This window comes from Arachis hypogaea, chromosome 20, assembly GCF_003086295.3.
Source record: "Arachis hypogaea cultivar Tifrunner chromosome 20, arahy.Tifrunner.gnm2.J5K5, whole genome shotgun sequence".
NCBI classification, from domain to species: Eukaryota; Viridiplantae; Streptophyta; class Magnoliopsida; order Fabales; family Fabaceae; genus Arachis; species Arachis hypogaea.
In genome coordinates this window covers 132058122-132130210 of record NC_092055.1, presented here as the reverse complement: position 1 = coordinate 132130210, position 72089 = coordinate 132058122, and the positions used below count along the sequence as shown (strand labels likewise).

Below are 72089 nucleotides of genomic sequence, written 5' to 3'. Positions count from 1 at the left end.
GTTCTTGGAAGATTGATTTGCTTTTGATCAAGTAGGTAGTAGCATTCATTTTAGTTGCATCCATATATGGAGATTGCATCTCATACATCCCATTCCTTTGTGATCCTTTGATTTTTTGCTTCCCTTTAGCACGAGGACATGCTTGGTTTAAGTGTGGGGAGGTTGCCGTTTTTAGGGTTTATCTTGTATGGATTTTGAGGGTTTTATCAATGATCTTACACACTTATTCATATGAAATGTATGGTTTTGTGTCTCCTTTCCAATTTTGCTTCATGGATGAAAACATGCCTCTTTTACACTAATTATGTTATATTTGAATCCTCATCTATTACCATTCGATGCCGTAATCCGTTTGTTAAGTGATTTCAGAAGTAGGATGGCTTAGAAGAGAGAAAGGAGGCATGCATAAATGAAAGGAGCATAGAAAAGTGGAGCTTTGGAGTTTGAGCAGCGACGCGTACGCGTGCCTTGCGCGTACATGTGGATGCACGCTACTAGGATCGGCGCGAGGAAGCCAAAGCCAGAAGCCAGCGCATCTGCATGGCTAAGCCAGAACCTCATGGACGCGCATGCGTGCTTTACGCATGTGCGTGGATCGTAAAGCTCCAGGGACGTATATGCGTGCTGTGCGCGTACGCGTTGATGCCCGCACGTGACTTTTAAAGAGAAAACGTGACTGACGATTTCAGGGGAGTTACAGACCCTATTTGGAGCAGAATTCTGGAGGGAAAAGGCATAAAAAGACCAAGGATTGAAGGGATCCACATCAATTCACATATTACACACATTTTTAGATATTTTTCTTAGTTAGTTACATTTTGTAGAGAGAGAAACTCTAACTTCTTTCTAGGATTTTGCTCTCTCCATCTCAATTGCTCTTTGATTCCTTTGGTGAGATCAATTGCCAATTCAATTTCACTTTTATTCAAGTTGTAGATCTAATTCTCCTACTTTCAATTAGTGCTCTTTTTTATTCATTCACTTTGGATCTTAGATTTGGACTTTGTTACTTTGATTTGGATTAATGAATTGATGTATTTCATGTTCATTGATTTCAATTGTTTGATTGTTGATAATTGCTTGAATTAGATAGCTTGAATTCAATTCCTTTTCTCAATTTCATAATGTCTCTCACTATTGCTCACCAATTGTTTGAGGAAATGACAACCTTAGTTATGGAGTAGAATCCTCTTTCTTGGCTTAGGGGTTAAGTTGTTGGAGACACTTGAATAGTTAATATCCTTTGTTGATTATCAATTGAGAATTGCTAATTAACTTGTATGTCACTAAAGCTAGACTTTCCTAGGGTTAGGCTAGGACTTGTGATTCAAGTTGATTATTTTCACTTAACTTTCCTCCATGATTAGAGGTTAACTAAGTGAAGCAATGATCAATTGTTGTCACAATTGATGGAAGCTATAATGATGGAACTTCCAATACTCACCCCTAGCCATAGCTTTTATCTTGATTGATTGTTGTCCACTTTTGTTAGCTTGAATTCTTACACTAAACTCCAAAACCACAAAAGACTTCCTAACCAATGATGTGCACTCTAAGGCAATTCCTAGGGAGAATAACTCGGGACTAATACTCTCGGTTGTTGATTTTAGATTTGTTTAATGTGAAATTGCGTGTTGGTTAGACTATACTCACGATTGGATTTATTGCTAATTTTTATACTGACATAAAATTCTCACATCAATACTGTACTGTAAATTAATCGAGTTTGCTTTATATTTTTCCTTTGATCATGTGATTTTATAATGATTCGGACCATGTATCCATTTCAGTTATACAAATGTTATGTTATAATTTGACTTTAATTAATATAAGAGTAATGTTATATAATTAATAAATATTATTATTTTTTATTAATATTTTATCAATAATAATTTATACTTATATTTATAAAAATTTTATACGCACAAAACATATGATTTATATTTATATTTATTAAAATTTATATACATAAATTAATAAAAAAATTATTTATTAAATATAATTAATATTTATACAGATCAAATAATAAAAAATATTAAAAATTGTTGGGCCAAAAACTTTTTTTAATATAATGTGTCATTTGTAATCCACCTCTAAAGTAGGCAAATTAATAACCGTGCTATAGGATGTTAGCAAGGTTCTGAAAATCGGATCGGACCGGTCGGTTCGACCGGTTTAACTGCGAACTGGCGACGCAAGCGGTCTGGTCCTTCTCTAGAAACCGCCTGAAAAATAACCGTTGAAAAACTGGTGAACCGGCCAAAAACCGGCTAATTGGGGCGGACTGGTGATCGGCCGGTTCCTCTGAACAACGCCGTTTTTTTAATTGTTTTAAAAAATTAAAAAATGAAAACCTACCCGACCCGTTCGTGAAGCACCCCCACCTCCATTCATTCATCTCAGTCTCACAGTGAACCAACCCTAGCCCTCTGAAGTTCCTCTCCATCGTCGCCCAGTAGTCCTCCATCGTCGCCGCGGTCTCAGGTCGTTAGCGCCACCACTGTTGCCTGGTCCTCAGCACCAGTAGCCCTCCATCGTCTTCATCTTCTCAACACCAGTAGCCCTCTCATCGTCTTCATCATCACTTGGTCTTCAACACCAGTAGCCCTCCATCGAACCCAGGTGAGTGACGCGTCGTCTTCATCTTCTCTGAACTTCCTCTGCGCATCTTCTTCGTTCTTCGCCTCTTCGGTCTTCTTCGGTCTTCAATTTCTATTTGTTGTTTAGTATAAGAAAAAAAATCTTAAAATTAAATTAATTCCTCAGTTGATACAGAAACATGAAAACGTTCTTAGTTTGCACTTTTTGTTCAATTTATTGCTATTTTCAGGAATTTCAGGTTGAATTTCTAAGGTTGGTGGAAATGGAAGCTCTGACATTTTTGTCAAGCTGAATATGCAACCTTCTGCACCAAATTGTGGGAGAAATTAATGGGCAAGTAGGGCTGCACCAAATTGTGGCTTTCAGTTAAGGGGGCTATGCCATTGGATGAAGGGTTGGCAATTAGATTCAATACATCTAATGTGATCAAGTGGAAGGAAGCAAAACTGCAAAACAGAACCAGGGGTTGCAAAATACAAAAATAAATTGAAGGTAGCTAGTATACATTTAGTTTGATCAATGCTGATTTACTAATTTACTGATTACTGATTTACTGATTTGAGGTTAGTGAAAAGTTGAATCTGTGTTACTCTTTCAGGGATTTGAGGTTGAATTTGTAATTTGTGATTTCTTGGGTCTTTTGTAATGCTGCTGATTTGAGTTTGGAATTTGTGATTACTGATTAGTGAAAACTTCAGAGTTATTGCTACTTAAAAACAATTGTTCTATTTATACACCCTTCCTCTATCAATAATTGACCACAAAATTATAGGGTTCTATTTCTATAGTTCTTGACTACTAATTTGAGAGCTATGATCTTAGCCTAAACAACAATGCAGGTTTCTGGATGATTAATTGTGTTGTCTTGATTAGAATATGCACTACTAAACATTTCTTTTATATATACACTCTACTCTTACTCTGTTATTTCAATAAAAATTTCTAAATATAGTATTCATAATTGCTTCTGTATAATAGTCACTTTACATGCTGATTTACACCTCCGCTTCATGTTGCAACTTCTTCACCTGCATCTTACTTCATTGTGATATTAGAATTTTAGACCACTAATGTTCGACGATGTTATGTAGGAAAACACAACTTCGGGCATTTCATTCAACATGTGAGTGATACAATTACTGTTTGCTAGGCAACAGGAGCAATTAAAGTCTATGCAAAGAACTCTTGAAGACGAAGAGAATGGAGTCGTCAGTGGAGCCTCAGGCAGAAAAAAACAGCTTGCTGAAGAACATAGTAACAATGATGTTAAGACAGGAATGGCTACTACTGTGCAGAAGCATGATGACGGAGATCAAATTCAAGCTTCAAGCAATGAAGCAAGTGTCATTGAGAAACATGACCCTGATAAAAAATGTGAAGAACACCGAAATACGCAAGAGGTGGATCAAGTTCAAACTTCAGCCAATGAAACAAGTGTAATCCTTCTGATATTACAAGTGAAGAATGCCGAAATGCACATGAAACAGATCAAGTTCAAACTTCAACCAACGAAGATAGTGTCACTGAGAAGCATCACTCTGATATTAGAAGTGAAGAATCCCAAAAGACACATGACATTAGCTGCTGTTGTTAACTTGTTATGCACTTATACTACTGTTTTGTTATGGAATTATGGCACTGAGTGTTTTGAATTTTGAATGTGATTTGTGATTTATGATTATATTAGTGATCTTGTTATGCTGCTGTTTTGAATTAATTTAGGGGTGATTATTTGTTATGCTACTGTTTTGAATTAATTTATGGGTGATTAATGATTATTTCTAGTTGTATTGCTGTTTGCACTATTACTCTTTTCACTATTTAACTTTGTATTTTGATAAGATCATATAGATTTGGTTGACATTTCATATAATGTTTTAAATTTGGAAGATATTTAAGATTTATATTAGACTATAATTATGTTTTATGATATTTATATATAATTTATTTATTATTTTATTTTGAAATGATTTTTCTGGTTGAACTACTGGTTAAACCAGTTAGACCAATAAATTAATAAACCAATAGCTAGAGCAGTTTGATGACCGGTCCGATTTTCCGAACCTTGGATGTTAGTCCAATGGATGGATAACAAGCATGGAGTGAAGCAAAAGAAATTCGGAGAAAAGGATTATTCTTATCATATTGCTTTTAAGGTAAAAGGCAATAAAGTAAAATATTAATAAAATGAAATTTAGTTAATAAAAGAATGTGATACCAAAGTCATTTATGTATTATTGTGCCAACAAAATTAGTTACATTTTATATGCATTTTTAAAAGTGATTTAGACGAACGAATATGATTAAATAATAATGTAAAGGGTAAAGGATTAAATTAATCTTTTATATTTGGATATAATCTTATTTTAATCTTTAAAGTTTAAAGTATCTTATTTGAATCTAAAAAAGTTTCATTTAATTTCAATGTAGTTGAAGTCAAAGTTAAATAATTAACAAAATGTCCTACATGACAGCAGTACAAGAATAAGGTCGATAATTTGGAGAATAAGTACAAATTCCAGAGGCACAAAATCAATCGTGGATGCATCAATACTTTTATTTATCATTTTTTTATAATTTAAGTAAAATATTTTCTATAAAACTAAGGAGAATGATAAATAAATGTATTAATGCATCCACAGTTGATTTTGTGCCTTTGAAACTTGTATTTATTCTCCAGATTATCGACCTGTCATGTAGGACATTTAGTTAATTATTTAACTTTGATCTCACGGTGGGACTAAATTGAAGCTAAATGAAACTTTTTTGAATTCAAATAGGACACTTTAAACTTTAAAAATTAAAACAGGATTACGCCCAAACGTAAAAGACCAATTTAATACTTTATACTAATGTAAAAGAAGTGTAAAATAATAAGATAAGTAGATGTTTAAAAAATATAATGGATTTATAAATTTCCAAAGAAGAATTAATTAAGTGAATTCCTGAATAATTATAATAATAGACTTAAAATCTTAAAAAATTGTAATATTAGACAAAATGTACCCTTCTATCATTCTTCTGATTCAATAAAAAATCTATAAATCTAATAATATTGCAATCTTTTAAGAACTTAATTAATATTTTTTTAAGATTTATAAATTCATCATAAATTCTCTAGGATTTACGTATCTTATTAGTTATTACTGATCATTTGGTCATATATCAAAAGTAAATTCTGAATGTGAATGTGATCTGATCTGCCACCACTATAAAACAATTAATTCATTTAAAATAAATGCTGCCTGCCAATTGCAACTCCTCCATGTTCCCTGAAATTAAGCCCACTAACCACCTCGTAAATGGCAGGATACTAAACTAGTAATTATCAATATTTAGTATCTTTTTCCCCTTACTAGATCATAATAACATTGAGAGAGTTGATTAGTTGATAATTTATTATTATTAATTATCAATCAATATCCAATAACATGCCTACACCATCATATTATCATAGGATATATTTCTAATGGAGATTCTCTTTTATTGGACGTATGCGAGGAGAATATTATTATAAAGAAGGAGAATAACCGAGCGACTTGAGTCAAAGATGTGGTTTATGTGCCCAAATAAGGTTAAAGACCAAAGAGAAGGGTATCTAAATCACATGCCTAATTTTCCAATTCTCTAAGATATAAGACTTTTGTCAAGCTGTCACCGTCACTTGTGCCGAATTTATTGTGTAGAGTAATACTAGGAACTAGCAAGCTAGTACGGTGGTATTGCATTGCCACTTAGTAGGTAAGAATATGAATAAATAGTTAAATTCGTTAAGATTATTCATTTTTTAAATTAGTTTTTATTTTTTAATTAAATTTATTTTTTAAAAATTTTAAATTAATCGCGTTAATTTTTTTATTATTTTTTTATATATTTAATGTCAAAATTTATTAATGTAGCACATTAAATGATACTATAATACACATATAAAAGTCTTAATTGAATATTAACATAATAAGTTTTTATTTTTTTTTGGACAAAGCAAGCTCAACACAGAAAGTGGAGCAGGAATATGGATGTCAATGGGGCGAGACGAGAGCGGGGGATGCCTCCCCGTCCCCGTCCCCGTCCCGATCCCCACCATGGAGAGATAATTGCCCCATTCTCATTCTCCGCGTTCTCCGTGTTCTCCGCGAGTCCCCATTCCCCATCTCTTTATGTTGAACATTTATATGAAAATTACAATAAAAATTTAAAAAAATATAAAAAAAACCACAAAACATTATTACAACACACAAACATACATATCTTATCCAAGATTACAACTTGCAAGTCAAGAAATATAAAATAACAAATCATAATCCATGAAATATTATTACAACTTCCATTCTTAAAAAAAGTCATAAAATAAAGTCTTCAACTTCCAACAAACAACTCCATATTCTCTGTTAAAATACAACACAAATATAAATATGTTAACATACACCATAAACAAGAATATCATATATTTAATATGAATTTGACATAATAAAAAAATAATTACCTAAACTCCTAAATCTCCATATCCATCACATAGTCCCAAAGAATTGGAATTTTTAACCGTGATTTATCTATATTATATCAACCAACAATTTACGAGAGTTAAATTTAACATGAAATTGAACTTTAATGCGAAATAAAATTTGAGTTATTAGTACTTTTACCTGAAGAGTGTATCCAGTACTGAGTGCAAATTAACGCCTCAACAAGTTTACAATCCAATTTATTGCGATGTGGATGTATAACTCGACCACCGGTGCTAAAAGCAGACTCTGAGACAACAGTAGAAATAGGAATGGCTAAAAAATTTCTTGCAATCTTTTGTATAGTTGGATATTTCACTCCAATATTTTTTCATTAGCCCAAAATGTCAAAATTTTCCAAATTTGTTTATCTACCATAACACTCTCTTCCAAATAGAAATCCAACTCAGTTTTTGCGGCGCAATCTTCAGATGTATCTTCCACAAATTGCAAGTAGATAGAGTTAAATTTTCTCTTTGAAGATCCTTCATCATGTCCAACATTCAAAGTAGAAGCTGAATTATCATCATTTGTTGCCCTTGTTTTAACCCTATCCTTAAGTTGATATTCACATACTAATTCTTCCATCATTTTCTTCATCTTGCTCAGATGATTATCACTTTGAGATCCATATATTTTAGGAAAATTTTTTTTCAATAACTTCATCTTATACCTAGGGTCTAAGATAGCTCCCACAGCCATGACTTCGTTAATTTGATCCCAATACTTTTCAAACTTACTAATCATATTTGTTGCCATTCTATAAACTATCTCATTTGGACTACACAACCACTCATTCAATGTCAATCTCATTTCACACACCTTGGAAAAAGTACAAATTTGTCGTTGGATATAAAGTGCCAGAGAATAATTCAGTCACACTATAAAAGACTTCTAATTTATCAACAAGTTCATTTGCCATTTTCCACTCATCATCAGATGGTACAACTTTATACAGAAATTCACGATGTCTTAAACCAGAAATGAACAAAACCAAAAAACCAGAAAACCATAAATTAACAAAATCCTAACCAAATCCAGCAACTCAGAATCACAGAAATTATAATTAACAAAATCAAACCCTAACTATTTCATAATTATAAACCTTATATGTCTAACTGCTTCAGATACATAGAAGGAGAGAAAATCTAACCTGAAGTCAAGTTGATGGGAAGAAGGAAGAGGACTGGAAGAGGGACAACCGGTGGCTGTTGCAGGGTCAGCAGCTATGCTCTCCAGTAAACGACAAGCAGCGAAGAGATAGTGGAGCAGTGGGATGCAACGCGGCGAACAGTGAAGATGCGGAAGTAAACACGCAGACGCAGGAGTAGAAAAGGGAAAGACATCGCGCCTGAAGAGAGAGAACAACGCGGTGGCGAGTGACGCAGGAGTGGCCGGTAGCAGGAGTGGTGACCGATGACGGTGAATGAGATAGTAGAGTAGAGTAGATGGCGCAGCAAGGTGAGAAGGGAAGAATGACTGAATGGGATAGTAGAACTGTATTAGACGGCACAAAGTGAGAAGGGAAGAATGAGAATATGAGATACCGATAATAGGGTTAGGGGATTTAGGGTTTTTTAATGGGTAAAATTACAAAAACACCCCCTATATTAGTAATAAAGTAAGGGTATTTAAGTAACTTCAAAAATTCGAGAAATTTCGGGGATGGGGCGGGGATCCCCGCTCGGGTCCCCGCGCCTGTCTCGGGAGAATTTTGCTCCCCATCCCCATCCCCACGGAAAAAATTCTCCATCATTGGAGCCCCATTCAGGGCGGTCCCCGCGAGGATCCCTGTCTCCTGGGGATTTTTGACACCCCTAAGCAAGAATGTATAAGGTATGTCTAGAAAAAAACACAAGACAATAAACATAGTAAAAGGGTTATAATCCGTTGTCATCTCCGGCATAGCCATCAACAACCAAGCGGATTAACATCACACCATTTCCTGTAACTCAAACACGATTTGTTTATAATTTCATCAACACCTGTCTTTGATTTTTGAAAAACTCTGTTATTCCGTCCCAATCAAATGTACCAAATAATCGCAAAGAAACTTATCAGCCACTTCTTATGCTCCGAATTACGACCAAGCACTCCAATCCAACTCTCAAAGAGTCCTTTGATAGTCCCCGAAATAACCCAAGATCTATCAGCACATGTCAACCAAGCGCACCACACCTGCCACGTAAACTCACAGCCAAAAAACAAATGATGCACAAATTCTACCTCTTTTTTACACAATACACAAATATTATCATTTTGATGAATAATTCCTAGCCTATTCAAACTCTCTTTAGTGTTAACCCTGCCTACTAAGACAAACCATGCAAAAAGCTCAACTCTTGGAGGAACCCATTCTCTCCAAATGGTGCTAGTGAAACTGTAGCTTGTGATGTCTTTCGAGAGGGTCTCTTTCTGCAACACCTGCACAAAGGAGTTAGTAGAAAAAACACATGTTCTATCAAATTTCCATATAATTGTATCGTCTCTATTTACCGATAATTAGACAGTCCGTAACTGGTCATGAAGTTGATTGAAAAGCTCTAACTCCCATTGGAATAAATCTCTCCGCCACTGAAAGTTTCATACCCACTCTAGCCCATCCCAAAACCCACAGTCCCCTATTACAAATCCTATTTGATTTGAAACAGAGAAGAGCCTCGGAAAATTTTCTTTCAAATAGCCACTTTGTAACCAATCATCCTCCCAAAATCAGATATGTCTTCCATTTTCCACTTCCATAGACAGACCACTGATAATCTTCTCTCTCACCTGTTGCTCCCGAATATTAAGCTGACATATATCTCTCCATGGGCCACCTCTTGCCGGTAATGGCTGTTTTGACAACATTATATTTGGGTTCAACTGATTACAGGAACATACCACATTCTTCCACAGCGGGCAATCCTCCTTAGAAAAGCGCCACCACCACTTGAACAAAAGTGACGTATTCCTGATCAATACATCTCCCACCCCCAAATTTCCTAACTTTTTCGGAACTTGCACTACCTCCCATTTCACTAGTGGTATACCATGGTTCCCATTTTCTTTACTCCATAAGAACATCCTCTGTAATTGAATTAGCTTTTCTGTCACCGACTTTGGCATCTTATACAGGCTGAGGTAGTAAACCGGCAAGCTATTAAGTACAGATTTTATGAGAACCAGCTTGCCAGCTTTGTTGAGAGACTTTACTTTTCATAAACTGAGCTTATCTTCCACTTTCTCTATGATCAATTTCAGGTCTTCACCAACCGAGAATTCGCACCCAGAGGAATTCCTAAGTACCTGACAGGTAGAGCAGCCTCTACACATCTCAATAGACCACACATATTCGTCACCCACTCATGCTCACAGTTAATGGAAACCAAGTTCGACTTATCAAAATTAATACTCAAGCCAGACATTAACTCGAAACAACGCAGAAGCCTCTTATAAATTTATAAAATTAGATCAAATTAAAACCTAATTGAAGAGAAAATTTGAGATATTGGAATCTCTCAATTTGGAGTTTATTTGACCTAATTTCATAAATTTACCATGCATGTTAGCCACCAATTAAAATTATTAGGCGTGTATTGTGATGTCACTTAACGAGTCACATCAGCAAATTTTAACGCTGTTAGTAATGGAAGTGATAAAAGAACTAAAATGACTAACTTAAAATTTTTAAAGGACGAATTTGATTAAAAACATATTTTAAAAACTAATTTAAAAAATAATGACTTTTTGAAGACTAATTTAACGATTTATTCGTAAAAGTATATTCATTAATAGAGTAAATAATTTATGGATCCTGCTAGGGAGACAATGGACTATTTGTACAATGTGTACAATGAGCTATTGAGTTACAAAATGAACATCTCACATACTATCTAGAATAACCATCCGAGTACTAGCGATAATAAACATCTTCCCAAAAGCTTAAACTGATTTTGGGGTTTACCAATGATCAAACTCTTGACCTTTCGGATCTAGATCTATAATACCATGTCATGATACCACTCATCCCAAAAGCTTCAGCTGATGGAAAAAGGTAACACTAATGATTATATCTCTAATACTCCCTAAACTTCCATTGTATACATTGTATAAATATTCCATTGGCTCCTCATACTTTCCCATAATTTATTTATCCGTTTAAATAAGTATTAAAAATATTTATTAATAAAATAAATAATTTATTTCTTTGTTTAAATAAATATTAAAAAATTTAAATTTTTTTTATATATATAATAATTAATTCATCAATATTAAATACTTAAATAAAATTTAGATCGGTGACAAATGGTCAAATTAATCCTTAACATGAGAAATTAGAGAATATCATATAAAAAAAAAAAGGCTAAGAATGAAATGATTTATGAATATTGATATCCCCAAGACAAAATACAATCATGACAGTTACAATTAGAGAAAGGTTATTCACTATTCATAAATAGTGGTATATTTGGAGAGAGCATAAAGAAAGCAAGAAGTGTCACAAGAATTTCACATGGTTAGGTTGCTTCAACTAACATAACATGATTAACATCACATGAATAAATAGATGGAGGTGAAATGGTGGAAGCATGGAAGGAAGCCCTTACAAATGGCAAGACCTTGCCATGCATCCAATAAGGCAATAACCATAACTTAATGATTGAATGAATAATGAATAACCCGCTGTAACTAAATAAAACTAACGGAAAGTATTTAGAAATAAATAAGTAAATAATTTTATTTCCTAAAAAAGACACCTTTAATACCTGAATTATTTTTGTTTTGTGCGAAGGAAAATCAGGTGGGGTAAAAACTAGGAGGCCCCACTTGATTTTTTGCTTTAATATATTTTTATTATTTATTTATGTCTATAGTTAAATTTTTATGATCAGTCGAAAGTGTTTAATAAAAATAATGATAATATTAAAGAGATAAAATATTCAATCTAAATTTATTTTATTTAATATTTATTTAGTATATAATATATTAAATAAAATTAAAAATAATAAATTTTGATCGTTTTTAATTAATATTTTTTGTTATTAAATATTTCTGTAAAAATAATTACTTTAATTAATAAGTTAGTAAATTTATTAATTAATATACTTAACTAGTTAACATTATTTAGGTTATACAAAATTATAATTAGAATGAAATATTACTTAGTTTGGATTAATAGAATACAAAATCAAATATAGATATGAGATCAAAATAACACTTAAAATGTAACATTTTATGGTTTGAGTAAACTGATTTATTTGGTTTTGAACAAATAAATTGTGAGTATGGAAAATAAAATTAATTAAATTTGATAAAAGAAAACTAAATAAAAATTTATTTTACATTCTCAAACCATCATTTAAGTAAAAAAAAAAAAACGCTCATCCGGATATACTTTGATAATTATATTACGTTTTTTTTTTTTTTTGCCCTCATATGAGATATTCATTAGTTTTTTTTATTTAAATAAATTAAACAAAAAAAATAAGAAAAATAAAGGAACTGCTTAATTAGAAAGACCGTCTCGTTTAAAAATACTCTTAAACTCCTCTCAAGGAAAACCTTCACATGACGAAGTTGTAACCTCATCGTCATTTTTGTCATGGTGTCTCGTGTTTGCATCTCTCATAATCAAACGAAAGTCCACACGTCAATTTCAATACATGATGTCTTTTATTTTGAGCACCAACAGGTCAATAAATCCAAAACCATCTTGCTGGTTAGTAACAAGATTAAATGCTTTCACACAATCCGTCTTACAAATAACATCTCGTTCACCCACATCCCAGGCTTGCAGGCTAAGAGATATCCTCTCCAAATAACAAACAATTTCTGTTGAAGAATACTATTACTTTTAATCATTCCCAAACATCCCATTTGTCAACTCCTATTACAATTTCTAATAACGCAAATAAAATCAAATAACTCTAAAAATCACTAGCAAGTACTAATTATTAAAAAAGACTAAATTATATCAAAATGATAAAAAAACATATTTAAATAAAATTTAAGAAAAAATCAAATAATTATTTTAAATAGACAATAATACTCTTAATTAATTTTTAGTATTATCTATTTAAGTATATAAAGTGTGGCTTTTGGAAAAATAACTTTTAATTTTTTAAATATATTATTGTCTGAGTTTTACTTTTCTAACAATATAGGATTTACAGAATTGGAAAATAAATTTTATTAATTTCTCTTTAAAAATGACCTAATGAAGTGTGATATCTTATCAAGAATAATTTTTTTAAGTTTCACTTAAAAATTACATGGTCTATATAAAATTATAAATTAACAAAAAAAAAGTTACTCATCGAGTCGAGCCTTCCTCCAACAGGATAAAACTTGATTGCGATGCGAGTGTATTTCTATCGAGGGAGATAGCTGATTTTGGGTCAAATAGGAGTGGTAACGGGGCAGGTAGGGGTGGGTTTTTGCTCTATTCGATCTCGTCCCGTCGTACAACAATTTGCATAGAATTCGTTCCGTTTTTATTCGCGAATAGTAAAATGTTGAACCCTAATCCGTTTCGCCCCTACTCACCCCCATAATTATTAAAATTTAATAAATAAAATTAAATTTCAAAATTTATATAACTATAATCACATACATAACATAAATTAAAGTAAAATTTTAAATATGATACAATATTATTAATCATTTATTAATTATTTTACATATATTATATATATTATATATTAAAATTATATATATTATATATATAGCGGGGCGGGTAGGGACGGATATTACCTAAACTCAATCTCGTTCTGCTCCTCCCAAGAACCCATCCTGCTAAAAACCGGCTCCGCATCGAGCGGATAGGGGCGAAGTGAATACCTGCGAATTCGGGTAGTATTGCCATTCCTAAGATCAAAAATTGTATTTAGTATTTTTTTTTGTATGTTTATTGTTGCAAAACTTTTGCCATATGGAGAGATTTTTCTCTTATTTGGGACTGTGGAGTGAAAGATCTGGTTTGTGAAACTGATTCGGGAGGAGTCTTCATCACAATGCAATAGTTTGCAAGAGTGATAAAAGAAGGACTATGATGATCTAGTTTTAAAATTCCAAGATTTATGCTAAGTAAAAATTGAATGGTCCAATTTAAATTAGTTTTGAGGGAAGTAAATTGTATTACTAATCCGTTGGTTAAAAAGGAAACAGAGAAAAATGTAGAGTATTTTATATCTTTAGAATTCGCTGCAAAAAATAGTAGCTTTGAGAGTGAAGCTACTTGAAGTTTTTGTTTAGTCTGTAACTCTTTATAATTTTATTAAATTTATAATTAAATTTAGTTATATAATTTTTAATTAAATCTCTATATTACTTTTAATATTTATAATTAGGCCTTTGTCAAGGTAAGAAATAAAAAATGTTAGAGTTAACGGAATATTTTTTAAAAAATTATTTATAATTAATAATCTAATTAGATCTTTAATCATATTCTTTTGAATGAATATCTAGTTAATTTTAATATTTTTGACACAAAAATGATCTAATTAAAAAATTAAAAGTAGTATAGAAATTTAATTAAAAAAAATATGTATAAAGATCTAATTATAAATTTAATAAAATTATAAAAACTAACAAAATAATTAAACCTTCTTTATGTTTTTATTTGCTTCTCTTGTTGTTTGGACAAAAAAAAAAAACATTAACAAAAAAAATTGAATCTTTATTTATTCTACTGATTTAAAATTAAAATTTGTATAAAATTAATAGGTGAAATGAGACCAATCTCACCTTAAAGAAATCGTATTACCTTCATAAAAAAACTAATAAAAAATTTCACTTGCATAACTATTTTAATAAAATAATTTAAAAAATATCTCAAAATTTTATTTTATTTTAATTTTATCCTAAAAGATTTTGATTCACATCAAATATACTCTTAACAACTAAATTTTAAAAAAAATTAAGATTAATCCAATAATAATATATGATAATTATATTTGATTTGCTTGTGTTGATGATTATTCTTTTAAAATTGTTGCTGAATTAGTCCTAATTTTTTTGAAAAATTAGTCGTCAAAGGTATATTTGATGCAAATAAAAAATTTTTAGGATAAAATTGAAACAAAATAAAACTTAGGAGTATTTTTTTAAAATTTTTAGCAAATTTCAAAGATAAAAAAAATACTTTACCCAATAATTAAAAATAACATAGAATTTTAAAGTTACGTTTAGAAGGAAGACTGAGACTAATAGACAGAGACTGAGACACAGAAAATTGAGATATAGAAACTAAATTAAATTTTTATATTATATTTAGTATAAAATATACTAAACTGAGTAATATCTCAATATCATGTTTAATTTATAATAAATACAAAAATGAGGGGAAGGGAAAGATTGATTTAAAATTTGAAAAGTTAAATAACAATATGTTTGAAAAAAAAAATTTAGTTTTAGTCACTAACAACTAAACACAATACTCAGTTTCAATTTCACAATCTGAATCTGAAAAACAAACACAACCTAATTTGAATTGAGACCAAGTATTGGAATAGTAAATCTTTTTTTTTAATTATTATTTATGACATATAATTTCATAACTGTTAATGTGTTATTTTATAAAGGTTTAATTATTTCTGTTAGTCCTTATATTTTCATTGAATTTTCAGTTAGGTCCTATACTTTGTAATTAAGACCATGTCATGACAAAATACTAGAATTAATGGAATATTTTGTTAAACGAAATGAATATGCCTAACATCTGACAGAATATTCTATATAATTTAATAAAAAATTATGTTAATTTCAATGTTCTTATTATGATAAGGACTTAGTTACAAAATCTGATATGGTATAAGAATTTAATTAAAAAGAAAAAAAATATAAAAATCTAATTAAAAATTCGATAAAATTATAAGGATTGATAAAATAATTAAATTTTTTATAAATTTAAAATAAGATTGAACTTAAAATTAACATTGGAGATATTTTTGGTAATAATAATGATATATTGCTTTTTCTTGCTATAATTCTTAATAATTTATTTGGATTGAATATTGTAAGTTACATATTTAGGAAAAAAATAGTAACATATTTTTTAAAAAGATACAAAATAATTATTTTTGTAAGAGAAATATTAGAAAGCACTCAAAATTTATTTTTTTAGCTATTATTTAGTGATTAATATAATTTTTTAGTCTAATTTTTTTAGTTTAAAAATTTAATAATATATTTTATTCTATATTTTTAAATATCGATAATTAACTAATAATAAAAAATAATAAATTTTAATAATATTTAATATTTTTGATATAAAATAATAATTAAAATTATATGGCTCATGAGTACTAAAATCGTATAAATATGGGGTTGGGTTTCATATTATATATATATAGGCTTTTATGTTATAAGTACGTGGGCAAAAATCAATTTTGAATGTTAAGAGTTAGGAAATTGTTATGGTATTTAACAGGGGTGTGTATGGGTCGGGTGGAATCGGGTTTGATGTGATTTCGATCCAACCCGAAATATATACCGGGCCTATTTATTAGATCCGAACTCAGTCTTAAACCCGATTATACCGGATAAAAATTGGGTGAAAACCGGGCCGTTAACATTACATTTTCTTGATACCTTCTTATAAGCTAGCATGTGAAAATATCCAAATTTCTAAAACTCCAACTATTATTTGACATGGTAAAATTCACTTAGAAAAATATAACAAAAACCAACTCTTCTCTAAAATTAAAGTATAATCATAATCAATACTAAATTGTCTAATAACACCAAATATTTAAATCAATATAAATAACACAATATTATGCATTAGTCTAAAATCTTATGCATTTTAAACATAAAATATTAACTTATAGTCTTATAATAACTAATGACACAAAATATTAAAGTTTACAATACTTAAATTTCACATAAGAATAGCCATCATCCATCACTAATAACATAAAATATTAATTGTGTATGATGACCGGACCATCGGACCGACTTCGGATGGCCCGAGCCATAGTCCGGACCCGACCCGAAATAATGATTGGGTCTATTTTTGAGACCCTTACCCGACTCTAAACCCGGTGAAATCACACAAAAATATCTCCTAAAGTGTTCGGAGCCGAACCAGGTATTCGAACGGGTCGGACCATACACACCCCTAGTGTTTAAAAATATTTGTTTAACTTATTAAAAATTAATATTTAATTTTAAAATATAAAAATAAATAATTATTAAATATTTAAATTTTATCATAAAAAATAAATTAAGTAAAAATTAGACACTAAATTATAAGCACTGTAAAATTTGTCCAAAAATTAATTTATGTAACACCAAAAATTGAGTCCGTGAGTGTATAGAGAAAAGAAATATATGATGTCTTCTTTATGATTATTTCGTTTGTAATATACTGAATTACTGCGAATTACTGATATAGAAAAGAGTTATAGTTTTATGTTAATGAAGGAAAAAATATTATTTTTTATGTAGCTTATTATCTCCACATATAAGAAAAAATGTTATATGTATCATCTTTTTATATTTGGTAAAATTGTAAATTCTTTCGCTTAGTCAACAAATCTTCCATATTTTCCCAAAATTGTTAGTTCATTCCATGTTTCTCATTTCCAAAATTTGCGATTTATTAAATGTGATTCCCTAACACATGCGACCTTCCACTAACAAGGGGGTCTTCTTGACAAGAACGACCAGAACCAAGAGGAAGAAGACGGAAAAAGAGTTGTCATCGTCAAAATATTTTTATTGAATGGACTATATGACACGCATTAATATTTGAAGTTGCATCTTCCTCGTAGTAATACTGATCCTCCCTCTAAAGTCTCAACTTTCTTTACAACACAGTCATCTCCCTACTCCCTCTGCTGCTTCCTCTCCCTACACCCTCTCCACGCTCTCTCCCTCTGCACCTCGTTTACCTCACCTTCACCGAACCCTAGAACCGCCGCAAACTCCATCATTCACCCTCCATTACTCTCTCTCTCTCTCTCTCTCTCTCTCTCTCTCTCTCTCTCTCTCTCTCTCTAAACTCCATTTCCAAACCTCCTCAACGAAACCCTAGCACCGCGCTCTGCCGTCCACCACGTCGCACGGATCTGCTTCGTTCGCTTCCTGTTGCTCACTTCTGCTCTGCCACGTCCACTCCGCCGCGTTCTCATCTGCTTCGCCGCGTCCGCCTCTTCTCCGCGGCGTCCTTCTCTTCTCCGACGCGTTCAATGGTGAGCTACTCTCTCTTAGTTTTTCTTTTTATTTCTCCCTTTTTCATTTCCTAATCACATTCCCGGAGTGTTATACTCATCAAAGAATAGATCAAGATATAAGCACCTACTTTTTTTTATATAATTTATGTTCACATTGTAGTGTTGTCAAACTAAATTAATTCCTCGTGATCTCTATTCTTTAGATTTGTGAAAAAGAGTTGAATACTGCTGCATCCTTGTTCTCTAGTCCAATGGTGAACTTCTTTTTGGATCTTGTAGCTTGTTGCGGGGCATAAATAAAATTATGCAAGGATCAGGAATGTTAATACACATGCGTATTTTCTAAATTGATTAATATGCACTGATTAATGGTAATTAATATTAGTTGCTAAAATTGGAATTAGCATGGTATATGTAGCAGCGAACTATAAGTTTTTGCAAAATTCATAGTTTTCTTTTTGATACAGTTTACAGCTGTAAAGAGAGAACTATAATTTGGATCTGAAATTCCTGTGTTGACTAAAAGTTGCTAATGGATCAGGGGAGGAAAAACACACATACAACATATCTGAAAAATTTTGTCGTTCAAATGATTACATTATTTTCAAGGTTTTACAATATGATGATAACTGGCATAAGGAATGGTGAGTTTAAAAGATTTTTACATGATCTCAATTTGATGCTGCTGATCTCATTTTTCCTTTGCAAGTTTAATTACACTTATTTGTGATTTTGTTTATGTTTCCTCCTTTGATGATGATAGATGAAGAGGATGTTTGTCAATTAAGTCGTATTCAGTGATCTGATTAATGAAAGGGTTTATTTTATTTAACCTGTACGTTTTATGCTAAGGCATATGCATAGGTATTTATGCTCTTTTTCTTTCCCGGTTCTGGTAAATGAGAAAAACCTTGCATGAGCTAAAATTTTAGCATATAATTGGATAAAAAATAGATATATAAATCACATCCTGGTTATTGCATGAACTAAAAATTGTTAATTGTTTGGGTTATTAGTGTCATGTTATATTTGATCTAGGATAAATTTAAATATTGTTTTTCAATAATTCAATAGCACCTAATGCAGGGTCAAATTAATAATATCCTGGGTGTTCCAGGAGCTGCACATAAGCTAAAATTTTGGCAATTCAGTTGGAGCAACCAGGGTAATAAGGTTGATTTGGATCATTACAATTATCCTGAGTTTCCGTTTTGTATGCTAAGGTATATGCATACGCATTTATGCTCGTTTTCTTTGTTCTGGTAAATAAAAAAATAGAATTGAGGTTTCAAGGAAAATGATACTGTAAGTTATATTTAACATCTTAGCTTCAGAAATAAGTTGACTGAGTCTTGTCTATGCCACTTGTGAAAATTGTGAATGTAAAATTTTGTTCATAGGATTATCTTGTTCACTCTAACAGGTTAGAACATTGTAGCTGGTGCAGCAAAGAAATAAGTGAAGGGGATCAGATTTCTTGAAGAAAAGATGGGCATTTTCCTCCAACATCTTAAAGATCATCTTTTGATTTACTTGCAATGATATTGATGAGTTAAGTGAATGCAAATTGAAGAGAAGAGAGATGTCAGAAATGGCAAGCAAGCTGCACCTGAAGAAGGAGCTTACCCAAATTCGGAAAGCAGCTCGTGTCTTGAGGGATCCTGGCACCACTTCTTCATGGAAGTCACCACTCAACTCCTCAAGATCTGCATCTGTATCTGCATGGAATTCTGCCTTCAACAACGTCCATGGCCCCACCACAACCACAAAGTTCACTTCCCATTCTCAACTTGACTCTCACGTGAACTCTGTGCCACCTACCACCAACAAGAGGGTCTTCTTGTACAATTGGAAGACCCATAAATCTTCCAGCGACAAGAATGACCGAGACCAAGACGAAGAAGAGGAAGAAGATGCTGCCATTGATGGATCTTCTTCTCTTCTAGGCAGTTTTGAGGACACCTTGAGTGATGCTCACAATGCCTGTGATTCTAAGAGCGACACATACTTAGGCACCGGAGGAGGTGGCCCTCGGTCTTCTTCCATCTTTCGATGTGGAGACACCAATCTTATCTCCTTGGCCACACCCTCTGCCAGAAGAACAGCGCCTCCTAAGAAAAAGAGTAAAAAACCTAACAGCAACACCCTTTCCCATTTGGATCCCATGGCAAAGTTTCAGCATAGAGATACAAATCTCAATCTAGGTAGAAAAGTTTTCAAGTCCAATAATGCATTGTTGGAGGGGCTTCCTCCCATGCCCTTTACCAGGGATGACTCTATTGACCACTCTGATGACACCGAAGACTACTCTAATTCTGAAGATGTGAGACAGGCTTCGGGTTCTGCCACATCCCCTTTGCTCCTCAAACTCAAGCGCAAGAATTGGTCTCGATCTTCCTCAAAGTTATTGCGAACAAGCCGAAAGGAAGACTCCTCTTATTCCTACAGTACTCCTGCATTGTCAACCAGTTCTTACAATAGGTATGGACGCCAATATCCCAGCACTGTTGGCTCTTGGGATGGTACCACAACCTCAATGAACGATGGTGACGATGAGATAGATGATCGGTTGGATTTGCCTGGCCGACAAGGATGTGGAATTCCTTGCTATTGGTCAAAGAGGACTCCCAAACATAGAGGGATGTGTGGGAGTTGTTATTCTCCATCGTTGTCGGATACTTTAAGGAGGAAAGGAAGCAGCATACTTTGTGGCAGTCAAACTATTTATCCCAGACACCGGAGATCCTCTTCGGCCACCCACAAGCGCAGGATGTCTTGGAAGAGTGCTCAGGGTGTTATTCCATTGCTCACTAATGGTGGTGATGGTAGGGTAGGGTCATCTATAGGAACTGGCAGGAGTGACGATGAACTTTCTACAAACTTTGGGGAGCTGGACCTTGAGGGCTTGAGTAGATTGGATGGAAGGCGGTGGTCATCAAGCTGTAGGAGTCAAGAGGGATTGGAGATTATAGCTCTCAATGGGGAAGGGGTGGAGGAGGAAGACACTCCAGAAAATAGTCGGAGTTTCAGCCAGAAGTATAGGCCTATATTCTTCAGTGAATTGATTGGGCAGAATATCGTGGTACAGTCACTTATGAATGCTGTTTCAAGGGGTCGAATAGCTCCTGTTTATCTTTTTCAAGGTCCCCGTGGGACTGGTAAAACATCAACAGCACGAATATTTGCTGCTGCATTGAATTGTGTGGCTCTTGATGAGAGTAAGCCTTGTGGCTACTGCAGGGAATGTACAGATTTTATTTCTGGCAAGAGCAGCGATCTGCTGGAAGTTGACGGAACCAATAAAAAGGGAATTGATAAAGCTAGATATTTACTGAAAAGATTGTCAGTTGCTTCATCATCCGCTTCCACACGATATACAGTTTTTGTCATTGATGAGTGTCACCTGTTACCATCCAAGGCATGGCTGGGGTTTCTCAAGTTTCTCGAGGAACCACCTCAGCGAGTTGTATTCATATTCATCACATCTGATCTTGACAATGTGCCTCGAACAATACAATCCCGATGTCAGAAGTACCTTTATAATAAAATTAAAGATGTGGATATTGTGGATAGATTGAGGAAAATATCTGCTCAGGAGAACCTTGATGTTGAAGAAGATGCTTTGGACCTCATTGCTACAAATGCAGATGGTTCACTTCGAGATGCAGAAACAATGTTGGAACAGCTTAGTTTGCTGGGAAAGAGAATTAGTACTTCTCTTGTCAATGAACTTGTGAGTTTGCTGTAACCATTACTCTTTGACTTTACCATAACTTGTCAATGTGGACTTTCACAAATACTCATTTTAGTCAACATGCTTAGATATCGATATCATTTAACACAACATTGTTTTGTATTTTCCGCAACAGGTGGGAGTTGTTTCAGATGAAAAACTATTGGAACTTTTGGAATTAGCAATGTCATCGAACACTGTAGAGACAGTGAAAAGAGCCAGAGAATTGATGGACTCTGGAGTTGATCCAATGGTTTTGATGTCTCAACTAGCTGGCCTCATTATGGACATCATTGCTGGATCATACACAGTCATTGATTCCAAACCGGATGAAGCATTCTTTGGTGGACGAAGCTGTGAGTACAGTTCTGTTTTGATTTGATGAGAGATGTTTCCTTCCCCTCCGTCTCTTATGTTATTCATCTCAATTTTGGCATTAATATGGAATTGTTTATTTAAAAGTGTGTTCTGAGTCAATATTTTAGAGTGAATTGAGAAGTTCATCTACAGTCATTTAGACTAGAGAGGATACTATAGAGTGAACTATAAGCATTGTGCTGATCATATACTGGTAATTCATGAGCTTTTTATAGGATGTGTTTATTCCTGTGAAACATATCACTAGTATGCTATGATGTCACAGTTTTTTTTTTTTCTTTCTTAGAAAAGTAGTAATAGTAAAACATATACAATTATGCTGTGTTTGTATTTTAAGATTTAATTTGCTTTTAATGGAGTTTTGCAATTGTAGTTTGTGGTACTTTTATCTCTTTCTTGTGTCATCATGCATCATAATAATAAAAACTGTATCCATTAACTATTAAGACTTGAGTTTCATGTTTAGTGAATGACTCGGAGTTGGAGAGGTTAAAGCATTCTTTAAAGCTTCTCTCAGAGGCTGAGAAACAGTTAAGGACTTCCAGTGAACGCTCAACATGGTTCACAGCAACACTCTTGCAACTTGGTTCTATGTCATCTCCAGATCTCACTCAGTCAGGCAGCAGCAGGAGGCCGAGCTGCAAAACAACTGATGATGATCCATCAAGTGCTTCAAGAGAAGTTACTGCTTCCAAGCATATGTCTGACCTTAAATATATGCCCCGGAAGTCAATATCACCTACATCCCAGCAGAAAGCATTAAATGGCAATTCTGGCCATCGAAGGGATATTTCCTCAAACATTGATGGTTTAAGCTTGAAATCAAAGCCATCAAATAGCCCAGTCATAGATGATGGCTCCACAATTGTCTCATCTGATGATATTATGGTTGGCAATATGATGTATAGATGCGTGGATTCTGGAAAGTTACATGATATCTGGGCACGTTGTATTGGGAGGTGTCACTCGAAGACATTGAGGCAGTTGCTACTCAATCATGGAAAGCTTGTATCCATATGTGAAGTTGAAGGTTAGCAGATTATACTTTCTTTGGTCCAAAATTGTATTTCTGCATGCTCAAGGTATTTAGAAGCATTTCTGACAAACACACTTACCTTAAGCTGTTTACTTGAAAGCATAGATTCCAGATGTTTGTCCATAATGGCATTGGATGTTTATAAAGCATTCTCTTATTTGTTGCTGAGGAAAACACATTGTTTGCTTTCATACCTACTAATCAAATCCATAGCAAACTTAATTTCGGATGATTCTGCACACCCTCTATTTTTTTTTTTTCTGATTTATAGTTGTACTATCAGAGGAAGATGATTAATACTTGAGATACAGAATGTGTTCAAAGTAGGTCAACTCGAATTGAAATTACTGTTGGCCGGGAATGAATTGCTTTTTTGTTGATAGGGTAGAGCATTTATCATTTATCAAATTTAATATATATTTCTTTTAATTTTATTGAATGTGTTCAACTGTTCTTTCTTATTCCTTTGCAGTACTAGATTACTCTTTGTTCCTCTTATTTGATTTTGCTCTTTTGCACCTTAGTATTAAAAGCCTTTATCTTTTTCATGTATTGTTCCTAGCCTCCTTATGCAATTGTTCTCTCAGGTGTTTTGGTAGCATATGTTGCATTTGGGGATGGAGATATTAAACTCAGGGCTGAGAGGTTTTCGAGAAGTATTACAAACTCCATGGAGATGGTTCTTAGACGCAATGTAGATGTCAGAATTATCCACTTGCCAGATGGTGTAGGTGAAACTCCGGTTAATATGCCAAGACAGGCTGAGTCAGCATTGACAAGTGAGAAGGAACAAAGAGGAGGTCGCGGGAATGGAACAGATCCTTTGCTTGATGGAAACCTTCAACCTGCAGCCGATTCCTCTGATGTTCTGGGTGAAAGAAATGGTGTGACGGAGAGAAGGCAAGATAATCCAATGCAGAGAATTGAATCCATCATTCGTGAGCAGAGACTGGAAACTGCCTGGTTACAAGCTGTAGAAAAGGGTTCACCAGGATCATTGAGTCGCTTGAGACCTGAGAAGAATCAGGTCCTGCCACAGGAAGGTATCTATTGCATAGATCCAATGGAGTCCACGGATTCAGCAAGATTTTCCTCACAGCAGCATTGGGAAGATGAGCAGAGTAATGATGTCAAAATTTTGAACGTAAAAAATGGAAGGGTCTTGCAGAAAGACCAAACTGGTAGAAGGTATCCCATGTCCCCAAGTTTACTGCATGACAGCAGTTTAGCAGCAAGTTCTGGCAAAGACAATCCGTAAGTCTCTGTTCAATTGCTCTTATGCCACTTTGACAATTAAGAACTGAGAGAAAAGCTGTTACAAAATGTGATCCTACGGTTTAACTTATGAACTTTTTCTCACACCCAGGGTTTGTAGCATTGGTTTAATATTTACAAAAACTGTGGCATGTCAGTGCAAAAATAACCTGGTTTATGTATATAGGGGATATGAATCGAGCTCGGGAGCTGGTGGTTGTGGATTTTTATGCTGGAATAAGGCAAAGCCTAGAAGGGTAGTCAAGGTAAATTTGGTTGTGTTCTCTTTTTCTTTGAAAAGCTTTTCTGCTTGTTCTTTGAATGAAAAGTTGCTTTTCAAGGGTCTCAAATTTTCTGTTGTGAACAGGTACGAGGTGGTACTCCAGTTGGTGCGCGTAAAGTCGGGCGCTTCCCACTGTTTGGGGACTGTGGTAAGCACAAGAAAAGGGACGTGACCACATAAAAAGTTAAAAACCATATTTTTCCGCTGTTGCTTCTGCTCTGCATCTATACCATTCATATACTTCCTCATTTTTTTTCTTCGTCCCTTCTCTTTTTTGTCTGCTTTCTCGAGCGATTCTTCAAGGATGTGAGTGAGAAATGAGTGGGTATGTATCATTTGTGGTTAGGAAATTTCAACTTGTGTGTTCCATTTTCTCCATCCTTTATTTAAGGAATTAAATTAATAAAGAGGGTCAAGCAAACCATTTTGCTTTCTTGAAAATCTTAGTTGCTTTCTCAATGTCCCTTTACATCGAAGTTTACTTTCAAATTCGAGTGATCAAACACGAGCCCATTTCACGCAACTAAAGTTTAGTTATTCGATAATCTTAAAAGGAAAGGGAAAAGAAAATGACCCAATAAAGCTGATCCTCCCAGAACCCGTGATTGTGATCGGAGCATCTGAGCATGCATATAATAACAATAATAATAATTGATACGGCTGTTAGAAGATTCGATTTCATAACTCAGTATTATGCACCATAACTTGGCACAAAGCATTATATTTCGTCCAACGGATTACATTCAGAAATAAAAACGCCCGGTTTGATATTATCACCTGTTAAATTCTAAATAACTACTCTTCAATATAGATGGCAAACAAAAGTTTAACCGACCTATTTCACTTCACCTATAAAGGTATGGGATTTTATCTTTAAGGGATATATTGAATTCACAATATTAATTTAAGTATCGGAGTGCTTTTTACAGGTACATTCCCCCTTTGTTCATACTCTCCCAAGACGTGATATCTTTCTAGACACAAGCTCGGATCTTTCAAGTCTATAGCTCGGCGTTGAAGGAAACAACTCGGCGTTGACTCTCAGACACTGAGTTACGTCCAGGTTACGTACGTAAGAACAATTGGCACCCACCGTGGGGCCGAAGACATAGTTCTTTTCTTCTTCATTGGCCTCACTGCTTTTACATTCGCCCATTGCTGATCTCTCTCCGCCCACACCGTCCGAGCTTTTCCGGATGGTATCTGAGTTGCCACAAGCCAACCAGCGCATGGCGGAAGAGAATCAAATAATGGAAAATCAAATTGCCGAGCTAACTAATGCTCGGATTGAAAACAATGATGCTCGTCAAGAACGAACAGAAGAACACCAATCTGGCCCAACGCACGTATCCGAAACTGCTCGGAATGAAGAAGGTCGACCTCAACAAAATGAAGAAGCTTGACCTCAACATGATGAAGAAGCTTGGCCAGAAAATAAAAACGCTGAGCCCGACAATTCTACTGGACCATTCACGGCCGAGGTGATGAATTTCGAGCTCCCCAGAAGGTTCATCTTACCGACTACATTAGTCCCCTACGATGGGTTAGGAGATCCGAAGAAATATATCAAGAAGTTCAAATCCATAATGATAGTAAACGGTGCATCAGATAAAGTTTTATGCTGTTATTTTCCATCTTATTTAGATGGTCCTGCACTTGATTGGTTTTGCTCTTTGTTTGCAGATTCTATTTCTCGTTTTAAGGAACTTGTGAAGCTTTTCGAAGAGCATTTTGCTGGCTCGGCCATCTATCTGCATGATTCAAATTACCTGAACACAATCAAACAAGGTCAGAATGAAGCCTCAAAGATTACATGACGTGTTTCACAAAGGTGGCTATGAGTATACCAGATTTTCACCCCGAGGTGCAATTGCACGCCATCAAAAGTGGACTCCGACTAGGGAAATTCCAGGAGGCTATTGTTGTCGCCAAAACCATGGCCGAATTCTGTGAAAAGGCGAAAGGCCAGATTGACATTGAAGAACTCCGACAGGCTTGGAAATCAGAAAAGCCCCAGTACAAAGAAGAAGATAGACCACGGGATAGTAAGAAAAGTTTTAAACTAACCCCCCGCCATGACATCATCAAGGAGATCTTAAATTCCAAATTGATCAAGCCTCCACGGAAGGCTGACAACTATCCAGATTCAAAGGGTGCAGACAAATCAAAGTATTGCACTTTTCACCAGAAGCCCGGACATACCACTGGTGAGTGTTTCATCGCGAAAGACCTCTTAGAGCGACTAGCTCGGCAAGGCCATCTCGATAAATACATCGGTGGCCATATTCAACGACGTCCCCCTCCCACTGGCGGCTATAACTCGGCAGGACAGCACAGCCGAGATAAAGAAAGGGCGAGCACAAGTCACCCTGAACAACCAAGAGGAGTTATTAACTGTATTTCTGGAGGTTTTGTAGGTGGAGGCGCAACAAGTTCGGCAAGGAAACGCTCTTACCGAGCTTTGCTCTTCTCCTTTGTTTCTTCATGCTTCCTCCCCGTTGCATGCTCCTCTTCCATTCTCACCAAGCCATTCCTACCTTATACATCTGAAACCACTCACAAACAGCATCAAGGTATCGAATAGAAGGCAAATGGAATAAAATAGATTAAATTAGGCACAAAAGAGCATGTTTTCATAATCAAGCACAATTTAGGAGGAAAGCTCAAAAGCATGCTATTTAATGGAATAATTGTAGGTTTATATGATGAAATCCTCTCAATTCTAACAAAAAATTATCGTAAAATATGGATTCATCAGTGAGCCTCCTTTATAAAAAACTTCAGATGTTCAATATTTAGTTGTGAATTGTTTTAGCCTTTACAATTTAATACTTGGCCGACCTTTCTTGAATAAGTTTTGTGCAATCGTTTCTACAATTCATCTTTGTGTTAAGTTTCCTGCGCAGGATGATACTATCGCAACAATTCACAGTGATACCCGTGACACCTGACAATGTTACAACAATAGTCTCAAGAGACCCAACCGAAGTATAAATACACATATACACCACATCAGCAGCTAGGACGAACTCCCAATCTTGGCCGACCTTGATCCAAGGGCAGACGTTCTCGAACGACCAACCCCAACGAAGGACTTACAAAAAATTTATTTTGCAGATAGCTCGGATAAATTCACCTATGTAGGATCTTTACTAAGCTCGGAAGAAAAAGCCTCATTTCAAAGATTCCTATATCAAAATGCCGACTTATTTGCCTGGACACCTGCAGACATGCCTGGTATTAACCCATCAGTCATCTCCCATAAGCTGGCGTTGGTTCCCTCTGTCCGACCTATAGTACAGAAGAAGTGAAACCTAGGTCTTGAAAGAAAGCAAGCCTCTTTGGAGGAAACTAACAAGCTCGTCAATGCTGGCTTCATAAAAGAGATCAGATTCACAACATGGTTGGCAAACGTCATCATGGTAAAAAAAACATAACGGTAAATGACGCATGTGTGTTGATTTCACTAATCTCAACAAAGCATGCCCAAAAGATTCCTATCCCCTACCATCTATTGATTGCTTAGTAGACAATGCTTCAGGTTATAAGACACTGAGTTTCATGGATGCATATTCTGGCTATAACCAGATTCTAATGCATCCATCTGATCAAAGTAAGACTGCATTTATTATTGAATATGAAAATTACTGCTATTTTAGACTTAAGAATGCAGGGCAACATATCAACACCTTATGGATAAGGTATTCGCAGCACAGATCGGCAGAAACCTAGAAGTTTATGTCGATGACATGGTCGCCAAAACAATGCTCGGCCATCATCATCTTGACGACCTTGTAGAAATATTCAATCAAATACGCAAATACAATATGTGACTCAATCCTGAGAAGTGTGCCTTTGGTGTACAAGGAGGATAATTCTTCGGTTTTATGCTCACCAACCGCGGCATCGAAGCCAATCCAAAAAAATGCCGAGCTGTCTTGGACATGGCGAGCCCGCAAACAATTAAAGAAGTCTAACAATTAACAGGGAGACTTGCTCCACTCTCTAGATTCCTACCTTGTTTAGCTTCTAAATCTTTCTGTTTTTTCCAAACATTGAAAAAGAAAAAAACTTTTCATTAGACTGATGAATGTGAAACTATTTTCACAACTATAAAAAACACTCTTTCAAAACCACCTATTTTGCAAACACCCTTTCAAGGGAAACTACTTTACTTATATTTATCTGTTACCGATTGGGCCATAAGCTCTGTTCTTATTGCAGAGAGACAGAAACAACAATAGCCGATCTATTTTATTAGCAAGAATTTGCAACATGCCGAACTTGGCTATCCTAAGATAGAGAAGTTAGCCTTAGCTTTGGTGTTGTCAGCCCGACGTCTTTGGCCATACTTTCAAAGCCATGTCATTTATGTCCGCACAGATCAACCTTTAAGACAAGTCCTCCAAAAACCAGAATTAGCTGGCCGATTAGTAAAATAGTCGGTTGAACTCTTCGAATTTGACATCAGATACCAGAGATGAGGTCCCATAAAGTCTCAATACATGGCAGACTTCATTGCTGAGTTCACAGTCCCAGTTTCAATAAATGATTCAACTCAATGGGCCTTGTATGTAGATGGGGCATCTAACCCTCAAGGATGTGGTGCTGGAGTATTACTTGAGGATGGTAATGGGTACGTCATAGAACAATCTTTACACCTTTCCTTCAAAGCGAGCAACAATCAAAATGAGTACGAAGCACTAATCGCCGGTCTCAAACTCGCCACCGATCTAAATATTACCGAACTCAAGGTATATTGTGACTCCTTGCTCGTCATACAATAGGTAAATAACCTGTATCAGGTAAAAGATCCTTTATTATCCAAGTACCTTACTATTGTTCAGAGCTTAATTTCAAAATTTTCTAAATTCAAAATCCAACATATATCTCGTAAACATAATAGCCAAGCTGATATCCTATCTAAGCTCGCCAGTAGACAAACAACTATTGCTTCCCTTCACTAATTCACACTACTTAAACCAAGTATAGATCTACCCGAAATTTTAAGTGTCATACAGGATGCAGATTGGCAAGCACCCTATATAAACTATCTCAGGACTGGAATATTACCAGACAACATTGAAAATACTCGGCAATTTCGCCGACAAGCTTCATTTTTTACAATATAGAACAACTGCCTATATAGACGGAGATTCTCTTGTCCTCTACTTAAATGCCTTTTCAGGTTGGAGGCCGAGCTTGCGCTTGCCGAGGCACACGAAGGAATATGTGGCACACACCTCGGAGTCCGAAGCTTATCCTCCAAGATAATCTGAGCTGGTTTCTTTTGGCCGACATTGCAACAAGATTGTAAAATAAAAGTAAAAAACTATGACAATTGCCAGAAACACAGTCCAATTACACACCTACCAGTCAAAATCCTCCACAATTTAGAGGTAAGTTGACCCTTCCATCAGTGGGGGCTTGACATCCTCGGCCTTTTCCCTTTGGCGGCAGGGCAGGAATTAAAGATCAAACAACATTACTCATCGGTAGAACACCCGCAGACAAATGGATTAGCCGAGGCTGCAAACAAAGTTATTTTACATGCCTTGAGAAAAAAGCTTGACGATGCCAAGGGTCTCTAGGCCGAATTAGTAGCAGAGGTCATATGGGGGGTACAACACCACCATCCACTCAACAACAAAGGAAATGCCCTTCCGACCGGTATATGGGTCGGACACAATGATACCTGTCGAGATCTCCCAAACATCACTCAAAACTCAATTGGCTGACCATAGTACAGCAGATACAGCCCGTCAATATGACTTAGACACCGTTGAAGAAATTCGATCTTCAGCAGCAATCGCATAGTGAGCTATGCAACAACATATAGCTCGGCGATACAACCAGAAACTTCATCCAAGATCCTTTCGGGAAAACGACTTGGTGCTCAGAAGAACTGAACAGGCTAGAAGACCCCAAACCACGGCAAACTAACAGCTAACTGCGAGGGTCCTTTCCGAGTTATTGAAGTACTCAGCAACAAAGCCTACTGATTATAGTCCTTACAGGATAACACTCTGCCTAATACTTGAAATGTATCATCTCTTAAGTTATATTACAGTTAAAAGTCAAGGCCAGGCGAGTACTCTTTTTCCTACTACCAAGATTTTTTCCAAAAAGGCTTTTGCTTGGAGAGGTTTTAACGAGACTTGCCTACCTGCACCTTTGTAATCAAAGGTCCATCAATAGATATATAGAATCTTATATTTTTTACTCTATCTTGCTTTAAGCATTTTTTACTTCTTTTCGACTTCAAACTGTTATCCTGCCAACTTATATTCAGCATCATACTAATTGGATTTTGCCGATTAAATAACAAATTACCGATCTTTGTTAAACAATCCTAACTTTTCAATTATATTTTTATCAGATATAACCGATCTCAACTATTAGCGTCAAATATTTTGATTTGACCTATACAAACGCTATCCTCTCAATTATACGTTCTAAGGGATATAACAATCAAACAACTATTGACTAAAGTCAAGGAAACACAAGCACAATTAAAACGTGCTACCATCAGAAAAACTATACACACGCCTTTATCAAACAAACATCAATAAAAGGCAAATTCAATTAAACACATCTAATCATTCATATTGTGTTTAGGCATCAAAATAATATAAAATCCAAAATAGCTCTATCAAGAGCAAACCAAATTCAAAACAAATAAAAATAGTTCAGTAAAAGCAAATACACAAATCCAATCAAACACCAAATATTACTCAACATTTTCATCCTCTTCTTCAACAACACCGTCATCCTCCACCATGGCCCCATCTCGGACTATCTTTCCTGGATCTATCTGGAAAAAGTTCATTTCAGGGGCTAGAAATTTCGCTCGTAGTAAAGCTCGCTCGAACCTTTCAACAAAGGAGTTAAGAATTGCTGCTTCCTTACTCTTTTTCATCCCTTTCAGCTCTGCTGTCAGTTCAACCATCCGAACGCTCATGCTGGAGAGGTCGGCTTCTTTCTTCTTCACATCCTCCACCTCCTTCGCATAATTTTTCTTGGTCAGCTTTAGCTCTTTCTCAACCTCAGATAGCCTGGCTTCCAATTCGGTAACCCTAGTATTTTTTAACTCGAGCGCTTCTTTTAGTTTTGGATATTGTTTTTGCTCGGCCATCTTCCGATGTTTCTTTCCCTAACTGCGCCGCAAGCTCGCTAACCGAAGACCAACCACCTTGAATGAAAACACAAAACCATAAATCTATTTGCATATCTATATAAACTACATTCAAAACAGTAACATACAATACCTGTATGTATTGATCAATGGCGACGTCCCGCCCAACCTTGTCCGCCAAAGTCACATCTGTCGGAGTCTGACACACCTCATCGGCAACAGCTATATAGGAAAAATCCTTCCCCCACAGTGACGAGCCATTACTTTGATCGGCAACGTCATGCAATCTCTTTTGATTTTCGAAAAACCTTTGAATTTCTTCAATAGGAACTTTACCCTTATCATCCTCGGAACCCTCAGACAGATCCACCACATCAGTTTTTCTCTTCTTCAGAATAACCTTCCTTCTTGCCGACTAAGGCTGATTAACCTTCCTTATGATATGGTTGTTAAAAGATCCAATTTCATAACTCGGCATTAGGCACCATAACTCGGCACAAAGCGTTATATTTCGCCCAACGGATTACATCTTGAAATAAAAACGCCCGACTTATCACCTATTAAATTCTAAATAACTACTCTTCAATACTGATGACAAACAGAAGCGTAACCAACCTATTTCACTCCACCTATAAAGGTATGGTATTTTATCCTTAAGGGATATACTAAATTTACAATACTAACTTAAGTATCGGAGTGCTTTTTGCAGGTGCACTCCCCTTTTGTTCATACTCTCCCAAGACGTGATATCTCTCTGGACACAAGCTCGGATCTTTTAAGTCTATAGCTCAGCCTTGAAGGAAACAACTCGGCGTTGACTCTTAGACACCGAGTTACGTCCAAGTTACGTACGCAAGAACAATAATAATAATAATAATAATAATAATAATAATAATAATAATAATAATAATAATAATAATAATAATAAAAGGCCGTCAGTTTTATACTCCTACCCTGCAATAGCTTTTGATGATTCAGAACACAAGTGATTGCAGGTCGACCCCAAACCTCTATTGCTTTTTGGTATTTTACAGCTAACAGCTTGATTGACAATTTACTTGCGGATTTAACCCAAAGGTAAAAGAATCGTATAGTTCAACCACTTAATCTGTTAGGTATGTAATTTAAGTTTTTATTTTAGATTTAAAAAAAAAAGGATTTTGATGGAAAAAGAAGAAAGAAAAAGACCGAGATTCTGATCACTTATAAAATTAAAGCATGATTAGATCTTTATCCGATAGTAGCAGGAAAAATAAAAAACTGGTCTCATATGTTGTTGTTTAAGATGCAATGTCTACTTAATAATATCTAAAATAAACACTCTTAGTTAACTTAGATTATTATTATGAGATAATAAAACATATATAAGTTATTTTTAAAAGCAAGCATGTAATAGAAGTAAAACAATACAAGAAATTAAACATACGATGATAATAATAACTAACAACACTACTAAACTCTGGTCTAAACTATAATCAATGCTCCACTTCATGCATCTTTTTTCTTATTATTAATTTTTGGGTCTGAAGTCTTGGCTTCATCTCCGATCTCCATTGGTGAATCCTCTCCACTTGACTCCTCTATTGTTGCAGCCTCTTTTTCTTTCTCAATCTTCTTTGTTGCCTCTTCCTTAGAGTTCTTGAGTGCTTGGATCAACCTCTCCAAGCACCTCTCAGGATCCTCATTGCCCACCTTAGGCATCAAATTCTCGGCAATATCGGCAGGAGTCACTTTAGTCTCTTCCAGCAAGCCTCTTATTTCCTCAAACCCTTGATGCGACTCCAGGTTCAAATAATTTCTAGCCAAGACCTTGAACCCCTCGAATCCGCAATAAGACAGCTCAATGTGCTTGTCCATCCTGCCCCTCCGGATCAGAGCCTGATCGAGTTTCTCCACATAATTGGTAGTAAATATGATCACTCTCTCGCCGCCGCTAGCCGACCAAATCCCGTCGATGAAATTCAGCAGCCCGGAGAGTGTTACCTGGGTTTTCTTCTCCTCCTTAGCTTCCTCCACTTGTTTCTTCACAACACCAACCGCACCATCCTCCGTTTCATCTTTTTCATTCTCTGTTTTCCTCTGTCCAGTCAGCTTGAGCGAGCAGTCGATATCCTCGATCACAACAACGGATCTGCTCGAGATCCCAATCAGAAGCTTCCTCAGCTCTGCATTGCTCTTCACAGCGGTTAACTCAATGTCATACACATCATAGCTCAGAAAATTCGCAATCGCAGCGATGAGTGTTGATTTTCCAGTCCCTGGAGGACCAAAAAGTAAATAGCCTCTCTTCCAAGGCTTCCCGATCTTCGCATAGAATTCTTTGCTGTTCTTGAAAGTAGTAAGATCGTCAATTATCTCCTTCTTCTTCTCCGGATCCATGGCAACCGTCTGGAACGTCGCAGGGTGCTCGAAAATCACGTGACTCCACTTGCCAAACTTGTCCGAATATTCTCCACCGCCATTGCTGTAAAGCTTCCTCTGCCTCTTCCCCATGGAAATAGCCTTTCCTTCGTCAAGAACATGCTTGAGGTAAGTTTTGGTGACGAATTTCCGGTGGCGGCCATGAAATGTGAGACGGTAGTATATTTTCTCGAAAGAAGAAAAAGATTTCTCGACGGGGACTATCTTCCTTAGACTCCAAGCAAGCTTTACGCCTTTCAACTCGTCGATTACTTCTTCGTTGTCATCCACTTTTAGCACCAGAGAGTTCCTTGTGGCGCTGCCTGTGAGCTTTCTTGCTTGGGCCGAGGACTTCGAGCTCAGGTAGTTTTCGATGGCGGAGAAGGCGTCGTTGCTTCTCATGTAGGTACCTGAATACTCGAAGAACTTGATCTCAATGTATGGGTTCAACAATTTGTCTAGCTTTTGTGAGAATCTATCCGTCAGAGCGCGAAAGCAACGAGGCATGTACCTCTCAATCATAGCCCACATTACAAGAATGCTTGCAATTTTTGAACCAAACAGAGACCAAATTTCACCCATGGTTTTATTCATTGTTGTTGAATTCTTTTTATGCATTTTTCTTTCTTAATTCAGCTGCAATTTTTTTTTCTTATATGTATTATATATATAGAGAGAGAGAGTCTAGTTTGTTACAGAGAGATCATTCGTTTCTCGTGAATTTGTTGTTTGGTACCGTAGCAGTGAAATTGATATGATATGATATAAGGTAAGAATTCATGATCATAAATTCATAATGAGATGCTGAGTTGAACTTGAAAGTTGGAACTAAATGTGTGTGTGTTGAGTTAGAAATTTTTTTTGTCTGTTGAGTTACAATTACAAGTAGAACAAAAGTTGATTGGTTTTATTTTATTAAACAGATTATTTAACGAGAACAAATGAGATCAGAGTTTCACTGAATCTTACCAAATTGAGTAGAATTTATGAAACAAAGGTAAAGAAATCTAAATCTATCTATCTATTTGTTAATAAGTAATCTTGATATAGGTTACTGTATGCATGCAATTCAAATTTAGGACTATTAATTAAAAAAATAACCTTATTATATAAGTACAAAAAATCAACAATCAAATTAGTCACAAGTATAAAGTATGAAATACAAAATAAACATTGAAAATGGATAAGACAATCTATATACACAAATATATAATGCCTGATTTAGTAGTTTATATTTTTTTAGAGCCAATTTCAATAGGTTTATAAAATAACTTTTTTTTTTACTTCTAACTTACTAAAAGTTACCGCATTAATAAAAGATTCATATTGTCGTGCCAAATTTAATTGATTGTATTACATTTCCAATCGATTGAATTTTGAAAAAATCTATATTATCGTGCAAAACTCAATCAATTGTGTTGTACTTTCAATCGATTGAATTAACAACAAATACGATTTCACTAGTTTTTATGGATATAACGGATCAAGGATAAAAAAACTCGTTGATTCACATTGCCAAAATATTTATGGAGATCTTGATTAATGAATGAAAGATATATTCCGTGTTGTTTTTGTTTCTAATTGTTAACAAACATGATAGATAAATAATAAAATAATAACTTATAAAATAAAAAGTAGATTTTATAATTAAATATATAAAGAATTAAGTTATAATTAAAATTAAATAAAGACTATTTAATAATTATTAAAAATTTAAAAAAATATGTTTTGTCCATTTAATGATCTAAACATTTTGGGATTATGAAATTTTATACCAAACAACTTTTTATATAAATTTTTATGTTTTATCCTCCTTTTCTAAAAGAGCTTAATTAAATTGTTTACTAAAACTGGCTATTGGTATAAAAAAATAGTATCTACGACTGTGATAAAAATAATTCTTAAAATATTATAATAAATTATTTCTTGTTTTCCGGTACTCCAAGAAGGTTTGATTCATAAATCAAATAAAAAGTAAAAAAACATAACATATTTTTCAATTTTTAGTTTTTACACACAGCTTTTTAACATAATGAATTTATACATTTTTTTTTTATCCCCAATAAATGATTCTTTCGACAAGAAGCTAAAGGCCCCATAATCCACTGAGGATGATGGTGCAAAATTGAACATTCTACGTTTACTTTGGCTGTAAACCCGCTAACCCTGTTGCCTTATTTGCATGGATCAGCATCAAGATCCAAAGACCACCTAATAATGTCTCCATTGTAACATCTTTAATCACTTTCTCCTACTTCATACTATTATTTTTCTGTTTTGTCTCAAATTTTTCAGAGAAAAGATACGTATTGTTGTGAAATAAATAAATAGATAGAAAAAAAATGTAGAAATTAAAATAGAGAATAAAAGATATTTATTAATACTCTCTAATATTTATATTTTATTATAGTTCAGTATTACACTTTCAATAATAATACACTCATTATAACATCATAGTAATCACTCTTTGCAAATTTAACATACATGTTGATTTGCTTCTTGTACAATATGATATGGCAAAGTTTGGGTTGCCAAATTTGACTACAATAGATGATTATTGGTTGGGTACGGTGATGACACACCAACCAAGACATTCACTTAATTAAAATAATATTATAACACATATCTTATATGAAACATTTAATCACTAAAATTATTATACATTGTTATGAACCTGTTTTCTCTTCGATTCTGATACTATATATTACATTTTCTTTTTTCTTTCTTTTCTTATCATCACCGAGTCTGTTACACTTCATAGTGAAATTCCAGATTATAACATTATTTCTGTAAATTGAAATGGTATACCTAACTTGTTACTTGAAGAAACATAGAATATCCAACGAAACAGGCATGATTGTTATTTAGCAGAGAAGAGATATAATAATAATAATTAATAACAATAGGATTAAAATGGCAGATTTTCCTACCCTAATAGTATAACTGGAAACTAAAGCATATGAATCTATCTAGCTTAGCTCAATCAAATTCTCTTTATTTACCATTGCCTCAATGAAAACCATTTTCTTTCACATCTTCACTAGCTTTTTCATTGTTCTTCACCTCTTTATCCTTTACTTCTTTTTCATCTTCCTCTTCTTTTTTCCTTGCTTCTTCTTGAGCCTTTTTTACTGCTTCTTCTTCTTTTGCAATCTCAAGGGCCTTAATCAAATTCAACAAGCAATCCTCAACACCTTCATCAACAGACTTGGGCATAAGATTCTCAGCAACATCAGCAGGCGTCATATCAGTCTCAACCAACTTCCTCTCAATAACCGGAAACAAGCCATGAGTCTCAACATCCAAATAGTTCTTTGCAAGAACCTTAAACGCTTCGAAACCGCAGTAAGAAAGCTCAATATGCTTGTCCATCCTTCCCCTCCTTATCAATGCTGGATCAAGCTTATCGATGAAATTCGTCGTGAAGATTATAATCCTCTCCCCTCCACACGCAGACCAAATCCCATCAATGAAGTTCAACAGCCCCGAAAGCGTTACCTTACTTCCCTTATTCTCTTCTTCTTGTGCTCTCTTCATAGGATCCTTTTGATCTTCATCCTCCTCTTTCTCCTTCTTCTTCTTCTTCCTCTGTCCTGTAAGATCCAACGAGCAATCGATGTCTTCGATCACAATGATCGATTTACTCGGCGTCTCGATTAGCAGCTTCCTAAGCTCAGTGTTGTCCTTCACCGCCGTCAATTCAAGATCATACAAATCATAGTTCATGAAATTCGCCATGGCCGCTATCATTGTTGACTTTCCAGTCCCTGGAGGACCGTACAGCAAGTAACCCCTCTTCCAAGCTTTTCCGATCTTCGCATAGTACTCTTTCCCGCCTTTGAATTTCTCAAGATCCTTTATGATCTCTTCCTTCTTCTTCTCCTCCATTGCCAGAGTCTCAAAACTTGCAGGGTGCTCGAAAATCACATGGCTCCACTTGGTTGACTTGTATCCGTACCAACCTGCGAGTTACTCAAATTTAACAAAATTAATGAAGACAACAAATAATATCATAATAATTGATGAGAATAAATAAATTTCGGCACGAACCACTGCTAGGATTGTTGGTGTAGAGCTTCAATTGACGGTTCTTAGAGGCGATTTCCTTTCCCTCTTGCAAAACATAATGAATATAAGAGAGAGTAATGAGATCGCGGTGACTCTTGTGGAACGTGAGCTTGTAATACCTCTTAGCGTCCGGCGGAGGATAGTACGAAAACGAAAACGGTTGCGAATTGGTGCTTGTTTTGCTTGCAGCCCACCAAACCTTAACGCCATTGAAGTCATCGGTGATTTCTTCGTTGTCATCCATGCTAAGAACTAGCGGCTTTTGACTATCTCTCACGACTTCGGCTTTGAGCCTTTTGGCGGTGTGGGAAGAGTTTGCGCTGAGGTACGTTTGGATGCATGTGTAGGCCTCGCTGCGCTTCAGCCTTTCCCCGGTGAACTCCGGGAACGTGATTTGGATGTAAGGGTAGAAGTGGCTTGTTAACTTGTGTGTGTAGGATTGAACACGGTCACGAAGATTTGGTGGGAAAAACTTCTCAAAAACTGTGTATACGAACACAATTGTGGCCATTACTGATCCCATTTGTTGCCATAGTTCCCCCATCATCATCTTCTGTGTAAGGATGAGAACAGAGTGCTTCTGATTGTGTTACAAGAGTATAGATTCCAAGAATTATTATGAAGGTGCTGTTAACGTTCGTTGAAGAATTCAAAGGAGAAAAATGGCTTAGCTTTTTTAGATGGTACACATTGTGAAAGTTGATTTGGATATTTGATCTAAAACTTCGGTAATTACTTGCATTCTCTTGGTTTTGTCACATTGTAGTTAACAGGCTGGCCTTTGGACTCTATACGAAAGAACCAAAACGCTATATGTCTCTCGAAAAAAAAAAATAGATAAACAATAAAAATATTAAATAATGAAAATAATAGATATATCAAATATTTAATTTATTAGATATGCGGATAGTTATTTTAATATTAAGATTTAAGTGAATAATTTAACGTGTAGTATGTTTTTATCTTATTAGGTCAATTTTAGAATTTATTATTCACATTATTCACAAAAATTATTGTCTACTTAATAAAGTCTTTCTCTCTTTATATATATATATATTTCCAACATTTTATATTAATAATTAATAGTATATGACTAATATGATTGATAAAAGAAATATTTGTGTTTATCTAATAACAATTGTTTCAACTTCATTACAAGTAAATAACACGTATTAGATAAACAACCATATTAATTATATATTAAAATTAATAATTAAAATTAATTAACGATATAAAATATATATTAAAATATGAAATATTTATTAAAAATAAGATAAATTATATATATTTATATATAAATATATGATGATTGATTTTAATGGTCAATTTTGATGTGTGCATAAAATTATTATAGAATAAATAATGAATGAATGTACAATATAAATAGAAATTCAAATTTTTTTGTTACTAAATAGAAATTCAAATTGAACATTATATATAATTATATATAAAAAAAGAAGTCACTTAGATAAAGATGTTAAAAACGTCATTTTTTAAAGATGTTTTTAAAAATTAAAATTTAACACATATAATCAATTAAATTGTATTATTTTTATTAAAATTAGACTGGACAAATCAGTTTAGCAAAAAAAATTAATAAATTAAATTTTTAAACCGGTATAAATTAATATTTTTATAAAAAATTACTACAATATCCCTATTATAAAACACAACTAAAATATCCCTATATATATATATATATTTTTTGAAAACTTTAAATTCTAACCCTATAACGATAGAGAAGAAAAGGGTTAGAATTTAGAATTTTCAAAATTAATATATATAATAAGAGTATTTTAGTCATTTTATATAATAGGGGTATTATAGTCAATTTTTATAAAAAAATAATATTAATTTAGACGAATTTAAAATTTAATTAACTATTTTTCGGTCAAATTAATTTGTCTGAACCTAATTTTGATAAAAAATAATATAATTTAAGTAATTATATGTGTTAAATTTTAATTATTAAAAAATATCTTTAAAAAAAAGACGTTTTCTGCGTCTTTATGAGAGCATCTCCCATAAAAAAAATAATATAAAAGCACGTAACATCGTCCTAATTTAATTGGAAAAATTATACTTAAACGTTCAATTGTTATTTAGATTATTGTCTAATAAATTGTGGTAGTGTGAAATTTATCAACTCCGGATGCTAATTTTAGGTGTGACAAGCTTTAATTCAGTAATACTTTATTCTTTTTCTTTGCCAAGCTATCCCAATTACGAATTTGATTTTTTTGTGGCAAACAATAACACTGTTAAATTGTTTTTAATATGATTTAGTGGTTAATTTACTAATTTATTTAAGTAAATATTAGGATTTTAAATTTCACTTGTGTATGTATTAATTTATTCGCCAACTGCAAACTCTTAAATAAAATTCAGATGGATTAATTTTCGACTTCTCGAGTTGAGAAATACTTGAAAAAAAAAAGAAAATTATTTCCGTAACTATTTAAAAATGCGACTTATCCTAATGTTAAGTATTAACACATATTCAATATCCACACTTTTTTATGTTTGGATCCGATATATTCACAAAATAAAAAATATATTAAAAAATCTTATTCCTATTAAAAAGATATCAATAAAAATATTTTTTTATTCTAATAAAAACTTTTTTTTTATTTTTTTTAATATGTTTATTCTTAAAGTATTGTTAAACTAAATTTTTTAAATAATAAAAATAAAATAATATAACATACATAAATAATAATTTTAATTGAAATAAAATATATATATTACTTATTTATTATTTAATACCAATATATAAATATGCAGATCAAATCCGCAAACATAAATATGATATCCGCATTTGATCTTATTAAAGTGTAGATTAAATTATATTTATAAATTATAAATTAAATACAAATAAATATCACAAATTTATGAATATGATCTGATTTATGAATACTTTTGCACGTATTCCAAAATTATAATTATAGATATGATTATAATTATTTATGGGTTTGGAAAACAAGTGTCCCAAAACATGAGTAGTTAAGGTTTTTTATTTGAAAATTTTTTTTCTTCTAATTTTTATATAATTTTTTATAGGTTTAATTATTCTGTTAGTCTCTATATTTTTGCGAAATTTTTAATTAGATCCCTATATTTTTTTTTAATTGGGTCCTTGTACATTTTTTTTTTCAATTAGGTTCCTCTTAATAGTAATTGGCTTAATTGTATAGAGACCCAACTAAAAGAAAAATTAGTGCAAAGACTCAAATAAAAGAAAAAAATATAGAAATTCAATTAAAAAAAATTAGTGTAATGACTCAATTAAAAAAAAAGAGAAGTATAAAGACCTAATTAAAAATTTCATAAAACTATAGTAACCAATAGAATAATTAAACTTTTTTTATACAATAAAAACCGTATAAATTGAAACCCAGGTTTGATTTGTATTTTTATTTTTTAATTTTAGTTTTAATATTTTTTTAGTATTTTTTAAAAAAATAATAAAAAATAGTAAATACAACAAAATTCTATTCCTATTTCATCTTCTGGTTTTTTTTTTCATAAAAATTTAAAAATAAACAACAAAAATAAAAATATAAACCAAACAAATTTTAAAATTTTTACTTTATCAATATGAATTTCTATGTGTAATACCTTATTAATGGTTCTGAACTAAGAGTTTGCTTAAGTGTTACTAAGTTGTTGAAAAAATACCTTTTTTATTTTTTAGTAAGTCTAGCATTTTTAATAATAAAAATAAAATCACTAACAAAATAAAAAGTATATCTTTTTTCAAAAGTTATAATTTATATTTTTTAAAAAAGTTTTTTTTTTTTACTTTAAAATTTTGTTTACATAATAAATAAATAAATAAAGTATTTTATATTATTATACCCAAATATAATTGATATAAAAAATTTTTTACATAAAAATTTAAATATAAAATTATTTTTATTTTTTTAAAATTAAAAAAGATAACTCAAAAAAATATTTTTTTAACTCATTCAAAAAATCTTTACTTATATATTATTCATTTCTATGTACTAACTTTTAACCGTGTAAGAAAATAATAAATTATTTTATTTTATTTTTTTAAAATTAGAAGTAAAATTTAAATTCAAAACTTTTAGATAAGATCAGATAAATTATATTATTTGAGCTATACTAAGCGATGATGACAATTATAACAGGAAGACAATGTGTCCTTCTTATAAATCATAGCCAGTAGCATTGTAATGTATAGTCACCTCTTGAGTCTTGATCATTGACCAAGTTTTTTCCTCTTCATTTTTTAAATAACATGTAGTGGCAAATGAATAGCAATTTTAGAAACTTGAAAGCAACATTTTCTTAGCATCCAAGGAAATAGACCTCTGCGTTACTTTTATGTACGTGGCAGGGAACTGCCTTGACGGTTACCTCTAATATGGATTCACAAATAAATGATATTTGTATAATTTTATGTATATTTCTTTTAGTAGAAAATGGAATTGTTATTTTTTATTTTGTCAATCACTTAATACTAAAATATTTATATAAAAATAATACATTTAACATCTTTTATTGTGGACGTTGATGTTCCATTTTAAAAAGAAGACCAATATGTGTTGACTGTTGATCTATAAAAAAGATGAAATTTAATTTGAATTAATTAATTTATTAATTTATTTATCTATTTAAATAAAGAATAAAAATTTAAATATTATTTTATATAAATAGTAATTTGTTAATGAATGATAAATTTTTAAATAAAATTTAAATCTATTTTAATTAGTCTTTTGTCTACTAGAGGGAAGAATATAAAAATGATAAAGCGGAGATGAGAGGACCAATACGTTTTGATGTGCAAACTTGGGGCCTAGCCCACGTGAAAAAAGGATTGCAAAGGACAAAATATAACAATGGCAATAGCCAATAAAAAGAGTTCAAAGTTCAGACTAAAGAGTTGAGGTGATACACGACCAAAAACGAAGAAAGAGTTGAGGTGATAGAGTCCTAGTCAAATCAAATCCAACCAGATAATAGTATTTGATAATGACCGATTGAATTTAAAGAAAAATAATTTTAATGTCTTATAAAAATCATTTTATACGTAGATTTAATCACATAACGCTACATTAATAACTATTTTTTATATTAATTGTGTAGATAATTATTTAATAGAATAATCATAATTATATAATTATATAAAATATTTTATACTATTAATACATTAAAATTAAATTTTAAAAAAATATTAAATAAAATATAACTCTTTATTTAATTATAATTATGTATATATTAAAATTAATTATGAAATTATTATTTTATAAAATATATATTCAAAATATATAAAATAATATTTATATTTATAAATAAATATATAATAAATATTTTAATAATTAATATTTAATATGCACATAATATTTTGGTTTAATAATAAAATTTGAACCAACAAATAGTAAAATTTAATTCAATTTGCAAGCAATACACAAGTATTGATATCCCATTGCCAACAAACAGTAAAAGAGAGGGATATTAATTGGAGGTGAGCATTTACTCGGATTAGGTCAAAATCCTGTCATATCATCAAGTGAGGTTAGATAAAATGAAATCCATCTTGAATAAAAAGTATTATAACTTTCAGTCTAATCATAAACGTTCGAACAAATATAATGTGAGAATTTGGTGTAATTAATAAATCTGGTATGTAGTATGAGGCTAATTTTTTCGAATATGATCCAAGGTTTGGTGTAACGTTCGTTTATGGAGTTTAGAGGTGTTTAACAAGTGTGTGACGGCGGTTAGTTGACGAAAAAAAATCAGACGGTCTGATTTCTTGCAGAATTGAGGAGGCACAAATCGGACCGTCCGATTTGTGCGTGGTGATGTTGCATGCATGAAAGTCGGACCATGCGATTTGTAGCATGCAGAGGGTTTTTATTTTTTGCCCAAGGAAATCGGACCTACCGATTTGAGGGCTGCATTTAAAAAAATTGTAGAGCACTCAAATCGGACCCAGCGATTTCTGGGTTTCAAAAATTTTTTGGGCGGGCTGTCTAGTAATCGGACCGTCCGATTTTTTAGTTCTAAAAATTTCGAATGGCCATGCATGCGGTCGGATGGTCCGATTTGAGTGTGATATATATATATATATATATATATATATATATATATATATATATATATATATATATATATATATATATATATATAGATGTACCCACCCAATCTGAGCAGCTCATTTCATTCTTCTTCTTCTTCGGTGCTACAACTCTCTAAATCTCTTCTCTACAGATCTCTTCTTCTTTATTTGTAGATCTCTTCTTCTCTATTATCATGGATGATAGAGTAAGATTAAAAGTGTATTATCATGGCCATATTTTATTACAAACATCAGAAGGAGTGAAATTTGTGTGTGATAATCTGTTAGATATTATTATTCCATTCACACTGTCATTTGAAGAATTAAAAGGTGTCATTTGTGAGAAGATGGATTCTCAAATATTTAGGAGAGTGTCGTGTATTCTGTACAGATATCCTATATCTGTCTTTGGTGGGTTCGTGCAATTCCAAACGAAATACATGACCGACGAAGCGAGCATGCAAGAAATGTTTTCAGTGTATCTTGAAAGTCGGTCGCGAATATCGTTTATCGAATTGTATATCGAGTTCGAGCAATCTGAGCGGACCGAGATATTGAATTGGAAGATTACAACAGTGATAGTGAAGAAGAGTTCGAAAGTAACTACGAGGTTGTTGATCCAGGTGTAGACGAAGATCAAGCTGACGAGGCTATGGTGGCAGATGTGGCGGATGTGGCAAATGCACTAGCAAATCAGCAGCCGTTTGTGGAGCCGAGTTTCATGCGGTCGTTGGATTTGGAGGCCATGCATGCACTGGAGTTTCCTCAATATGTAAATGCAGGTGCACCATTAATTTAAATTAAGATTTGTGATAGTATGATTTGTGCATGGGTTTTGAGTTTAGGACAAATAGTTAAGACAAGGGTAAATAGGCAAAATATAGCATGTAATTAGTAACTGTTTAACGTTTAATTATGAAGTGAACATGTAGGCTGAGAAATGTAGTGTTTTTCGTCGGTGTTGATAAAATCAGACTGGCTCGGCCGGCTCGACCGGACCGGCCATCTGGACCGGACCGGCCGGTCCGGCCGGACAGGGCATTAGGATCGGACTTGTTGGTTCGACCGGACTGACCGATTCGACCGGACCGGCGGGTTTGTCCGACAAACTGGTAAACTGAATCTTAGACCGGTCCGGTCCCATTGTGAGACCGCAGAAGGCAACGAAAATTGTTGAACTGTTAGTGAAAATTTTTTACTGTGCTTTATTTTTTAATTACATAGGACCGGGTAGATCAGTTAAACCAGTGATCTGACCGGTTCGATCACCGGTTCGGTTTTGAGAAGTACGTTTTCCATTGTTCTGTGCTTATTAGTTTATTAGATTATTAGTTCTGACAACTCTAAAATTTGTGACGTTATTGCAGCAGAGCTTCCCCTTATGCCAGATGGTGAATTTACTGTGGGAATGGAATTCAGTTCTAGAGAGGCAGTAATTAAGGCGATGAAAGATTATACAATCCGCAGAGGTGTAGACTATCGGGTGCATGAGTCAGAACCAACGACATTCTATGCTAAATGCACCCAGTATGGTGCAGGATGTGATTGGCTGATCAGGGTGAGCAAAATGTCCAGAAAGTTCTGTTGGGAGATAAGGAGGTACAATGGTAGTCACACCTATACTAGGGCCACAATTTCTCAAGATCATTCGAAGCTGGATTCCAACACAGTTGCATAAGTAATAAAGCCATTGGTAGAAGTTGACCCGTCTATTAGGGTGAAATCAGTGATTGCGGAAGTACAGTCAAAGTTTAAATACACCATTAGTTATCGCAAAGCATGGTTGGCAAAACAGAAGGCAGTGGAGTCAATTTTCGGAGGGTGGGAAGTTTCGTACGAAGCCTTGCCGATATGGTTTGAGGCCATGTGTCACAAGGAGCCATCCGCAGTTGTTCATTTTGAAACAATGCCTGCGTACCAGGGAGTTGACTTGGTTCCTAATATTCGTGTACTACACCGAGTCTTCTGGAGTTATTACCCTTGTATTAGAGCCTTCAGACATTGCAAGCCAATAGTGCAGGTAGACGGAACTCATTTGTATGGAAAATACAAGGGTTGTTTGTTGGTTGCAGTCTCACAGGATAGCAACAACAACATCGTGCCGATTGCATTTGCGATAGTTGAGGGAGAGACATCTGAGGCATGGCACTTTTTTCTGAGTAACTTGCGACAGCATGTTGTGACACGTGACGGTGTGGGCCTTATCCCCGATCGGCACGATTCCATTAGGTCTGCTATTGCTCGTAGTAACGGAGCTTGGTCTCCTCCCAGAGCATTCCACATGTTTTGCATCAGACACATAGAGTCCAACTTTCTGAGGAAATTCAAGGCTCCGTATCTGCAGAAGCTTATCATCAACATCGGTATGATAGTTACGATTACATTTACTCCTGAACTCAGTTATTATAATAAACGTTTTTTATAGTGGGTCCTTTTTTATGTGACAGGTTACTCGCGAACAGTTCGCGAGTACGAGACGTGTTATCAGCGTTTACGTGAGAGGGGTGAGGCTTATACCAACTGGTTGGATCGAATTCCGCGTGAGCAGTATGCTTTAGCATTTGATGGGAGTATCGATGGGGTCATATGACAACTAATCTAGTGGAATGCATCAACTCGGTACTGAAAGGGGCTCGCAATCTTCCAGTCACTGCACTTGTTAAGGCAACGTTTTACAGGCTTAATGAATTGTTCACCCGGAAAAGAGCCGAGGCTGAGGCTCGAATTAATGCAGGACATATGTTCTCTAAGCTTGTAACCTCCAAACTGCATGCAAATCAGCGGGCAGCAGGTAACATCCAAGTTAGTTGGTTTGACCGACAGAATGAGGTATTCGAAGTGCGTGAGTGTCCTAGTGGTGTGGAGTATGCAGTGGACCTCCGTCAACAACGGTGTGACTGTGGTGAGTTCCAAGTTGACCGGCTTCCGTGTCGACATGTATTTGCTTGTTGTGCAAACCAACGTCTTGAATGGCAACTGTATGTACATGATGTCTACAAGATGGACCAAGTTCGACGAGTGTACAGGGCTAGGTTTAGGCCACTCGGGAATCCAACAACATGGCCTGTTTATCATGGACCTCGATTCGTAGGTAATCCATTCCTTAGACGGGGATCCAAAGGTCGGCCAAGGATGACCCGTTTCTTGAATGAGATGGACACACGGATGTTGCGTGGTCCTAGGCGATGTAAGCAATGCGGGGCCGAGGGCCACAGCCGTAGTAGATTTCGTCAACGTGGTGGTCCAAGTAATCCGGGTGCGACCACCCAATAGAGCTCCGGCCATATCGGTCACTCAATTTAGTGTATGACTTTGAATATTTTATATATTGTCTGACTTGTTTATGTGACGTTATTGTATGACGTGATTAACAATTCCAGTTCAAGACATAAAATTTCAATTTTTAAATATTTACTTCAAACAAAACTTTCAATTTTTATAAAATTTCGGCAGTATCTCCTCTAAAACTCGGACTTTGCCACCCTATTCGGGTCCCATCCAAACATTTCTCAAACCTGTTCTCAACCATTTCCAAATCTCAAACATTCTACTAAATTGAACCATTTCCATGAATAAGTCCAACACATTCTACATAAATAAGTCCAACATGCTACATAAATAAGTCCAAGACATGATACATAAATAAGTCCAACACATGCTATATAAATAACTCCACGACAAGATACATAAGTAAGTCCAACATCATTTTCTCATCGCCCATTTTACATCTTTGACTAATTTCTTGCATTTCTTTGCAACCTTCTTAAAAGCGGATGGGGTATACCGACTAGCGCTCTGCCGAGGGGGGTCAGCTCTAAGGTTGTATCCTTTTCCTTTTTCGCTAGTGGTTGTACCTATGAAAACATTCGATAACCAACTAATCAAATCAACTAATCAATAACCAACTAATTCAACAAACAACTCGAATAATCAATAATCAATAACCATGTTCGAATAATCAATAATTCAATAATCAACTCGAATAATCAATAATCAAGTCAAATAATCAATGACCAACAAATTGTTTTACCTGCAGTAGGCGCTGAATCATCATCCGGACCATCAGATGCATCATCCTCATCCTCACCATCCGCCTCATCCTCATTGTCGTCCTCATCCTCATCATCATCCTCATCCGCAACCTCATCCCCATGTGGATGGTCAACCAGGAAGTCATTATTGCCCTCATCAACTAGCTGGTAGCTTTCTAGAATGAGATTCATTGGAACACGACGATCAATTCCGCTCTGTATGATACCCCTCGTGGCATCATCACTCATACTAGAGTCAACAGAAAGTCTACCTCCGGAAGTACCAGAGGAAGTGAGCTGTCGAGGTCTCGTATCCAATGACAATCTACCTGGAGCAATCCCACTCGGTTGGGCCATCTGGTCGGTGGGAATGTCTCTGTAAGTTGGATATGAGTAACCTGGCACAGGAGCCATGAAACCAAGTAGCTGGCTAAACAAACCCTGTTCACCTGATTCTTGGTGCGGGACACTCCAGTACTGCTGATATACTGGTGGAGTCAAGTAATCCGCATAATGCGTGTCAGGAATGTATGGAGTGAACTGCTCACGCTCTTGTTGTGCCTGTGTTTGTGAGGGGGGCGGTGGTGGTTGCGGTGGTGATGGTGGTGGCGGTGATTGTACTTGTTGGTTCTCCTGATTATGCATAGGATCACCGTGCTGATTCTCTTGCGGTTCGATCTGTGACAGATGCAAGTGGTCATCATATGTACCTCGGTACCAATGCAAGTAGATATCTGCCTGATGCTGTGAGGGCACCGTGTCATTGACAAGAACATGACTATACCGGTTCGTCCAATGCATAACCCAGAATGAGTGGGTTCCAGACCAATCTTGATTCTTCGAACCTGTCAGAACTTCGCCGTGTGCTTCACCTAGGTCTCGCTCCTGATTAGGAACGCCCTGAGTCAAGCCAAATTTTCTCCTCAGTCTATCAGATGCATGCCACTCAATACATTCAAAAGATATAAGTGGAACTGTGGCACTTCAAATAGCAGAATGCTGACGGATGTCAGGAGGAATCACGTCCGGATCAGTTCTTCCAATTGCACAAGGCTCCCAAACAAACTGCACACATTATGCAAGTAAACGAGGATTACACACAGAATAATAACACGACTAAACGAAAAGAACTACTTATTTATTACAACAAACCTATCCTTCTTGCAGAACATCCAGTTCTCTCCTATAGTTCTCAAGGGTACGAAATCTGTAAGGCTGATTCTCACGTTCCCAGTTATGCCACCTGACATCAAGCGATTCGCTAACTTACATTTATGGATACAATTTAAAATACACTATTTCAAAGCGTTTAGTAATTAAATTTACCTATTTGCAATCGGAAAGATTCGAGGATTGCTTCGAATCGGCGCAATGAATGGTAGATGGGTCCAAGCCCAGGCAAGCAACAGTGTCAGCGGACCATCAATCTCCTTACAGTCGACACGAGTTGCTCTACACAACGATCTATACAGGTGTGCCAGGCAGGCCGATCCCCAACTGAACTGTATGATCCCGGCAAAGTTACGGAGTAACGGCAGAAACTTTCAGTGCACCCCTGCTGCAGACTTATCTCCAAACATAACGGTCCCAAACAATAACATTATGTGGCACTTCACGTACCTCTGAATCTGGATATCATCAACCAACACTAATCGATCTTTCAATGCTCAAAACCAAACCAACTTGATGAAACTTCCCCTGCAGTCTGCGTTCATAAGTGCAACACCAAACTGATCCAAGCATTCAGCCTCTAAAGCCTCATAACTGCTCAGTGTCGGTCTCGTAACTGGTAAATCATTTGTTGGAAGACCAAGAATTAACGCCACATCCTCCAGTGTCACGGCACACTCACCAACCGGAAAGTAGAACGTGTGGGTTTCAGGGCGCCATCTCTCGACCAGAGCATTAACCAATGCCGACTGACATTGGACAACTCTAATATGTGAAACATGATAAAAGCTTGTGTCCCGTAAAGACCCCTCCACGATTGGATTGTACCGATCCGGCGGCATGTAGTGGTCACATTGCAACATTCGAGAACCCTAAACACAAACATAATATTAAATAATTAACAAACTAAATTTATCAACTCAAACTTTCATTACCAAATAACCAGTAAAACGTATCCACAACCACAACCAATAAAAATAACTATTAAATAAATAACTATTATATTATATACTAATACTCAAGTAACTATTCAATTATGTTCTAACAACATACATACAACAATAAATCAATCATTAATCCTTTATTAAATATTTATGTTATACTTATAACAAAAATAGTTAATTTAATAATTTTTAAATCATAATATTTATTTTAGTATCCTACAAATGCTTAATCATAAATAAATATTATTACTACCAAAAAATTATTTATTACTAACAACTAATACTAATTAAATGATTTATTATCATTATCATTATCACACGTTGATCTATTAGTGCCGTATTCTAATAAAAATAATTAAACCATCAGTATCAGTATCAGTTGTTATTATTGTTATTATTATTATTATTATTATTATTATTATTCCAATAAATTCGGTAATATCATTTTATTTATCATATCTCCATTTTTAATAACAGTATTATTATTATTATTATCATAATGTACTATAATCATTCCTTCTAAATAATATTATTACACTAATTCCCTAATTTCTGCATTATAATCTAACATTACTACTAATCTCTAAAATTATTTTAATCAGATTAAAATATTCAAACACTATTACTACACTAATTTCTAACATTATCATCATAATAAATTATTAATCTCTAACATAATAATTATTATTATTTTAATTAAAATAAAAATTTTTAAAATAAAATAAAAACTTACATAGTTAGGATGATCAAGATAATTAGCAATGTGGAGCTCCGGACGATTAACATATTTTATTCTTCTTCTTCTTCTAGGCATTGTCAAGGAGTGCTCCAATTTTTTTTACATTAAAGCTTTATGAATGGAGGGCCATGGAAGAAGTTGGTGGGGTTGGAGGAGAAGAGAGCTTGGTGTTGCTAAAAGTGAAAGAGAATGGGGAGGGGGGCGTTCAGCAATCACCAAAGTGTTGCTACAACTTGGTGGGGGACACTTGCATGCGTGACACTTGGCTGGGGGGCACAAATCAGACGGTCCAATTTGTGTACCCTCCCAGCCCCGAAAACGGACCGTCCGATTACCGTGGTAAAATTGGTCCGTCCGATTTCTTCATCGCAGCCGTCACAACTGCGTGAAGCGCCATGGACACCCATAACCTTGTTATACACCAACTCCTCCCCAATATGTAAAATAAAAAAGTGGTAGTATGACGCTCTTTTTTTTTTATATGATTTTCTATTGTGAGTAACCATGCGTTATGGGGATTATGAGTGATTTACAAGGCTGTAACGGCGTAATGTTGAAGTTTGGTGGGGAATGAAATCGGATTGTCTGATTTATTGCTGGGGAAAGGAACACAAATCGGACGGTCCGATTTGTGTGTGGCTGGTGTGCATTCCATCAAATCGGACGGACCGATTTGTTGCTGGCTTAACTTATTTGAATCCAATGGAACACAAATCGGTCCCAGAAATTTGTGGATGAAAAAAAAAATTTTAATCAGGAAGCACCGTAATCAGACCCACCGATTTGTTGCTGGAGAAAATCGGATGCAATTAATCGGAGGCAGCGATTTCTGATGCGTGGAAAATTGTGAACGTTGAGCAGCCGGTCGGACCGTCCGATTTGGTGAGTCATGCGTACATAAACCAAGATTGTACCCAGAACCCCCATTTCTTCTTCTTCTTCAGTCCGTGAGTCTCTGCATTTAGGTGATGTTCTTCCTCTTCTCTCATCCTTCTTTATTTCTGTAGATTAGATTTTATTAAGACTAAGAGTGTTTAAAGTAGTATAGTATTATGGATGATAGAGTTGTATTAAAAATTTATTGTTATGGACAGATTTTATTAGAAACATATGAGGGAGTTCAATTTGTATGTGAAAATTCATTAGATGTTGTTATTCCATTCACGTTGTCACTGGATGAATTGAAAGGTGTGATTTGTGAGAAGATACATTCAGAAAGATGTAGAAGAATATCGTGTATTTTGTACAGGTATCCTTTACCTGTGTTTGGTGGGTTCGTTCATTTTCAGACCAAATATGTGACAGATGAAGCGAGTATGCAGGAAATATTTTCAACGTATATGGAGAATTGCCACCGAATATCGTGCATCAAGCTGTATATTGAGTTCGAGCAATCTCAAGCGGACCGGACTATTGAATTGAAAGATTTTGATAGTGACAACGAGGAGGATTTTGAAAGTAACTATGAGATCGTTGGTCCAGGTGAAGACGAAGAGGGAGCTGATGGCACCATGAACGCAGATGTGGCAGAGGTTGCTAATGCACTAGCAAACTCGGTGCCGTTTCAGGAGCCTTCTTTCATGCAGTCGTTGGACTTGGAAGCGATGAATGCACCGGAATTTTCGCAGTATATGAATGCAGGTATGTCGTTTATGACCATACCATTTGATTACTTTATTAATTAATTGTTCTTTATTGTGAGTTATATTTACTAGTTCTTATGTAGATAGAATAGTGAATGTAAAGACTATTATAATGATACATGGTAAATTGTATTTATCAATTGTTTATATGATAAATGATTTATTACTGTATACATAAAAATTGATTTATTACGTATAATGTATAGAGAGATTTTAATTGTTAAGATATATATATATATATATATATATATATATATATATATATATATATATATATTTAATGATTATTTATGAAAATATATATCTTGCGGTGTGATTGTGGCAGAGCTACTTGTTGTGGCCGACGGTGAATTTACGGTGGGGATGGAATTCAGTTCAAGGGAGGAAGTAATCAAGGCAATGAAAGACTATACCATCCGTAGAGGTGTAGACTATCGGGTTTATGAGTCGGAACTGACGACATTCTATGTTAAATGTACACAATATGGCAAAGGTTGTGATTGGCTGATCAGGGTTACGAAAATGCAGATGAAGTACTGCTAGGAGATAAGGAGGTACAATGGTACTCACACTTGTACCAGGTCGAGAATTTCTCAAGATCATTTGAAACTGGATTCCAAGACAGTTGCAGAAGCAATTAAGCCGTTGGTAGAGGTTGACCCATCTTTGAAGGTGAAATCAGTCATTGCGGAAGTCCAGTCAAAGTTTAACTACATCATCAGCTATCGGAAAGCTTGGTTAGCAAAGCAGAAGGCGGTTGAGTCAATTTTCGGAGGTTGGGAGGCATCGTATGAAGCTTTGCCCATATGGTTTGAGACCATGTGTCACAAGGAGCCGTCAGCAGTGGTTCACTTTGAAAAAATGCCTGCGTACCAGGGGGATGACTTGGTTCTTGATATCTGTGTGCTACATAGAGTCTTCTGGAGTTATTACCCTTGTATTAAGGCCTTCAGACATTGCAAGCCAGTAGCGCAGGTGGACGAGACACATTTGTATGGTAAATACAAGGGTTGTTTGTTGGTTGCAGTCTCACAAGATGGTAATAACAACATCGTGCTTGTTGCATTTGCCATAGTGGAGGGGGAGACTTCTGATGCATGGTACTTTTTTCTAAGTAACTTGCGTCAACATGTGGTGACACGTGATGGTGTCGGTCTTATCTCTGATCGACACGATTCTATCAGGTCAGCTATTGATCGGAGTAATGGGGCTTGGTCTCCTCCTAGAGCTTTCCATATGTTCTGTATCTGGCATATTGAGTCGAACTTCTTGAGGAAGTTCAAGGCACCTTACTTGCAGAAGCTCATCGTCAATATCGGTAAGTTTAAGTACAAGCTCTACTCCACTGTTTACTAAGTAAATACGGCTCGATAGAATGTGATTCATTGGTGATTGTTTTTTATTGTAGGATATTCGAGGATGATACGGGAGTACCAGATGCGCTACGAACGGTTAAAAGAACGGGGTGAGTCCTACACCAACTGGCTTGACCGCATCCCACGTGAGCAGGATGCTTTGGCATTCGATGGTGGATACAGATGGGGACATATGACTACCAATCTTGTGGAGTGCATCAACTCCGTTCTGAAGGGTGCACGCAATCTGCCGATCACTGCGCTTGTTAAGGCTACATTTTACAGACTGAATGAGTTATTCACTAGGAAAAGAACCGAGGCTGAGGCTCGAATTAATGCTGGATATATGTTCTCTGAGATGGTGACCTCCAAGCTGCATGCAAACCAGCGAGCATCGGAAAACATACATGTAAGCTATTTTGATAGAGAACATGAAGTCTTTGAAGTACGTGAGATGCCTAGTGGGGTTGAGTATGCAGTTGACCTACGCCAACAACGGTGCGACTGTGGTGAATTCCAGGTTGACCGAATTCTGTGTCGACATGTTCTAGCTTGCTGTGCAAATCAGCGATTGGATTGGCAAGTGTACGTTCATGACGTATACAAGATGGACCAAGTTCGAAGAGTATACAGGGCTAGGTTTAGACCACAGGGAAATCCTACAACGTGGCCTGCTTATCATGGACCTCGATTCATTGGCAATCCGTTTCTCAGACGGGTAACCAAAGGTCGGCCTAAGATGACCCGCTTCTTGAATGAGATGGACACTAGCATGTTGCGTGGTCCTAGGAGATGCAAGCAATGTAGTGTCGAGGGACACAGCCAGAGTAGATGTCAACATCGAGGTGGTCCAAGTACGAGGGCACCCGGAGAGTAGAAGTTACTATTGTTACATTTTATCTGAATTTGCGTTGCTGTATGACTTTGGCAGTTCGATATATTGTAAGGAAGTTATTGCTATATGTATTCATTTCAAACCTACATAGTCATCACACCATGAATAACAAAATCGATCCATACAATCAAATTAAAATAGCAACGCAACAACAATCTAAGTAACACAATTGATCCATACAATGTCCCTTAATATTAACCTAGTCAATATTAAATAGTAACAACAATCTAAGTCAACAGTAAATAGTAACAACCTAGTTAACAACCTAGTTTTTAATGACATACATGTCCTTCTTGCATATCATCTAACAACCTCTTGTAGTGGGGAAAGGAATGATACCGGTAAGCATAGTTTTCACGATCCCAGCTACGCCACCTGCCATAAGACAATCTCTTAAGTAACTTATTTTTGTCAAAAATAAAATGCAACAAAAGTGCTTCTGTCAATTCATACATCATTTCATTTTACCTGTTTACAATCGAAAACAATCGGAGGTTGCCGGAAATCGGCGCAAGAAATGCTAGCCGGATCCAGGCCAAAGTAAGCAAAAGTGTCAAAGGACCGTCCATCTCCTTGCAGTCGACACGAGTTGTCCTACACAATGATCTATACAGGTGTGCGAGGCATGCCGAACCCCAACTAAACTGTATGATTCCTGCAAAGTTACGGAGCAATGGCAGAAATTTTCAGTGCACCGTTGCACCCGACTTATCTCCAAACAAAATAGTCTCAAACAACAACATTATGTGACACTTTACATACATCTGAATGTGAATATCATCAGTTAACACTATGCGATCTTTCAAACCCTTAAACCATGTCAACTTTATAAAGCTACCTCTACAGTCTGCCTTCCTCGGTGCAACTCCAAATTGGTGCAAGCACTCAGCCTCCATCGCCTCAAAACAACTCATGGTTGGTCTTGTAATTGGAAGACCATTTGTCGGCAGACCGAGAATCATTGCCACATCCTCCAACGTCACCGCACACTCACCAACCGAAAAATGAAACGTGTGAGTTTTAGGCCGCCATTTCTCAATCAGAGAATTAATCATTGCTGACTGACACTGAATGACCCCAATTTGGGAAACATAATAAAAACTCATCTCCTGTAAGTGACCCTCAACAATTTGGTTGTACGAATCAGGCGGCTTCAAGTGATCGCATATCAACATCTGTGACACTACATGATTACATTTCCTTTATAAGTACCAGTGTAACATAACTATCTTAACAATAATATAAGTTTCCTTATATGACCATTATTATAACTAATTAGTTGCAGTTGTCTATCAAACATACATACATTGTAAACATACATAGTAAATATGCCTAATTATTTGTCTAAATTATACTAAATTATGTTAAACTCAATTATTAATAACTATAAATAATAATAATAATAATAACAATAATAATAATAATTACCATTATCTACCGACAATGATAATAATAATAGTAATATTAATAATAATAATATTAATATTAATAATATTAATATTAATAATTAATTATAATTCTCCACGGATTACACTAATAATAATAATAATAATAATAATAATAATAATAATAATTTTTAAATTTATTTACAGATCTCATTCATTCATTCATTGATTCATTCCATTCAGAATATATTAATCAATAATAATCATTAATCTAACCCAAATCAAATAAAAAACCTAACATTACATACATATTATTAACTATTCATACAGGCTTTAAAAAGATAAACACTAACTAATTAACTCTACTTTAATCTCTATGTCTAACACCTAACACCTTACACTAACCATATCATACATATATATGATTAATCTCTACTTAGTGCTTAATAATATATATTGCTAATAAAAATAACAAAATTTTATCACTACTATTATTTATTTACTAAATTAAAATATTAAAAAATATAAACTTACATAACTAAGATGTCTAAGATAATTAACAATATGAAGTTCTGGTTGATTTACATCTTTGATCTTTCTTTGTTTTGGCATTGTTTTCAATTTTTCTTTGTGTTTTCGGTGGTCCAACAATGGTGGTGGGGTTGGAAAACAGAAAAGGAAAGAGATGATGGGGTTGGGGAATAAAGAGAGAGAGAGAGAGAGAGGAGAGTGAAAGTGAAAGGGAAAGCAGTTGGGACTCGCTTAATTGGACGCGGACTGCTGTGCATGCTCACCACGTGGTAGCAAGCGAAAAATCGGACCCACCGATTACGTACCGTCATTTCCTGAAATCAGACCGTCCGATTTCCTGCCACAATTCGGTCCGTCCGATTTCAGTTCAGCAGCCATTATAGCTCGATGATACACCCAGAACCTCCATAACCCTGTTATACACGATCCCTACCTCCATATCAAAATTAAAAAACTCGTAGTATGATCAAGAATTTTTATGAGAGGGTGAATAAAAAAAATACTCTGCTTAGGCCTATATATAATACATTACCGATACGGTGATGTTGTACATACCAACGTTTTTGTAGTTAATTCTAATTAATTTAGTATAAATTTAACAAAAATAATATGGGCATGCGTTATCATTTTTTTATCTGTGCTTTTTAGTATAGAAATTATTATTAGAAAGGATATAAATTTATTGATATAGTACATAAATATTTATATATAACATAAATTTCTGTACATAATAAAAATTTTATCAATATAGCATAAAATTTTAATATATAATACAAAAAATTTTATTCATAGCACAAAAATATTTATACATAGCAAATAAATTTTTGTTTGTGAAAATATTTTGTTGATTAGATGAGTTGTAATTTTTTTAAAATTTTTGTTATGTACCAAATTTTTTATGTTGTATATATTTTGTTAGTTGAGTATTAAACTGTCAATATTTTAGATACGTAGTCCTTAACAAAATTTTTGTGATGCCCACCAAATTTTTTGTACTTTGCACCAAATTTTATATTGTGTATCGAAATTTTTGTATTATGCGTATTTTGTTGGTTGTGTTAATATTTTTTTATATATTTTTTAAAAAATTTGTGTTTTTTACTAAATTTTTTATGATGTATATTCAAATTTATGTGTTATAAATTAAAATTTTTGTGTTTTAGTTTTTTAAATATATAAAAAAATGTCGATAATAATAATAATAATAATAATAATAATAATAATAATAAATAAAAAAAAAGATAACATAACAAATCAAACAAAAAAAAAAAAGAAAAGTTGAAGATGATGATATTATTAAAAAAGAAGTTAATCTATATTGGTTAACGGTCCATAACATTTTTGTTATTCTATAATGTCCAAATTCAATGTTTAATCAATATAAATGCAGCATATGTTATCATCTGTAACGCATATATAAGGCACATACTTACAATTTTAGCTTTAATTAATTTATTCAAATTAAGTTAATAAGTTCAATTAATTGAGATTCTTTTCTTCATCTGATAATTAAATACACCTGACCTATATATGCAACATATGGATCAACTTCAAAACACACATGCCATTTCAACTTTATTATTTTAGTCTGCTCAACTTGTAATATGTAACAAATAATGCACTTGATTTGCATAAATTATTATGTATATAATATCCCATTTATATAACAATCACATGTCTGATATTGACGTACTTATTGACTATTATGCTATAAATAAATAAACGTCATTTCCCAACCTAAAATGTTTCGGTTTTCAACCTTAGATATCAGATACTAAATATAATATATAAAGTGGCTTGGGATGAATTCCAGGCCGGTGTGATGATGACTTAATAGATTATTTATGAGCAAAACCTTATTATTATTTTTTTGTTAATTAATATTATAAGGGATGTCCATTTCAATTTTGCTTTTACAATATTCTGCAGAAGTATAGAACACTTCACTCATCGGTCCAAAAATAGATACATTTTTTTTTTAATTTCTTGCTCAATTTGTTTTTAGGACAATTCACATATTTAAAACAATTGAAGAGTATACTTATACAATTACAACATTTTAAAAGAACTTACATTTTGGTCCTGATTCTAATATATGTAAATTACAAGTGTATTAACCCGTGCTATGCACGTGATAATAAGATTGAAATTATAATTTTAAATTATTTTGTTAAGATTAATTTAAATTATAATAATTTAATTAATAAAAATATAACATATTATGTATTATTTATTTTTTCTTAATCTAGTGTTAAATATATTAGTTCTAAAATAGTTAATAATTGGTTTTAGTAATCTACTTTCTTCAATAAATCAAATATATATACTTAATGTGACCATAAATAACTTAATAGTACTTAGACCTACCAACAAATTTTTATATGTTGTTTTACTATCAAGTAAGAACATATCAAAATTAGTCCAAAATAAATAATAAATTATTAGAGAATTCTAATACACAAAATTCTCTAATAAACAATAAATAATTTAAATCTACTAAAAAACAACTCAACACTTTTCTTTGATGCCTGCAAAACATATACCTGAAATAATATTATATCAATGTTAGTATACAGTTTTATAATCATCGACCGTATTTACTATACATGACTCCTTCTTAAAAGTTATTCTACACATGTGTGCAGTCGGAAGATAAATTACTGGACTTTATTTTATTTTTCTAAATTATTATAGTTATACATTATTCATTAAATGATAATTGTAATATTGTAATATAATTATTAATAAATATATTTTTCTAAAATAAATTTAGAAGAGAGAATAGTGCTTTCATTTTGGAGAAAAAAAATTATGAGGAATTGACACCTCATTTTTATTAGTTGATAATGTATTAAATATTGATTTTATATAATTATAATAAAAATATTTCTCTAAATTAGTATAATCATGCATTATTCGTTAAATGTTAATTGTAATATAATTATAATAAATTTAGAAAAAAAATAGTGATTTCATTTTAGAAAAAAAAATGAATTCATGAGGAATTAACATCTCACTCTTATTAGTTGGAGAAAAAATCTAGTTTTAGTATATTTTGTCATTATTATACATTTTTCTCTAATTATATATCCACTGTTTTCTTTTCCTTGTTTCAGCATTTTAAACTTAGGTTTAATTTCTCGTAGTTCTCACTTCTCAGTCATTCTATTAGATATAGTTAATAACTATTGAAATTCTTCGATTAATATAGGAGAACAATATATTATTATATGATAGAATTAATATGAGTATATTTTATTATTAAATAAACAAAGTTAATATAAAATAAAATTATACATAAAAAAGCAAAAAAAATAAAATTAAAATAGCAAAAATGATAAAAAGATTATTTTTATAATTTTGTTTTGTCATTTTTATGTATAGAAGATTAGAAAATAGTAAATTTTTAACTAAATTAATTTATATTTGTTGTATTCAATTTAAATAAGTAATAAATTATCTTATTTTAATTTATTCCTTAAATTTATATATCATAAAAATTAAATCAAATAATTAATATACATAATTTTAAATTGTATGATACTTAAATATATATTCAAAAATAATTAGTTGATATAATTAATTCATCATAATGAATTGTCTTTAATGAGTTAAACAAAATAAAGTAGAAGCATGCTACGTTGATTCTATCATTAAAGGTAAAAATTCGATTTTTATATAATAGAATAGGTAGAATAGATAATATAATAGACGGCGAGAAAGAGAAAGATAAACATTTTAAATCTTAAGTTGTTTCATTTGGATATTGTAATGTGGGTATCATATTATTTTATTTATTCTATCCTATGGACCCTTTTGTAACTTTATTTCGGTATCAATGGAATTTCACTACCTTTGAGTACTAAATTAAAATTCAAAATGAAACTGAAAAAAAAGTAAAAAGTATAAAATTATTGATTGAAAAACACTGTAAATAATAAAAAGCCAAATTAACTTTAATATTAAATTCATTAATACGATTTTAATTTTATATAATAGTTAGATAATAGATTAGTAAAAGCAAATGGAAGAATGGCTTTAATTAGTATTTGATAAAATATTCGTTTAGAATAATTAAAAAATATAAAATTATGATATTATTAAAAAAATACATTTTTATGTTAAAAAAATTATATTTAAATAAAATATTTATAAAATATAAAATTTAGAGTAACATAGCTTCATGAACATTAATCATTAATCAATTATGAACTAACATAAAATTATAATATAATTTATTTATGAAAAAATAATCAATAATTAATATTAATAAATATAAAAATCATCCAAAAAATTTTATTAAAAGTATGAGTGGTTAATTATTATTCATTATTAATAATATTTTATTCATAACAAAAACTAAAAATATAATTATTCAGATTTAGATTTTAAAAAAATAAACGTATAAGTAACAAATGATCTATTTTATCATGTATATTATAAATTAATAAATTAAATTAACTGATATAATGAATTATAATTAATTAATTAATTGGTATAAATTATAATAAATTATATGATATTTAAAAAGAAAATAAAATAAATAAAAAAATAAAAAGAAATAGAAGAATAGAAGACTACAATAAAATAAATTGAATGTGAGTTTTTTTTTTTCTTTTTACAAATTTTATATCACATCCACTTCAATAATAATAAATAAAAATTCATCAACTTAATATCTAAGAGAAAATGATAAGATAAAATCATAACACAATTCTAAAATAAAAGCTTAAATTAAACCATAATATCATTACACAACACAAATTGAAAGTAATTTCACACTACAATATACCACACAAATAGATAAATGACTTAAGTTTAATTACGAATTTTTTTTATTTATGCATACATGATCACATATCAGATATTGCTCTGAATGATGAGCACGGGAGTTGAAGAGTGTGTGCTGATTTGTGTCCATGATAGTTGCCTTCTTGTGATGACGCCTCATAGGAAGAAAAAGAATTGTTGTAAAAGCTACCCAATGAAAGAGTAATTGATAAATTAATGATATTTTCTTCTAGCATATATGGTCTTTTATAGTGGTAAAATAAAAAATAGAAGGAATAAAATTTTGTATTTTTATAATAGAAATAGAATTTGATATTTATCCAAATAAAAGTAAATAACTAATTAGTTATACTTAAATAAATAAAATAAATTAAATAAAAATATTTTTAAGAATTAATCAAATCAATTAGTCAATACAAATAATCAATATAATTAATTTTATTTGATTTGTTGAATTCAAAAAATAAATTAGAAAATAATTGATTGAATTAATTAGTTGATATAATTAATTTATTATAATTGATTGGATTTAATGAATTAAAAAAAATAAATAGAAAAACATAGGAAACAATAATTTTTTTAACTAAATTAATATGTATTTATTGTATTTAATCAGTATAAGTAACAAATCATGTATGTTATTATGTACTTTATAAATTAATGAATTAAAATAATTGATATAATAAATTATAATTATTTGATTGATATAAATTATAATAAATCGTATGATATTTAAATACCTAATCAAATCAATTAGTTGATATAATTAATTTACTGTAATAAATTGTATTCAATGAGTTATAAAAAATAAATTAAGAAACACGCTAAGAAGTATGCCACGTCCATCATGAAGTGCAGAAATTCAATTTTTATATAATAAAAATATACATTCTTATATATGTTATAGAAATATGATTTGATTCCATTAACTTGCTTTTTTTTTTTAACTTGCCACCTATATTCAGCATGAAATTTTAATTTTTCTAAAATAAATTTAGAAGAGAAAATAGTACTTTTATTTTGGAGAGAAAATAAATTCATGAAGAATTGACACATTGCTTTCATTAGTTGATAATGCATTAAATATTAATTTTATATAATTATAATAAATATATTTTTCTAAATTAGTATAATCATACATTATTCATTAAATGTTAATTGTAATATAAATATAATAAAGATATTTTTCTAAAATAAATTTAGAAGAGAGAATAGTACTTTCATTTTAGAAGAAAAATGAATTTATGAAAAATTGATACCTCATTTCAATTAGTTAGGAAAAAAAATACAATTTTAGTATATTAAGTAGAAGTATATTATTATTATTAAAATAATTAAAAATATTTTTAATTGATAATTGATAAGTAGTATAATAATGTATTAAATATGGATTTTATATAATTATAATAAAGATATTTTTCTAAATTAGTATAATTATGCATTATTCATTAAATGCATTCATTTTGGAGGGAAAATGAATTTATGAGGAATTCACACCTCACTCTCATTAGTTGAGAAAAAATCTAATTTTAATATATTAAGTAGATTATATAAATAGAAATACTTGCTAAGTATATATAAAAGAGGAGATATATAATTATATATAATATAATTACTATATATGTAACAGATATAAATTGTTATAATTATAGAGACTGAGACGTACTATAATTATATTAAAGATAAAGTATATTTTTTGTCCTTGAAGTTTGACAAAAGTTTCAAAAATACTCATAAGTTTTATTTTGTTTCGATTTTGTCCCAAAAGTTTTCGATTTGCATCAAATATACCCTTGGCGGCTAATTTTTCAAAAAATTTAAGACCAATTCAACAACAATTTCATAAGAACAACCCTCAACACAAGCAAATCAAGCATCATTTTCATACATTATTGTTAGATTGGTCTTAAATTTTTTGAAAATTTAGCCGTCGGGGGTATATTTGATGCAAATCGAAAACTTTTGGGACAAAATTGAAACAAAATAAAACTTAAGAGTATTTTTGAAACTTTTGCCAAACTTTAAGGACAAAAAATATACTTTACCCTTATATTAAATTTAATTATGAATGTAAATAAATAAAAGTGATAATAATTAATATTTTTTTTACATTTAATATTTACCGTAAATATAAAAAATATTGAGGAAAAAAGTAGATACTGAATTTATTTTATTTTATTTTACGTCATAGATTTCTTTACTAAAATTAATTGAAGAAAAAAAATCTTTATGATTATATATCAATCCCACTTGCGCACACGCGCACATGACTCGTACGCGTCACTCTCGAAATAAGCCATCCGCGCGCGCGGCATGCGCGCGTACGCGCGGATTTCCTTCCTTCACCACATTTCTTTTCTTCTCCTCTTTTTATTTCTCTCATTCTCCTTTCTCCTACCCCTCATCCAACACCTCCAAACACCATGGATAACCATTTATTTTAGTTGGTTGTTAGTTAGTTAGTTAGTTAATTAGTTAGTTGGTTAGTTAATTAGTTAGTTTTAGTTTAGCTTTCATTTTATTTTCTCTCTTTTCATTATACGTGTTGGATTATTGACTTTGTTTATTATCCGTTGCTGCCCTTATTGCCTAAATGCTATTTTAGCATGAATGTTTTTAGATAATCTTTGTTGGATTCCATGATTGAGGTTATATTTTGTTACTTGGTTTTGAGTTCTTCATGTTTACCTTTTGAAAAAATACCAAGTGATGAGAATTGTCTTCGAGCTTATAACTCTTTTGAATTGCATGTTGTAGCTAGCCATCATGTGATTTAAACAGTTTTCTTTGAATAGGCAATCTCTTGATGGATAATGTTGAGCATTTACCTTAATGCATTGTATTTCATGATTATATCCATCCATATGTTTGACTTGAATGCTTTCATGCTTCTCTAATGCTTGTCTTACCTTACAAGCTTACTTAAAGCATCTCAAGCACACTAGGATAAGTGAAGTGCATGCTTCTTTTGTGACATAGCTTTTATGCTAATGTGTATTCTAAACCGCGCAATTTAGAATTCACACACCTAATATTTCTTAATGTCACACTAATTCACTCACTCAATTCTAGTGATTTACCTCATTCCAACAATGTATGCTTCTTTGCTTTTATATCTTCTCATCTTATGGTGTTATATTTTTGTTTTTCATAACGAATGCACCACAAGCAACCATGGAAGTGGAAGAAAGAACACATAGCAATCCGGAGAGTCGCCGTACCCCCTTGCTCATCTTTGAGTGCACCGAGGACGGTGCAAACTTTTAAGTGTGGGGAGGTCGTCCGACCGGTCGGCGATTTTGGGTGACAAATTTCTAATCCCAACACTTTTGCATTTTATTTTAGGATTTTAGGATTTTTACTTGCATTTTCTTATTTTTGCATATATATACACAATAAGCTTAGTCAAAATAATGAAATTTTCCAAGGATTTCTATCTATAGGGCACCAATTGATTTGAGTGGAAAACTTTTCATAGAACTTGCTTGAATTATATATTTTGTGGAACATGATTTATGAGCTAAGAACACAAGCTTGTGAGATTTGAGCCTAATGGTGTGGTTACATCTTATAACCACTTATTTTCCTCCTTGTGTGCATTATTCTCTTTCTATGATTGTAATCTTTGATTTGTTTGATTCTTTATGTCCATTATTTTGTGTATTCATGCATTTATGTGATTGAGGCCATCATTTTATTAGCTCACTTACCCAAATAGCCTTACCTTTTATCTTCCTTTGTTAGCCAAATTTGAGCCTACGCTTAACCCATTTATTCTTTAATTTAGCACATTACTAGCCTTAAAGCGAAAAACAATAAATGTCCTTAATTTGGATCTTTGATTAGCTTAGGCTAGTGTGTGTGAGTATCATTCAAGTGTGGGAACCTTGGGACATTGGGTGAATAAAAGGGTAGTTTTGTAATGTTATTGGAAATATTGGGAATTTGGTACATACTCATGTATTGATCAAATGTAAAACCTTATGCATTGAGGTTCTTGTATATAAAAAGAAAAAAAAATAAGAAAAACAAAAGAAAAAGAAATAAAAGTGAAAAAGAAAAACAATATGAAAAAAATAGAAAAAGAAAGAAAAAAAGAATAAAAATAATAAAAAGGGGACAAAATGCCCCAAAGTGAAGCTCAATAAGATCAATGCATAAGTGCTGTGAAATGAAAAGAAAATGCATGAGTATGTGAAAAAGTGAGAAAATTGGTAGTTAGGTTAGAACTTAATTGTATAGGATGTCATAGGTTAGGTGGGAAGTTTAAGCTTATCAAAGATTCAAATTTCAAGCTCACTTGACCAAATATGCATCCTACCTTGACCCTAGCCCCATTACAACCAATGAAAAGACCTCATGATACTTGTATGCATGCATGAAATAAATGTTGATTGTTAGAAGAAAAACAAATCTTGGAAAGCATAAAATAGAGGAGAATTGAGTGAATCAACCCTAAACACTTGAGCGAATAGAGTGCAAACACATCCGGTGAGGGTTCGATGCTCAATTACATGTTTTCACCTATGATCATCATTCTTCATGCAAGTTTGTAAAAATATTTAATAACTCAATTCAATTGTGGATTAGACTTGCTAGTCCTTAGCCCTTGTGCATATATGTTTCTTGGGAATTGATTTATTTTGACCAAGCACTTGCATTCATTTAGATAGTTGCATATAGGTAGATTGCATTTAGTTAGTTTCCATTGAATAAATGCCATACCCTTACTTCATTCTTGGTTTAAGCATGAGGACATGCTTGGTTTAAGTGTGGGGAGGTTGACAAACCCCAATTTGACGGTTTGTTTTGTATTGATTTTTGGGGATTTTATCACCTTTTACCCATATTTATTCAAGAAATAGCATGGTTTTGTATATTCTCCTTTAATTGTGCTTGAATGTGAAAACATGCTTTTTAGGACTCAAAATAGCTAAATTTAATTCACCTTGATTCTATTAGATGCCTTGATATGTTTGTTAAGTGATTTAAGGTTTAGGAGGCAAAGATTGGATCAAGGGAATGAAGAAAGAAAGCATGAAAAGTTGGAGAACTCATGAAGAAATGGAAGAACCGGAAAGCTGTCAAGCCGACCTCTTTGCACTTAATCGACCATAACTTGAGCTACAGAGGTCCAAATGATGCGGTTTCAGTTGGGTTGGAAAGCTAACATCTGGGGCTTCGAAACGATATAAGATTTGCCATAGTTGCTACACGTATGGTGGCGCGCACGCGCCGTTGCTGCCACCTAGTTCACTTAAAGCAAAACGTGGCCAACGAATTCTAAAGCCTTGTGGGCCCAATCCAACTCATTTCTGATGCTATTTAACCCAAGGAGTGAAGAGGGAAACATGTGTTAGTTACCAATTAGCTTAGTTTAGTAGTTAGAAGTAGTTTCTAGAGAGAGAAGCTCTCACTTCTCTCTAGGATTAGGATTAGGATTAGTTCTTAGATCTAGGTTTTAATCTTTGCTTTCTTCTACTTCTACCTTTCAATTCTTTGTTGTTACATTCATCTTCCTCTATTCTTTTGTTCTTATACTTTGTTGTAGATCTACTTTTGTTCCTCCTATTCTCTTTCAATTCAATTAGAGGTAATTCATAATAATTGTGTTCATTTGATTTGTTGTTGTTTAATACCTTGCAATTGAGTAGTGTAGATTTACTTTTCTTGCAATTTTACTATGCTTATCTTTTATGCCTTCCAAGTGTTTGATGAAATGCTTGGTTGGATTTTAGAGTAGAATTTTATACTCTTGGCTTGGAAAGGTAACTTAGGAACTCTTGAATTACTAATGTCCAAGTAATTGATGATTGGGAGCCATTTACTCTAGTTCTCACTAATTGAATTAGTGGAGAGTTAGGACTCTAGTTCTCACTAATTGAATTAGTGGAGAGTTAGGACTTATGGACTAGGATTGATATAGCTCATTTGACTTTCCTTTACTACTAGTTAGAGGATGATTTAATGAGATTAATCCTTGCCAATTCTCATATTGTGATTAGTGATTAGGATAGAGATCCTTGACCACCAACCCTTGTCAAGACCTTTTTAGCCATTAGTTTACTTTCTTGCCATTTATCTTTCATGCCTCTTATCAAAACCCCAAAATAACTCACAACCAATAACAAGACACTTTATTGTAATTCCTAGGGAGAACGACCCGAGGTTTGAATACTTCGGTTATTAATTTTAGGGGTTTGTTACTTGTGACAAACAATCTTTTGTATGAAAGGATTATTGTTTGGTTTAGGAACTATACTTGCAACGAGAATTCATTTGTGAAATTCTAAACCATCAAAAATCCATTCATCAGGCCTCCCCATCAACAGGCAACCCCAACTGATATGCCACGTCATATAGTGTGATAGTGTACTCTCCAAACGACATATAAAAGGTGTGTCTCTCAGGATGCCACCTCTCGTAAATACGCTCACCATAGGCTCATCCATCCAAAATCAATGGTTGTTCAGCCTAACGAAGTGATACAAACCGGCGGACTCCAACTAAAGGTATGATTCGATCATATAGAGGCATATTTTATTATCTCCTATCACTATAAATATACCTAGTCCGTTGCATCAAATGAAAAAATAAATACGTACTAATCAAATTTTAAAAGATAAAATACTAACACATAAATTATTTATACAAATGCCCTAATCAGATTTTAATTACACAAATGCTTATAGGGAATAATCTATCTAGTCTTTTATTACTGCCAAAAATTGCACTAATGTAAGATGATAAAAAGGATAAAAGACTAACATATAACCAAGGTTTTGAAAACCGAACCGATCATCGAACCGCTCTAACTACTGGTTTACTGGTTCATAGGTTCAACCGGTTCGATCGTGGTTGAAAAAAAATTGTTTTACAATAAAATAATAAATAAAATATAAATAAACACATTAAAACATAATTATAATCTAATATAAATCTTAAAATATCATCCAAATTAAAAGTACTACATAAACCAGAATGTTATAATCTCATTCAAATACAAACTCAAAAGGAAAATAACAAAAACAACCAATCAAACATAAACATAAGATGCCAACATCCAACTGATTCAAAGTTTGATAAAAATTGTCACTTACAACAGAAAGCATCAAAGTTGTTGATGGTAATACAGCAGTTCCTCCTGGAACATAAAGACCCACAGAATTTATACTTCTTGCAACTCGCTTACATTGAACTCCCTGGTATTTTCAGAAGACTCAAAACAAAAATATTGGTGTAACACCCCAAGAATGAACAAACCCATAAGCATAATTACAAAATCAAAGGACTTGGCACAAACATAATGGTGAAAATTCACAAATCAGGGGCAGTAATGCACATCTAACTAGAACCAAAATAAATCTTTCACGTATTTTGTATTTTGTATTTTGTATTTAATCTTTTTAGGAATATCTAGCCTTTTCTAAATAAAGTTGCAAGCAACAATTGTCATAAAAGGACACCACTTAACATATCTTTAAATAATTTATTTTCAACTATTTAAAAAAATTGACTTAATAAAACATGGATGATCCAAAGTAAGAATAAGAATTGGAATGGCATACATACTTTCATGTTCTCAACAATTCTCTCAGGTGTCTTCTGAGCAGCATGGAATGCATATATATTGTTGTAGGCCACATCAAAAGCTTCCTTAACAGCTCCATCAAGCTGTACTCCCATAAAACAACATGAAGTTAAACAGCAGAAAAGCTGACTCTTACTCACTCAAACCAGAAAATTAGTTACAGAAATTCAATTCCAATTCAAGAGAAATAAACAAACAAAACCTACCTATCAATTAGTTACAGAATTTCAATTTCAATTTCAATTTCAATTATTCAGTTGAAACATCAGTTGAAACATGCAAACAATTATTCAATCAATTATTCACAATAATCTCAAGTTCACAACAAACACCATCCAAAAATATTCACAATTATTTAACAAACAAAAAAATTCAGTTCAGTAAATAAAGAAAAATCAGCTCAGTAAACAACCATTATTAAACAAAGTTCACAGTTCAGTTCAGTTCAGTAACTTCATTTCAATCAGTTCACACTTCACAGCTCAAAGAAAAATAAAATATCAGTAAATCACATATCAGTATATCATAGACATGCAACAGAGCTTCAGTGACTTCAGTTCATAGAACTTCACAGAATCAAAAAATTATTCAATCATACTCATTAGGAAGACAGAGACATGCAACACTGCAACAGTTATTCAATCAATTAATCAAACAATCATATCTAAAAAAATTACCTAGAAGCTCGAAGATGCCTTCAATAGAGATGGAGGAGAGACAGACACCGAGTGACCAAGGCAAGGAGCAGTGGTAGAGCACCTTCGAACTGAGTGACCAACAGAGCTAGTGGCGGCGTGGGTGCACAACGGAGGCTTCGACGTTCCCATGGTGGCTGCTTAATGGAAGGGAAGGAAGGTTGCGATGGAAAGGAAGGGAGCGAGTTGAGGGACGACGGTGATGGCACGAGGAGGTGGCTGGACGGAGGTGAGGGACGACGAGCTCGAGGAGATTGGGAGGAGCCTTGTCGTGTGAGAAAGGCGTTCTGACTTCTGGAAGCTGGATCTGGGCATCATGATGGAGTGGGATGAAACGGCAACGTTTGGCTGTTTATTCAAAAAAACCGGTCGGATCACGGTTCAATTCGACCGACCGATTTTCGGCCGATTTATCGGTTCAATTCCAGTTTTTGAAATTTCCAGTTTTGCTGTTTGCCCAAGTCGTATTTTGTCACGGTTTATGGTTCAACTGGTTCGACCGACCGGTCCGAACTGATTTTCAGAACATTGCATATAACATTCATACAAATGGCTTATTTAGATTTCAAATATACAAATGCTTATAGGAAATAATCGATCTAATCTTTCACTACAATAAAAAATTGCACTAATGTAAGATGATAAAAAATATGAAGACTAACATATAACAAACTCCGCCAATCTTTTACTCCAACAACAAGTTTTATATTAAAAAAAAAGTAACTCACATTTTCATTGATGCTTTCAGCAACTTGAACAATGTCGTTTAATCGGTACAAACGATTTTCGTTCAAAATCTCTAAACCACAAATATCCCAACTCACTCGAATGAATAATCTGTGACTAACCATTGCGGTTTTATAACACTACAAAGTGTAAACCATGATAGTCAGCAACGGATTCACATTCTTGGTTTATTCATAATCCATGGCTACGAATAGCGGATTATGCATGGCTTTTGCTGCTTGTAAATCGGTTAGCAATAATGGTTTATAGACATTTAGTGAGTTGACTATAATCGGCAATAGATTGTTGAGGTTTAGAACTTAGGAAGATTTACACATAATCCGTGACAGAATATGATAGTTTACATGAAAATGTTTAAAATTTTATAAAATATCGCAGTTAACATAAATTAAAATTAGGACCCAAATATAAACTCTTTTAGAATATTATAATTGTATAAATTTTCTCTCCAAATAATTTTATAGGTGTGTTTTGTCCTTGTTTTTATATGGCCAAATCTTGATAAAACATTTCATCAATTGGAAAATCAAACAAGCAACCTCACTTTTAAGTTCACTATTCTTTATCTTTTATCCATATATAAGATATATTAGTAATTTATTAGTGGACAAAATATATTTTTTATGTTTAATATTTTTAAAAATTTCTAAATTTATTTTTAATATTTAATTCGATTTAATTAGAGTCTTCAAGTTAAAAATACATTTTAACTTTATCGCTATAGTTAATTATTTCACCGTTAAGGATTTAAGAGTAAAATTAAAAAAAATATAAAAAAAAGTTATGTTAAGAATAAAAATGAAATTTAAATCAAACGTTAGAAATAATATTAAATAAAATTAAATGTTATAGATATTTTTTTTTAAATATTAAAAACAAAAAATATATTTTACTATTTTTTAGATAAAATAAAAATTAGTTTTTAGTTAAATACA

The 72089-nt window shown here is 33.2% G+C and overlaps 6 protein-coding genes across 10 annotated transcripts; 4 read left to right on the top strand and 2 right to left on the bottom strand.

Moving 5' to 3' along the window:
• Positions 1 to 17648: 17648 nt before the first annotated feature.
• Positions 17649 to 25387, top strand: LOC112784371 (protein STICHEL). Of its 5 annotated transcripts, none has more exons than XM_025827550.3 (8): positions 17714 to 18280; positions 19349 to 19485; positions 19686 to 21995; positions 22132 to 22351; positions 22840 to 23403; positions 23997 to 24663; positions 24851 to 24929; positions 25031 to 25387. In XM_025827550.3, exons 3-8 carry the CDS (start codon positions 19845 to 19847, stop codon positions 25124 to 25126), a joined length of 3777 nt encoding a protein of 1258 aa, XP_025683335.1. In that variant the 5' UTR covers positions 17714 to 18280; positions 19349 to 19485; positions 19686 to 19844; the 3' UTR covers positions 25127 to 25387. The 5 variants fall into 5 exon arrangements, with proteins under 5 accessions (XP_025683334.1, XP_025683335.1, XP_025683336.1 ...); XM_025827551.3 differs by having other exon boundaries at positions 17755 to 18280; positions 19380 to 19485; XM_072229664.1 differs by lacking the exon at positions 19349 to 19485 and adding an exon at positions 18804 to 18906 and having other exon boundaries at positions 17863 to 18280.
• An 8017-nt stretch (positions 25388 to 33404) lies between these two features.
• LOC112782372 (AAA-ATPase At3g28510) lies at positions 33405 to 35320 on the bottom strand. The gene has a single exon (XM_025824726.3). The coding sequence runs from the start codon at positions 35097 to 35099 to the stop codon at positions 33570 to 33572; it is 1530 nt and encodes a 509-aa protein (XP_025680511.1). The 5' UTR covers positions 35100 to 35320; the 3' UTR covers positions 33405 to 33569.
• A 1999-nt stretch (positions 35321 to 37319) lies between these two features.
• LOC112784375 (AAA-ATPase ASD, mitochondrial) lies at positions 37320 to 39360 on the bottom strand. Its single transcript, XM_025827557.3, has 2 exons — positions 38532 to 39360; positions 37320 to 38443 (listed from the first exon to the last, which is right to left on the bottom strand). The coding sequence occupies exons 1-2, from the start codon at positions 39097 to 39099 to the stop codon at positions 37491 to 37493; spliced, it is 1521 nt and encodes a 506-aa protein (XP_025683342.1). The 5' UTR covers positions 39100 to 39360; the 3' UTR covers positions 37320 to 37490.
• Positions 39361 to 45077: 5717 nt separating this feature from the next.
• On the top strand, positions 45078 to 47227 carry LOC112786399 (uncharacterized). The gene is made up of 5 exons (XM_025829779.1): positions 45078 to 45115; positions 45214 to 45419; positions 46005 to 46236; positions 46354 to 47000; positions 47085 to 47227. Exons 1-5 carry the CDS (start codon positions 45078 to 45080, stop codon positions 47225 to 47227), a joined length of 1266 nt encoding a protein of 421 aa, XP_025685564.1.
• LOC114926145 (uncharacterized) lies at positions 47224 to 47910 on the top strand. Its single transcript, XM_029296650.1, has one exon. It carries the CDS (start codon positions 47224 to 47226, stop codon positions 47908 to 47910), a length of 687 nt encoding a protein of 228 aa, XP_029152483.1.
• A 4951-nt stretch (positions 47911 to 52861) lies between these two features.
• On the top strand, positions 52862 to 55396 carry LOC112786398 (uncharacterized). Its single transcript, XM_025829778.1, has 4 exons — positions 52862 to 53162; positions 53490 to 53697; positions 53746 to 54482; positions 54573 to 55396. The coding sequence occupies exons 1-4, from the start codon at positions 52862 to 52864 to the stop codon at positions 55394 to 55396; spliced, it is 2070 nt and encodes a 689-aa protein (XP_025685563.1).
• Positions 55397 to 72089: the final 16693 nt, after the last annotated feature.

What these genes read in the sequence shown, in the direction of transcription:
- LOC112784371 (XM_025827549.3), top strand. Translation starts at nt 19,845, where the DNA reads ATGTCAGAAATGGCAAGCAAGCTGCACCTGAAGAAGGAGCTTACCCAA. An exon ending in ATTCTTTGGTGGACGAAGCT is followed by an intron (nt 22,352 to 22,839) that starts GTGAGTACAGTT and finishes TTTCATGTTTAG; the next exon opens with TGAATGACTCGGAGTTGGAG. An exon ending in ATCCATATGTGAAGTTGAAG is followed by an intron (nt 23,404 to 23,996) that starts GTTAGCAGATTA and finishes TTGTTCTCTCAG; the next exon opens with GTGTTTTGGTAGCATATGTT.
- LOC112782372 (XM_025824726.3), bottom strand. Translation starts at nt 35,099, where the DNA reads ATGCATAAAAAGAATTCAACAACAATGAATAAAACCATGGGTGAAATT.
- LOC112784375 (XM_025827557.3), bottom strand. Translation starts at nt 39,099, where the DNA reads ATGATGATGGGGGAACTATGGCAACAAATGGGATCAGTAATGGCCACA. An exon ending in CACCAACAATCCTAGCAGTG is followed by an intron (nt 38,444 to 38,531) that starts GTTCGTGCCGAA and finishes AGTAACTCGCAG; the next exon opens with GTTGGTACGGATACAAGTCA.
- LOC112786399 (XM_025829779.1), top strand. Translation starts at nt 45,078, where the DNA reads ATGACCGACGAAGCGAGCATGCAAGAAATGTTTTCAGT. An exon ending in TCCTCAATATGTAAATGCAG is followed by an intron (nt 45,420 to 46,004) that starts GTGCACCATTAA and finishes ACGTTATTGCAG; the next exon opens with CAGAGCTTCCCCTTATGCCA. An exon ending in GAAGCTTATCATCAACATCG is followed by an intron (nt 47,001 to 47,084) that starts GTATGATAGTTA and finishes TTTATGTGACAG; the next exon opens with GTTACTCGCGAACAGTTCGC.
- LOC114926145 (XM_029296650.1), top strand. Translation starts at nt 47,224, where the DNA reads ATGACAACTAATCTAGTGGAATGCATCAACTCGGTACTGAAAGGGGCT.
- LOC112786398 (XM_025829778.1), top strand. Translation starts at nt 52,862, where the DNA reads ATGGAGAATTGCCACCGAATATCGTGCATCAAGCTGTATATTGAGTTC. An exon ending in TTCGCAGTATATGAATGCAG is followed by an intron (nt 53,163 to 53,489) that starts GTATGTCGTTTA and finishes TGATTGTGGCAG; the next exon opens with AGCTACTTGTTGTGGCCGAC. An exon ending in GTTACGAAAATGCAGATGAA is followed by an intron (nt 53,698 to 53,745) that starts GTACTGCTAGGA and finishes CACTTGTACCAG; the next exon opens with GTCGAGAATTTCTCAAGATC.